The sequence below is a fragment of the Sphaeramia orbicularis genome, chromosome 12 (assembly GCF_902148855.1).
Source record: "Sphaeramia orbicularis chromosome 12, fSphaOr1.1, whole genome shotgun sequence".
Lineage (NCBI taxonomy): Eukaryota > Metazoa > Chordata > Actinopteri > Kurtiformes > Apogonidae > Sphaeramia > Sphaeramia orbicularis.
In genome coordinates, this window is record NC_043968.1 from 79826197 (window position 1) to 79898285 (window position 72089).

General features: G+C 38.1%; 1 protein-coding gene across 1 annotated transcript; it reads right to left on the reverse strand.

The window, feature by feature from the left end:
* Positions 1–6538: 6538 nt before the first annotated feature.
* On the reverse strand, positions 6539–46788 carry LOC115429146 (collagen alpha-1(V) chain-like). The gene is made up of 7 exons (XM_030148394.1): positions 46725–46788; positions 43634–43781; positions 41095–41253; positions 34123–34315; positions 12275–12409; positions 6912–6995; positions 6539–6604 (listed from the first exon to the last, which is right to left on the reverse strand). The coding sequence occupies exons 1-7, from the start codon at positions 46786–46788 to the stop codon at positions 6539–6541; spliced, it is 849 nt and encodes a 282-aa protein (XP_030004254.1).
* Between the last annotated feature and the right edge of the window lie 25301 nt (positions 46789–72089).

Genomic DNA, 72089 nt, shown 5'->3' on the forward strand with positions numbered 1-72089 from the left:
TGACATGAAAATGCAAATTCGAAGCAGGTTTTGCTTTTTCTTCATTTCCAAGTGTACGGCCGTTGCCAGCGTTTCTATTTCTAACATGTGTGGAGCCCAGAAACATGACTTATTCAGCGAGTTCCAATGTAAACAGAGTGGATGTGTTTCAGAGCTGGTCTGAAACAGTAAAGGGCACTGAGTGGAATCATCATGTATGTATGAACGCAGACGGCCAAACAGGGCTCATCTGGGAGGTGAATGTACTTACTGCAAAGATCCAGGGTTGTTAACTGTTAATGGATGAATGAAAATCTGTATTTCTTATAAAAGCAGGACTTTAAACACTTACGGATGAAGTCAGAGTGTATTCTGAACCAGACTGAGATTTAACTTTCTGGTATTCTGGGTGAGCAGATTATGCACACTTGGCACTTCATGTTATAAAAGGTCCAGTGCTGCTGCGATTAGTCGACTTAGTTGGTGTAATCGACCATGAAAATTAGTGAACGGCAAATTTTTTAGTCGATGTGTCATTATTTTTGGTCTCCCTCCCATCTGAAATGCAGTCGGAAAGGAATCTCCCTGCAACCACTGCCAGAGACAAGCCCCAGGTATGGCCACGGCATCACGCCACGGGTGTGCCACGATGGTACAGGTATGTCGCGATGGTACAGGTATGTCCCGATGGTACAGGTATGTCCCGATGGTATGGGCATGTTGTGATGGCACGGGTATGTTGCAAAGGTATGGGTATGTCACGGGTATGTCACAGTGGTACGGGTATGTCACGATGGTATGGATATGTCACGATGGCAGGGGTATGTCATGAGGGTACGGGTATGTCACAATGGTACGGGTATTTCACAATGACAAGTGTATGTCACGATGGTACGGGTATGTCACAATGGTACAGGTATGTCACGATGGTACAGGTATGTCACAATGGCAAGTGTATGTCACGATGGCATGGGGATGTCACAGTGATACGGGTATGTCACAATGGTACGGGTATGTCGCGATGGTACGGTATGTCATGATGGCATGGGTATGTCGCAATGGTAAGGGTATGTCAAGATGGTACGGGTATGTCCCAATGGTACAGGCATGTTGTGATGGCATGGGTATGTCGCGATGGTACGGGTATGTCATGATGATACAGGTATGTCGTGGTGGTACGGGTATGTCACGATGGTACGGGTATGGCATGATGGTACGGGTATGTCACAATGGTACGGGTATGGCATGATGGCAAGTGTATGTCACGATGGTATGGGTATGTCATGATGACAGGGGTATGTCACGATGGGTTAAAGAGAAAGAACCCCCTGTCTTATAAGCGTCTTAAGTTTCATTCCCTCCCCCGATCTGCCTCCAGTGCCACTCACTCTGGTGTATGAATGCGTATGAATGTTCGGTGGTGTTTGTGGGAGGGGCCGTTTGGTGTGAACTGGTAGTCACGCTTCCGTCAGCTTCCCCCAGGGCAGCTTACGTTTACACCACCACCAGAATGTGAATGTGAGAGCGAATCAATGATGGATCAAAAGTGAAGTGCTTTGGGTGCCTGGAAAAGCACTATAGAAATCTAATCCATTATTATTACTATCATTAGAAATGTACTCATCTCATTTGCATATTGTGACATCACAGGGTGGGCTGTTTTTTCATGATTTAAAAACCCAAAATCATCCCCCTCTCTCTTTTGTTTTGTTTTTTTTTTGGTTTGACAAATTGCACCCTGTTTACATGTATGTTTTTAGTGTAGTCTTTTATGTATGGTGTTCCTGAGTTTGACTCTGTGTTCTATGTTTGGTTTTACTGTGGATGTACAGATGAAATCTATATTTTCTCTAACCTCCGCTGCTTCTGTCTTGTTCACGACACTCTAGCAAATGATATTTTCCAGTCTTTTTCCTGGTTAAATAAAGGTTAATAAATAAAAATATTCCTTCATCTGAACTCACCATCTGCTGCGTTTAACCCATAAAGACCCAGTGTGACATTTATTGCAGTTCCCAAATGAGTTTTTCTCTGTATTTAACCATCCTTAAGTGGTTTATCCACCATTTATTGTAATATTATCTCATATGTCTTCTGAAAATCAGGTATTTTCCAACATTTAATGTACTAAACATGTAGACCACAGGTGTCAAACATGCGGCTTGGGGGCCAAATCCCACCCGCCAAATGGTCCATTCCGGCCCTTGGGATGAAGTTGTGAAATGCAAAAACAGATATTAAGAAATTAACAATCCTTTTAGTTCAGGTTCCACATTCAGACCAATTCAATCTCCAGGGAGTCAAACCAGTAAAATACTATCATAATTATCTATAAATACTCACAACTCCACATTTTTCTCTTTGTAAATGTAAATATTTTCATGTATTTACACTACAACAAAGTATAATTTCACAAAAAATGTGAATAATCTGAACAAATTAGAAAAACCTGAAATGTCTTAAGAAAAATAAGTGCAATTTTAACAATATTCTGCCCGATACAAAATGTTTTGTGTATCTGTAGATCCACTGTGATCTGTACGTTAGAGTAAACATGTGGAAATGATAAACTGAGACAGAATATTGTTAAAATTACACTTATTCTTTCAGTTTGTTCATGTTATTCACATTGTTTGAAAGGACAGTTTGTAGATGTCAACATTTTCATCGTTTAATTTTACTTTTTTCACTGTAAAATATAGAGAAAAGTTTGGAGATGACATTTTTTTTAAATAAATTATTATGTTATTATTTTACTGGTTTGGCCCACTGCAGATCACATTTAGCTGAATGTGGCCCCTGAACTAAAATGAGTTTGACACCCCGGATGTGGACGTACCTAAAAGTTTAGAATGAAGTTTTTTTTTAATTTTTTTATTACGTTTATTTGATAGGGACAATGCAAATTACAGAGTAAAACTTCTACCTGTTCCAAACAAGCCGTAGTAACTGATGATTCACATAAGGAGATTATAGCTATTGCTAGTTTCCATCTCCGGTCCCTAGTCAGGCTTTTAGCAGAGAAAAAGAAAGAAGGAAAGAGAGGGGAGTAAAAAAAAACAACAACAAAAAAACAAAAAACTTTTCGAGGATAATTATATTAAAAATCAAGAAAACTGAAGAAAAAAAATGACTTTTTCAACATAATCTCTCATTAACTGAACATAAATCCAGTGTGTCCATCCACCGTCATTGATCCAACTCCATGGGTTTTACTGGGGAATCAATGTTGTAGAAGATGACGGTGTTTCCATGGTAACTGCAGAGTCTCTGAACGCCCAAATGGGTCATATCTGATGACCATGAAAAGATGAAGAACTGTATTTTACACCAATTATTTTTATTTAAGTTTTGTTCACTTTTTGGATGTTGTTGTTGGTGCTTATTATTTTTGTACATTTTTTTTAAAAATTCATTTTGTTCATTTTATTTATAATTTTACTTGTTTTAATTCATTTTGTTAACCTTTATTTAAAAAAAAAGATTCCTCAATTTCTTTGAGTTTGTGGCTTCTTTTATTCATGATACCAATTACTTAATTGATTTATTATTCATTTTTATTAATTTTATTCATTACTTTGCATTTACTTTTACATTTATGCATTTGGCAGATGCTTTTTTCCAAAGCGACTTACAGGGGAAAAACCAAAAATGTTGCTTATTATGTTTTTTTTTGTTTGTTTGTTTGTTTTTTACTTCATTTTAGTCAATTTTAGCTTATTTTGTCACATTATTTATTATTTTGTCAGGGGGGGTTTATACATTTTTGTTCATTATTATTGTTATTATTATTGTTCATTTATTAATATGTCTCCATCCACTGTCACTGATCCAACTCCATGGGTTTTACAGGTGAATTAATGTTACAGAAGATGACGGTGTTTCCATGGTAACTACGGAGCCTCTGAATGTCCAAATGGGTCATATCTGATGACCATGAAAAGATGAAGAACTGTATTTTACACCAAATATTTCCATTAATGGATCAACAGGTATAAACCCTTTCATGCATGAATTATTAGAACCTTTGTCGAGATCTTCTCTTGAGTGTTTTTATTCCTCATTAGGCATGAAAAAACAATGCAGTTGGGTTTTTTTTTTTTTTTTTCATGGATTTACAAAAATGTCCACTTGGCTACACCATGCATTTTATTCTTGAAGCACAGAAACATGTATTTAAAACCCAATATCTGAAATAAAAATAATGAAATAAAAAAAAATGTAATGCTGCTAATCTGATGTTTTCTCACATTTTAACATATTCTAATGCTAGTTATGACTCACTTGACTGATTGATTTGATTGACTGATGTATTTATTTTGAATATGAATGTCCAAAACAGAAGAAAATAAATAAACAAAACACTTAAACTTAAGACATATACTCAGTGCCAATGAAAACGCAACACTTGAATGTGTTTTATTGTTCCTGAGCTGCATCAATATGTTTCAGTTTCACATGTATAAGATAATCCCAGACAATTTCTTAACAACCTGAGACGGCTTGAGCTATTGTCACGCTTGAATGAACTTGTCTGCATTCATAAGACTTGTTTTTCTCATTGCTCAGTAATGAACTGCTCAACTTAAGGAACTGTGGTCAGTTAAGGAGTGGTCATGTTCTGTATATAAAGGCAAACTGAAAAGCACCAAAATCATTTGCAATAACTCAGCGATGCCCAGACTGACACGTGACCACAGATGCCATGCTATGGGGCTCCTGGAGGCTGTAATCTCTGCTCGGCAGGTGGCGCGCCGTTTTGGATGCAATGTGTCCACCATAGTCAGGAACAACAGAGGCATGAAGAAACTGGCTCAGCTGCAGACAGACCTGGACCTGGACGAGCACGTGTGACCACGCCACAGCAGGATCGCTACAGTGAGCTGCAGCACCTCCAGGACCGCTTTGTGACTTTTGGTTTTGGGGGTCCTTGGGTTTCTTTCTTTATCCTTATTTTTTGTCAACAAATTTGGATGTGATTTTTTATTTTTACTGTATAGACATGGCCTATGATTAATTCCAAAGAGCTTATGGAATAAAAATCCTCATCGATTTAAAAAAATATAAGAATTTTCAAGTGTTGCATTTTCATTGGCACTGAGTATATAATACATATTTGAAAAGGAGTGAGAAGAAGCATAACTTATACAGTCCCACCTCTTCTCCTTAAATAATTAATAACAGTAATAATCTTCCTAGTTCATGGAGATAATATGCAAAAAAAAAAAAAAACCTTTTTGTTTCTTAAAAAAAAAAAAAGTTAATTACAGTCTAACAATTAAACAGTTGATTTACACTCAAACATGTTACTGCAAATCAGGTTCTTAAGAACAGCAATGTTACTGTAATGGTATGAATATCAGTGTACTGGATGGTGTAGAAGTGTCCACTGTGTCGGCTGATTATACAACTAAAACAACAAAACCTGTGCATATACCAGAGAACAGCTGTAGAATAACTGTCCACTGGAGTGACCACTGTGCATGAAAGGGTTCAACAGTTTTCATCAGTGGATGGTTTTGGTAGACAGTGGCAGTTTGTGTCTTTATGGGTTAAAAGATGGACGTCTTCTGGAAGCACATTACAGGGTGGGGAAGCAAATTTACAATGAACATTTAGTTGTTTTTTCTCAGCAGGCACTAGGTCAGTTGTTTTGAAACCAAACATATATTGATGTCATAATCATACCTAACACTATTATCCATACCTTTTCAGAAACTTTTGCCCATATGAGTAATCAGGAAAGCAAACGTCAAAGAGTGTGTGATTTGCTGAATGCACTCGTCACACCAAAGGAGATTTCAAAAATAGTTGGAGTGTCCATAAAGACTGTTTATAATGGAAAGAAGAGAATGACTATGAGCAAAACTATTACCAGAAAGTCTGGAAGATACTATTAAAGAAGAATGGGAGAAGTTGTCACCCCAATATTTGAGGAACACTTGCGCAAGTTTCAGGAAGCGTGTGAAGGCAGTTATTGAGAAAGAAGGAGGACACATAGAATAAAAACATTTTCTATTATGTCAATTTTCTTGTGGCAAATAAATTCTCATGACTTTCAATAAACTAATTGGTCATACACTGTCTTTCAATCCCTGCCTCAAAATATTGTACATTTTGCTTCCCCACCCTGTACATCTGCAGCCTTTGGTGTGTTTCTGTTGTGACTGTTTTTCTTGCAATAATTACAACTCATATATTCCTGGAGGATTTGGAAAACGGAGTGGCTGCTCATGCACCCTGTAACTAACCAGACAAATAAGTTAAATTACAGAGTAGTTGGAGGGTATTAAAGCATCCCTTTCTTCTGGATACTTGTTTGTATTACTGTTTCTGTGGTTTTAATGACAATTTTGTTTTTATTATTCAAATTAAAGCCAATACATTTCCATTCTTTCAAGTACAAACCCAAGCCTGTTATTATGTTATAATTAATAGCGACTGACATGTGAACTTCTTCTGCGCGCCACAACAAAGACAAAGAGTGATGGACTGGAAGGCAGACGGGTCAGGTACACGGGACACATGTATGTACAGATGCACATGTGAAGTGGACCAGTCAGCCGAGGACACGAGGTGGGACGGGGGACGGGGCCTCAGACGCCCGAGGCTGTGCACCGCGGCGCTAATTAATGACAGACGCAGGACGGGTGGGTTTTACAGAAGAACCAAAAAAAAAAAAAAGAACTGAAGGCAGTGAAACCAGGTCAGTGTCTGCCCGTCCACAGCTGGCTTTAATCGCCATGACGACCGATCAGCTGCCCACGCTCCGGCTCTGGGTCCAATCTGCAGCGCTAAGCAACCGCGTGTTTTCTGTTTTGGGTCTACATCACCTCATTTAATCAAAGAATTCGCAGCTTTTAAAGAGTCAACATGATGTGATGCTTCTCTTCCCTGGAAAGGTACGGAATAAACAAAAACATCCGACTCACAGATCTGCTGAAGCCCAGAAAGGCCTCGTCCTCAGGATCCCCCCCCAGCAGGGCCTCCAGGTCGTTCGAGGACAGCAGCAGGTTCTGGTGTGGAAACAGAAGAGACGGTTTTTAGAAATAAAAAAAAAAAAAAACACAAACAAACACAGATCAAGGTTAAAACGTAATGAACATCCAAACACTCGCCGCTGTTAAATCCACCAGACGGCATCAAAACCACAAGAGTCAGCCATGTTTGTTTAAGCCCTCTGAGGAGCTTTCACTGCTTTTCAACGTGTGGAACAGGTATTAACAGCAGGAGTCTGTCAGTCTGGGCTGAGGGGTTTCAATAGACATGTGGGAGCTTCAGCACAAACAGCTTAACCCTGTAAGGACTATAAGGTTATAACAGGCCGCAAGGGTTTCTTCATGTTGTCTTTGTAATAAAAATGTCAGAAAATGTCTATTTTTTGCCAATTCTTTTGCACCTTTTTTTCAAGAAGCACTTAAATTTCAATATCTGGCCATTAATTATCAGTATTAACCCTTTCATGCATGAATTATGGAAAAAGATTGATTTTATTACTCCTAATTAGGGTAAGATTGAAATGCATTTTGAATTTTCAAAAAATATGGTTTCATTAAGAAGATATTAAAGATCCTGAGACCCAGGAATATAAATTGAACAAAAATATAAACGCACCACTTTTGTTTTTGCTCCCATTTTTCATTAGCTGAACTCATAGATCTAAAACTTTTTCTGTGTACACATAAGGTTTATTTCTCTCAAATATTGTTCACAAATCTGTCTAAATTTGTGTTAGTGAACACTTCTTCTTTGCTGAGATAATCCATCCACCTCACAGGTGTGGCATATCAAGATGCTGATTAGACAGCATGATTTTTGCACAGGTGTGCCTTAGGCTGGCCACAATAAAAAGCCACTCTAAAATGTGCAGTTTTATCACACAGCACAATACCACAGATGTCACAAGTTTTGAGGGAATATGAAACTGGCATGCTGAGTTCAGGAATCTCCAGCAGAGCTTTTGCCTGTGAATTGAATGTTCATTTCTCTACCATCAGCCATCTCCAAAGCTGTTTCAGAGAATTCATGAAGAAGACTGTGCAAGGAAAATGGTGGTCACATCAAATACTGACTGGTTTTCTCACCCCCCTGGACCACCCAATACAGTAAAAGTGCACATTTTAGAGTGGCCTTTTATTGTGGCCAGCCTAAGTCACACCTGTGCAATAATCCTGCTGTCTAATCAGCTTCTTCATATGCCACACCTGTGAGGTGGATGGATTATCTCAGCAAAGGACAAAGGAGAAGTGCTCACTAACACAGATTTAGACAAATTTATGAACAATATTTGAGAGAAATAGGCCTTTTGTGTACATAGAAAAAGTTTTAGATCTTTGAGTTCAGCTCATGAAAAATGGGAGCAAAAACAAAAGTGGGGCATTTATATTTTTGTTCAGTGTACATTCTTTTTGGGTTTTTTTTAAGTAAATAATTGCCTATATTGGAAACATGATGATCCAACAGTTTTTTCCAATGCATTTTTTAAAAAAAATCTTTATGGAATGTTGTTTGTAATGGATAGTTTTTGTTTTTGTTATTTTTTCTCGTATAAAGCTGTGAAACTCTTGTCCATAAAGGTGGACGGAAAACCCATAGCTGGGTCTTAGGAGATTCACTTGATGAGATCACAGAGCAGTCCAAATTCTAAAAACTAAGATGATACTTTTGTTTATTGCTTAGGGTCTATAGAGACTGCCCCCATGTGGTTTAGAGAATATTGCTTTTATAACCTTTGGAAAGTGAGCTTCAACTATGTGTCCATAAATGTAGACATCATGCATGAAAGGGTTAAACACAACAAATGCTTAAAACAGTGTGTTATAATAAAAAATAATTGAAAAAACAGACTTTTTAAATCATATTTATTACAAAAAATGACTGTAAATGTGCATAACGTAGCTTTATGGGATTACAGAAATAACTATTTTCCATGTGCTCAAACATTTAAGTTTTTCTAGAGCACAGGTGTCAAACATGCGGCCCGGGGGGCCAAATCCGGCCTGTCAAAGGGTCCAGTCCGGCCCTTGATGGATGAATTTGTCAAATGCAAAAATTACACTGAAGATATTAACAATCAAAGATGTTAAAATCATTTTACTTCAGGTTCCGCATACAGACCAATCAGATCTCAATTGGGTCAGACCAGTAAAATACTATCATAATAACCTATAAATAATTACTTCATCTTTGTTTTACTGTAAAAAAGTTAAATTACATGAAAATGTTTATATTAACAAACTATCCTTTTACAAAAAATGTAATAACCTGAACAAATATGAACCTGAAATGTCTTAAGAGAAGTAAATGCAATTTTACCAATATTCTGCCTGTTATTGAATGTTTTGTGTATTTGTAATTGTAATGTAAGTTACTCAGATTTTTGTAGACGTTAACATTATCATGATTTAATTTCACTTTTTCCACTGTGATTATTTTACCGGTCTGGCCCACTTGAGATCATATTAGGCTGAATGTGGCCCCTGAACTAAAATGAGTTTGACACCCCTGGTCTAGATCATTCTGTGTCCATGTTCTTCTTCTTATTTTTAGTTATTTCAAGTAACTTTTATCTTGTGTGATAGTCTGTGTTCACTTTCTGGTTAACCCGAACCCAAACCCGAACCCTAACTTGTCCTGTCCTCAGTGACATTTTCAGGCCTAAACAAGTTGAATTAACATTGAAAGGCAGGAACAGCTGCCATGGGTAAAGAAATGAAATTGACATGTTGTCAAAAGTGTTAATGCTGTAACCTGGCAATTTCATGGAAAACAACATGGACGCCCATTGTCCCCTCCCATGACCTTTGATTGGGTTTAAATCCCACCGCTACTTCACGCAAACCAGTTTTAACTTGGATCGTGCAGTTTGCCCCTGCTCACTCATGCATGAAAACCTGGGTCTGTAAATGTGAACCAATATCCACCAATCCCCTACCTACCGATGTCCATAAAAAAAAATTCCAAAAATTATGGGGGTAATTTTTCAAAATGTATAGTTTGTTTTTATACGCCCTGTATATCAGGGGTCTCAAAGTCATTTTCTTTCAGGGGCCACATTTGATCTCAACTGGGCCGGACCAGTAAAAAATAATAGCATCATAATCTATAAATAATGACAACTCCAAATTTTTGTCTTTGTTTTAGTTCAAAAACCCCCCATTAAATCATGAAAATACTTACTTTTATAAATTATCCAAACAAAAAAGATGTGAATAACCTGAAAGAAACTGAAATTTCTTAAGAAAAATAAGTGCAATGTAGAAATAAGTTGAGCCATAATATTGTTAAAATTGCACTTATTTTTCTTAAGAAACTTCAGGGTTTTTTTTTTTAGGTTATTCACATCTTTTTTTTTTTTGGATAGTTTATAAAAGTAAGTATTTTCATAATTTAATGTTTTTTTTGCACTAAGATGAAGGAAAAAAATTGGAGTTTTCATTATTTATAGGTTATGATGCTATTATTTTACTGGTCCGGCCCACTGGAGATCAAATCAGGCTGAATGTGGAGCCTGAAAGAAAATGAGTTTGAGACCCCTGCGTTAGAGTTTTTTCAAAAGTAGAAGTTATGGTAATGTAACTCTTTCATGCATACTGGTCACTACAGCTATTCTACAGCTGTTCTCTTGTGTATTCATGGGTTTGGTTGTTTTAGTTTCATATCTTATCTCTGTAGCACTTTGAGATTCTGCTGAATGAAAAGTGCTTCATAAATGCAACTTCTTCTTCTTCTTCTTCTAATTATTATTATTATTATTATCATTATTATTATCATTATTATTATTATTATTATTATTATTATTATTATTATTATTATTATTATTATTAGTGTTATTATATCAACCTACACAGTGGACAGTAATGCATCATCCCATCCACTGCTATTCATACTGTTACTGTAATTTTGCTGTTCTTGATAAACCTGATCTGCAATAACATACTTTAAATCAGTTGCTAATATTGTTATTAGACTGTAATTAACCATTTTCTTAATCAAAAGTTTTTTGGGTTTTTTTTTTTTGCATATTTTCTCCATGAAGTTAGTAATAACTAGTATTAGAGCACAGGTGTCAAACATGCAGCCCAGGGGCCAAATCTGGCCCGCCAAAGGGTTCAATCCGGCCCGCGGGATGAATTTGTGAAATGCAAAAATTACACTGAAGATATCAACAATCAGTGGTGTCAAAATCATTTTAATTCAGGTTCCACATACAGACACATACAGTTTAATTAGATTTCAAGTGGGTCAGACCAGTAAAATATTATCATAATAACCTATAAATAATGGCGACCCTGAATTTTCTCTTTGTTTTTTTGGTGTAAAAAAAGTAAAATTACATGAAAATGTTTACATTACCAAACTATACTTTTACAAAAAATGTGAATAACCTGAACAAATATGAACAAACGGAAATGTCTTAAGAAAAGTAAATGCAATTTTACCAATATTCTGCCTGTTACTAAATGTTTTGTGCGATTGTAATGCACATGTGTAAATGATAAACTGATAAAACAGGGCATAATATTGTTAAAATTGCACTTGTTTTTCTTAAGACAATTCAAGTTGTTCATGCTATTCAGATTTTTAGGGCAACTTTGTAGATGTAAACCTGACCATAACGTAATTTTACTTTTTTCACTGTTATTATTTTACTGGTCCGGCCTATCTGGATCAAATTCGGGCGAATGTGGAACTGAGTTTGACACCCCTGTATTAGAGTATGTTAAAATGTGAGAAAACATCAGATTAGCTGCATTAAAAATGTTTTTGTTTCATAGTTTTTCTCCTTCCAACTCCTTCTCTAGTGTAGATGAATGATTTTGGAGTTTCGAATTTGCATATATTCTGTAAATGCTCGAAATAAACAAAAAATAATGAATGAATGGACAGTTTTCACACTGTATAGGACTTTCTGATGATGGGTTTTAAATACATGTTTCTTTATTTCAAAAATTGAATGCATGGTGTCCAGCTGAGTGGATGTTTTTCTAACTAAATGAAAAACAGGTTCATTAAAAAAAAAAAAAAAAAAAAAAAATCAATCGCATTGTTTTTTTCATGCCTAAAGATGAATAAAAACACTCAGGAAAAAAATCTCAACAAAGGTTCTCATAATTCATGCATGAAAGGGTTAAATGACGTATGCAAGACTGTGGCGTCAGAGACACAATTGTCTATAAAGGCTTAACTAAACGTCTGAGGTAAAAAAAAAAAAAAAACGAAAATACTACACAGAGGTGAATGAACTTGTAACAACAGTGATGTGAGTTTTTCCTAATCTCTCGTCTGTCCTCACCTCCAGAGCGTTGTCGGTGCATGGAGAGCGCTGAGACTTGGAGGCGGTCTCTCCACAGCGGGGTGGGTGGCGGCTGCAGTGGTTGTGGGCGGCGTCCGGGTCGCCCATCAGGAAGGTCAGCTGTCGGAGGTCACCCTGCAGGAACACAGACATGAAATACAGCGTAAGCGGCGAGGGAACAGTCATGAAAACACCACGACCGTAGCAGGAAGATGTACAGTGGGACAAAAAAGTATTTAATCAGCCACTGATTTTGCAAGTTGTCCTACTAAGAAAGATGAGAGGTCTGGAATTTTCATCAGAGGTACACTTCAACTATGAGAGACAAAATGAGAAAAAAAAATTCAGGAAATCACACTGTAGGATTTTTAAAGAATTTATTTGTCAACTATGGTGGAAAATAAGTATTTGGTCACCCACAAACAAGCCAGATTTGCATCTCTCACAGACGTGTAACTTCTTCTTTAACCCTTTCATGCACAAATTATGAGAACCTAAATCCTCTTTAAATTCCTCTTTAGGCATGAAAAAAACAATGCGATTGAAAATTTTCCTCTGAAAAATAAATAATAAATAAATAAATAAATAAAAATTATTTTAAAAATTTAAAACATACATACTTACAAACTCACATACAAAAAATAATAATGAAAAAAAAAAAAACTTCTTATGAACCCATTTTTCATGAAGTTGCAAAATCGTCCACTCAGCTGGACACCACACGTTTAATTTTTGACACACAGTAACATGTATTTACTGATAAATTGTGTGAAAACTACGGAGAGGGCTTGTGATTCTGGGGGTTTATGCTCAGGAGAGATCTACATAATGTTAACAATTCATGTCAGAAAAGATATGTAGTGTCTTAAAACTTTAATAAAGACATGTGTAAAAAAAACAAACAAACAAAAAAACAACGAAAAGAACAACAAAATCCATGAATATACAAGAGAACAGCTGTAGAAGAGCTGTCCACTGGAGTGACCACTGTACATGAAAGGGTTAAGAAGCTCCTCTGTCCTCCACTCGTCACCTGTTTGAACTGGTTCTCTGAATAAAAGACACCTGTCCACAGCCTCAAACAGTCCGACTCCAAACTCAACCATGGCCAAGACCAAAGAGCTGTCCAAGGACACCAGGAAGAAAACTGTAGACCTGCACCAGGCTGGGAAGAGTCAGTCTACAATAGGCAAGCAGGTTGGTGTGAAGAAATCAACTGTGGGAGCAATTGTAAGAAAATGGAAGACATAGAAGACCACTGATAGTCTCCCTCAGCCTGGGGCCCCACACAAGATCTCATCCCATGGGGTCACCGTGCTGTATCCAACATTCAGAAATTAAGTGGTTTGAAAATAGCACGATTATCCACATCAGTGGCGATTTCTCATAGACTGCAAGGGAAGCCCGGCTTCCCCTAAAATTACCAAAATTAAATGATTAAATCTGTTCGGTTCTGTTGACATTTCATTAACTACAAATGTGTTAGAACACGTTCATCTCACAGACGAGTTCGTTCAGAATCAGCTTTATCACAAATCAACAGACTGGATGTTGTTCACTTCTCCTCCATTCCCGTGTCTCTGTTTTCTCCTCCATCTCTGCTCAGTGCATTTGTCCATAGACTGCGGGCGTCCATGCACTTCAATGGGACTGAGTGGAACAGTTTTTTTCCATTGCCTCAAAACTGGACGGTAATTGGATAAATGCCACGATGTTGTCCCGCCCCCGGACGCCGGGCATCTCTTGGGGTGAATGGAGCTGTGGGCGGAGCTCGGCCGGGCCGGATGCCAGAATGCCACGTGCTGATTGGAGGATCAGTCGAAAGGCTGAATCCTGTTTGATTGACAGCTATTTCAGATCTACTCCTTCACTGACACAGTTCAGTTTAATACCGTCACACATTCTGCTGTGAAATCAGAGAGAAACCACTACGAAATTACTTGTTCATTTCTTGCACTGTAAATAAAACACACTCATTGGACTTCCTTGTTTCAATTTAACATAATTTCAGTGTTTTCTTGTTTCAGTTTCATAATTTAATCATTTCTTGTTTGAGTTTAATATCGTTTTGTAGATAGTTAAATCAATCAAACTGTCGGCTAGGTCGGAGTGAAAGGAGCATCTGTAGTTTAAAAAGGCTCAAGTCTTATACTTGCAACACAATGGACCAAGGCCGTCGAAGCAGCCCAGCTCTGCTGGACATTCAGAGGACACTGGTTCAGTCCCTGGAAAAGACACCAACTGTGTACGATAAGGTCACTGAGCATTTTCTTAAAAAGGAATGGAGGGACGAATGTATGTTTAAATAACTTGACTTTTTTTTTTTTTTTTTTGATGTAAGCTGACAATGAGCTTCCCCTGTCTGAAAGACGAGCAGCCGCCACTCATCCAGATGCATGCTGGGTTAGTCTTGTACCGCAGAGGTCAGTCCCGACTTAATGATCCAAAGAACGATCACATTAAGTCAATTTAAAATCAATCTCGACTTCAGATTCATGTGTCAATGTCTTCCAACAACTTGCGAGAAAAATGGAAGGTAATATCCAAAAGCTACACCGATAACGTTCAGTTTAAAAACAGACACACACAGAGACAGAGAGACGTGCTGCCATCTTGGATTTCTTCTGGCCCGCCAAAGGATCCGGTCTGGCCCGTAGGATGGTAGGATGGATTTGTGAATTACAAAAATTACACTGAAGATATTAACAATCGAGGATGTCAAAATCATTTTAATTCAGATTCCACATACAGACCAATTACATATCGAGTAGGTCAGACCAGTTAAATACTATCATATTAAACCTATAAATAATGAAAACAGCAAATTTTGTCTTTGTGTTGGTATAAAAAAGTAAAATTACATGAAAATGTTTATATAAAAAAATTGTTATTTTACAAAAAAAATGTGAATAACCTGAAGTTTCTTTAGATAAGTAAATGCAATTTTACCAATTTTCTGCTTTTTATAAAATGTTTTGTTATAAAATGTCCAGAACTATTGTCTAAAAATAAGTTTACATCTCACTGAAAAGTTACTCTTTAGGTGATTATGTCTTATTTTAAGTGTGATGAGATATTTGGACTAGAAATGAGAAAAATACACTTGGTAAGATTTAGATTTTTGCAGTGTAAAACTGTATTATAACATTAGTCATTATTGTTAGACCCCTGTTAGAAAAGAAACACCTGAATTCAACGTGTCCACATACTTTTGTCCACATAGTTTCTATTTGTTAAAGTTTAACCAGATGTTTTCTGTTTTCCTCAAAGTCCATTTTCAGTCATTGTTTTCAGCTGGACACAATAACTCACTTCACTGAACAATAATGGTAAAATGTTGACGTAACCAATCAGAGTGAGCCCTGACACCTAACCCCGCCTCCTCCAGTGGACGTTCATCTACTGTAGACGTTTCCTCTGATGCCCACCCCATGTCCGCTGTCTGAACACCCCCCTCAGAGGGTACCCAGAGCCGTCCGTCCGTCACGGCTGGTTCCCAGGGTTCCTCTGCTGTGGCGCTGACATGAATCCAAACATGCCAACAGAACATGTGCAGACGTTTACAGCGCTGTCCTCAGGCTGTGTTTACAGGAATCCACTGGTGTTCACACAGCGGCTCCGCTGCTTTAGTTAAGACAGATAAGGATCAACTCAACACTATACAAATTAAATGAAACCACACAGCACCACAGCAGCACACCGTGAACCAACGGATTAACATGCAAATGAGTCTGTGCAGTTTCACCACTACAGGAATGTGTGTGTGTGGTGTGTGTGTGTGGTGTGTGTAGGTGTGTGTGTGTGTGTGTGTGCAGCAGTAAACACAAAAAAAGACTACAGACTGATGGAACTAAAGGAGGAAAATGACAACTACAAGTACTGCAAATACAAATACTACAGATATGAGTCTGTACTGACACCAAGTACTACAAATACAAATACTATAAATACTACAGATACAAATGTCGCACATATTAGTCTGTACTGACACCAAGTAATCCAAGAACTACAAATACAAATACTACAAATACAAATACTACAGATATGAGTCTGTGCTGTTTCACCACTTCAGGCGTGTGTGTGTGTGTGTGTGTGTGTGTGTGTGTGTGTAGGTGTGTGTGTGTGTGTGTGTGTGTGTGTGTGTGTGTGTGTGTGTGTGTGTGTGTGTGTGTGTGTGTGCATCAGAAAACAGAGAAAAAAGACTAAAGACTGATGGAACTAAAGGAGGAAAATGACACCTTCAAGTACTGCAAATACAAATACAGCTACTACAGATATGGGTCTGTACTGACACCAAGTACTACAAATACAAATACTACAGATATGAGTTTGTACTGACACCAAGTACTATAAATACAAATACTATAAATACTACAGATACAAATACTACAGATATGAGTTTGTACTGACACCAAGTACTACAAATACAAATACTATAAATGCTACAGATACAAATACTACATATATGAGTCTATACCGACACCAAGTAATACAAGTACTACAGATACAAATTTTACAGATACTACAGATATGAGTCTAACCGACACCAAGTAATACAAGTACTACAGATACAAATTTTACAGATACTACAGATATGAGTCTATACCGACACCAAATACCATTAATACAAATACTACAGATAGGAGTCTGTACTGACACCAAGTACTACAAATACTACAAATACAAATATCACAGATATGAGTCTGTACTGACACCTAATACTACAAATACTACAGATATGAGTCTGTACTTACATCTAATACTACAAGTACAACTACTACAGATATAAGTCTGTACTGACACCAGTGCATCACTGATCAAAGGGAGTCAATACTACAAATACTACAAATATAAATCTGAAGTCATGCTGAAGGTTCCTGCCAAAGTTAAACCTTATCTGACTGAATCACATATGATACACCGTACACTGTTTAAAACAGTCACAACAAACTTGACTGGAAGTGTTTTATTTTGATGCAGTGGCTCCTGTTACGTCAGGTTTGTCTAGACTCATATGATTTATGGAGTGAAAACACGAAGGAATGTAATAAAAAGTATTAAGTGAATTTTATGGTGAAATGGAACCTCTAACTATACATTAATGACTGCAGTTCTTCATTCCACTGAGGATCACCTCATCATTTTATCCAATTATCCCACACATTTTCATTAATATACGACTGAAAATGTTTGTTTTGTCTGTTTGTTTAGTGGGCTACAGTGAGTTTGACCTTTGACCTCTGACCACCAAAGTCTAACCAGTTCAGTGAACTTTTGGGTCAAATCAACTGGCTTGATGACACCAGAAAATTCACCTTTAAGTTGCATTTCTAGTGGTTCGTATGACTGTCAGAACAGCTCATTCGGAGCCGGTTTTGTAATATGGACATGTGACCAAATGTTAGTGAGACATTCAGTCTCCTCATTGGTCCACGTCTGTCGGCTCATGGCTGCTGCTGCTGTTAGCGCTGTCTACCCATGAGGCTCGGCTACTTCCAGTGGCTACGGTGGCTCCTAAAGCACAAGGGGGGCTAGCTCAGTAAGTGATGCTACGTACCTTATTGCATGCTTATTACATGTTGCTTGATATTGATACTTATGAAGACTAACACCCCCCCCCCATTTTGATCTCAGCGCCCCCTTCTCAGCTTTCTTGCTCCAAACGCCCCCCAACAGTGTCCTAAGGCCCCCTGGGGGACCATACCACCCCCACTGAGAAACACTGGTCTAGGCAGTTTTTAAGTGATGCGACATACCTTATTGTATGCTTATTACATGTTGCTTGATATTGATCCTTATACAGACTAACGCCCCCCCATTTCCATCCCAGCAACCCCCTCTCAGCTTTCTTGTTCCAAATGCCCCCCGATGGTGTCCCAAGGCCCCCTGGGGGATGACACCGATACCGCCCCCACTGAGAAACACTGGTCTAGGCAATTTTTTGATAAAAAAATACCAAAATTTGTATTCTCCTGGGCCTCAGGAAGTTAAGTACAGAGAACCCCTTGCACTCCCTGTTTGTCTGATCCCATTAACCTCCTAAGACCCAGGAAATGTCAGCAAAGTACAAGCTTTTTTTGTTTTTTATTAAGTAAGTGCCAATATTGGAAACATCATGATGTAACAGTTTTTTCAGATGCAGTTTTTAAAATTTCTATGGAATGTCCTTTGTGGTGGACAGTTTTCTTTTCTCTTTTTTGTATAAAGTTGTGAAACTCTCGTCCACAAATGTGGACAGAAAACCCAAAGCTGGGTCTTAGGAGGTTAAAACATAAACTCCTCAGATCCGCCATCATCATATTTTGGTTTAAAGCCACGAGCGTGAAAATGGGATTCTAGTAAATAAACAGAACTCCAGATTTGTGCAGCAGACGAGTGGACAACAGTGAGAGCTAAACATAGAAGCAGAGAACGGTTAATATGGTTTTGTGTGGCTGAACACAAAGGCCGGACTAAAGAGGAGACTGTCAACACCTCAGAGGATGCACGAGCTCCGTCCTCAGAGCTCAGAAACAAACTGTCACCAGAGGCAACGGCCCGAATGGAGAATCCATTACAGCAGCCGCTAAGAACAAACCCAGATGCTGCGCGGTCACCGTGACAACAGACTGAACGCTCAGACCCTCAGGCTTCAGTAAGGTTTACTCAGGCAGGAACATCATGTCCGAAATGTTAAGACAGGTGCACTATGGGTATTTAAAGTCACCTTCGGGAAATATAATGGCATCTTGAGAGTCACGCTTATTCAGGTTTCTCTCCAAAAGGTGTTAAGAAGGTTTGTAACAGGTTTTCAAAGAGGTTTTCTTTATCCAACCTAAGAACTAAAGGATAGACGGGTTGTACTGTACAGACATTAAGACCCAATCACAATTCACCCCATGGCCCTCCCCCTTACCCCTACCCCTACCCCTTGGCCCTTGCACTTGGCACTACCCCTTGAATCGGAGTTGCGAGGGGTAGGGGTTGAAACATTCTCCTATGAAATGAGACAACCCTTCCAGACCTGTGACGCTATCAGCAGTCATCGATAACTTTGTTCTCTGAAAGTATTCATCATGCCGTCAACAGCTGTAATCGTTTCTGTTGCACAGGCTTTGGGGATCTTTTGCAGCTATCAACCGCAAACTGCAGGAATGCGATCTATAACACATTGAAACGGCCTTATCAAATGATTAAGTTGTTTACGAAGAAAAAACTCAGCCCTCCCCCTTGTCATGTCTGCTCCCAGACTGTGTCTGTCTTTTCTGTTTTCTCTGTCATTTCCTGTTTATTTTGTTAAGTTTCCCTCTGGTGTCATGTCTGGTGTTTTTACTTCCCCTCCTTGATTGTTTCACCTGCTCCTGATTACCTGACTCCTCCCTGATTATCTCCACCTGTGTCCAATTGTCTTCCCGCCCTCTTGTGTATTTAAACCCTGTGTTTTCCCATGTTCCTTTGCCAGTTTGTGTTCTACCTTTGTGTGCTCACTTACCAGCGTTTTTGGATACCTGTCAGTCTGTCTGCCCGTTCTTGACCCGTTTTTGCCTTCCGACCACCGATCCTGCCTGTTCCTTGTCTGCCTGCTCGTCTGGTTCTGACCTGGTTCGTACATCGACTTCTGATTCTGCCTATTCCCTGATTACCTCAGCCTCCAACGTGTTACCTTGTGTTTCGACCCTCGCCTGACCTTGACCTCGGGGTGTTGACGGGAATCCTCCGGCTCGGCCGTGCTGACCATCCATATTCTCCGCTCACAGCCCGGACGAAGAGTCCAGTATCACACGCCTTCATAGACGTGTTAACAATTTTGTGCTGTGTTTTTTACTACCGTGATTGTGTTTAATAAACACTCTCAATTGGTCATCTGTGTTCTGGTCTTGCATTTGGGTTCAGCCTTTGTACTAGTCTCATTACAGTACAAACTGGCCAATAAGATGAACCCAGCAGACCTAGACCAGGTCCGGGAGGCAGTTCGGTCCCAGGGGCAACGCTTAGGGGGACATGAACAGATTTTGCACTCCCTAATGGATAAGATGAATCAGCTGTCCGTTCAGTTTTCCCAGTATTCTGGTAACCAGGCTTCTGCTCCGGTCCCGCCAGTCGAGAATATTAACTCTGTCTCACCCGTTAAAGCCTTGGAGGAACCCAACATCCCACCTCCATCTAAGTACACAGGTAACCCTGATACTTGCCGTAATTTTTGTATGCAACTGCAGCTCATTTTTGATTCCCAGCCCCGCCGTTTTGCTAATGAGTCAGCTAAGGTTGCATATATTGCTAGCCTGTTGGAAGGCCCTCCTTTAAGCCTTTTCAACGCAGCCTATGAACAAAGGTCTCCCATCACTCAGTCAGCCTCGAGTTTGATGGCTGAGCTAAAAAGAATTTATGACCATCCTATCCGTGGACCACAGGCCGGTCAAAGACTCATGAGGCTGAGGCAGGGAGATCGCCCCATAAGGCAGTATGTCAGTGAGTTTCGTTCGTTGGCAGCAGAATCTGAATGGAACGAGAAGTCTCTGATCTCTGCGTTCCAGAGCGGTCTTAACCGCACTATCGGTCGTGAGATGGCGCTCCGGCAGGAACTCCATTCACTGGATGAGGTCATCGAGGCAGCTATTCGGGTCTCTGACCAGTCGGCGTTTTGGCAGCCAGAACCATCATGGAACCGCCAGCCTTCTGTGAGTAAGCCCCACTCAGAACCCCCTCACCCAGTACCTGAGTCCAGCGGGGGTTCGAAAGTGGAACCGATGCAAGTGGGTTGGACTCGTCTGTCAGCAGAGGAGCGTCATCGCCGTCTGGTGGCTGGTCTGTGTCTTTACTGTGGTCAGGAGGGGCACCGAGTCAGCAACTGCCCAGTGAAACCTAGAATGACGGCAGGTGAGGACTCTCTTTTGAGCAGAACGTTCTGTGTGTCCAGCGCCTCTCGTGTTCAGCCCTTGGTCTGTGTGTGCTCTAACTCTGTGTCTCTGCAGCTTCCATTCCTGATAGACTCCGGGTCAGACGCTAATCTTATGGACGAAGAATTAGCTAAGCAGCTCCACCTCAGTCTGCTCCTGGTTCTGAAGCCCCTGGAGGCGAGGGCTTTAGACAGTCACATTATCTGTAGAGTTACTCAACGGACTCAACCAGTTACTGTCCGGTTCAAAGATGGTCACTCTGAGGAAATCAGTTTTCATATTTACCACTCTGACTCTCACCCTCTCATATTAGGTCACCCCTGGCTTTCTTTCCATAACCCCTGTATTAACTGGCAAACGGGGGAGGTCCAAGCTTGGGGAGAGAGGTGTGGTTCCTGTCGTGAGGGGGTCCGGGATCCTGACCCTCTGTCCAAGCCAGTCCAGGTCACTGTGGCTCCTGTCATTTCTCCGGAGGAGCTGGAGACGGTGTTTCCTGCTCTTAGTAAGGTACCTGAGTGTTATCACGACCTTAAAGAGGTATTTAATAAGTCACGCGCTACTGCGCTGCCCCCTCACAGACCGTATGACTGTGCCATTGATTTGCGTCCTGGTACCTGCCCCCCTAAGGGGAGGCTGTATTCTCTGTCTGGTCCGGAGACGGCCGCTATGAAAAAATATATTGATGAGTCCCTGGCGGCCGGCCTGATTCGTCCATCCTCATCTCCAGCTGGGGCAGGGTTTTTTTTCGTCGACAAGAAGGATAAGACGCTACGCCCTTGTATTGACTATCGTGGCCTTAATGACATTACCATCCATAATAGATATCCGTTACCCCTCATGTCTTCAGCCTTCGAACTATTACACGGGGCCAAAGTATTCACCAAGTTAGACCTCCGTAACGCATATCACTTGGTGAATCAGAGAAGGGGACGAGTGGAAGACTGCCTTTAACACCCCAAGTGGACACTATGGTACTTAGTGATGCCGTTGGTCTCACTAACGCCCCTGCTGTTTTCCAAGCTTTAGTCAATGATGTGTTACGTGACATGCTCAATGTTTTTGTATTGTGTATCTGGATGACATTCTTATTTTTTCTTCGGATGAGAGGTCACATGTCCAGCATGTCCGCCAGGTGCTCCAAAGACTGCTCCAGAATCAACTGTTTGTAAAAGCTGAGAAGTGTGAGTTTCACCGCCCGTCTGTTTCCTTTCTGGGTTTCATCATCGCGGAGGGGAGTGTCCAGATGGACCCAGACAAGGTCAGTGCTGTCAGGGATTGGCCCACGCCCACCAGTCGTAAGGATGTCCAGAGGTTCCTTGGATTTGCTAATTTCTACAGGAAGTTCATTAGGGGGTTCAGCAGTGTGGCTGCCCCTGTGCATGCTCTAACCTCTCCCAAGTCCGTTTTCAGATGGAATCCCGAAGCTGACGCAGCGTTTGTGAAGCTGAAGAGGGCGTTCACTTCGGCCCCCCATTCTGTCGGTTCCGGATCCAGCTTGTCAGTTCGTTGTGGAGGTGGACGCCTCTGATCTGGGGGTTGGGGCAGTCCATTTCGCAACGCTCCCCAAAGGACAACAGACTTCACCCGTGGCGCTTTCCTCTCCAGGAGACTGTCGAAAGCGGAGAGTAATTATGACATCGGCAACAGGGAGTTGCTAGCCATCAAGGTGCCCTGGAGGAATGGTGCCACTGGCTGGAGGGGACCGAAATACCATTCATGATCTGGACGGATCACAAAAACCTGGAGTATCTGCGGTCGGCTAAGAGACTCAACTCCCGTCAGGCCAGGTGGGCTCTGTTCTTTACACGATTTCAACTTTCACTGTCATATCGGCCTGGTTCTAAAAATGTGAAACCTGACGCTCTGTCTAGACTCTTCATGCCCGTCAACTCTGATTCTGAACCGGGACCTATCCTCCCTGAGACCTGTGTGGTGGGGGCGGTGCAGTGGGAGATTGAGAAATCTGTTATTGATGCTTTACAAGACTGTGATATCCTGGCTGGCGTTCCGCCAGACCGTCTGTTTGTCCCTGATCACCTCCGCCCACAGGTCATCCACTGGGCTCACACATCCAGGCTGACATGTCACCCGGGAGTTCAGCGGACTGTTTTCGTTACTAAACAGTGTTTCTGGTGGCCCGCTTTGGAGAAAGAAGTGGCGGAGTATGTCGCTGCCTGTCCGTCTGTGCTGCGTGTAAGACCTCCAATAAACCCTCGGTGGTCAATTACACCCTCTACCTGTTCCCAGTAGACCCTGGTCTAATGTGTCACTAGACTTTGTGACGGGGCTGCCCCCGTCTGATGGAAATACCACTGTGTTGACCATTGTTGACCGTTTTTCGAAGATGGCTCACTTTGTTCCACTACCTAAGCTCCCCTCTGCTAAGGAGACAGCAGAGGCGATCGTATATCATGTCTGTCAATTACATGGTTTTCCCAGAGACATTGTTTCGGACAGAGGTCCTCAGTTTGTCGCACGTTTTTGGCGTGCTTTTTGTTCCCTTATTGGGGGGCGTCTGTTAGTCTGTCCTCGGGCTATCACCCACAGTCCAACGGTCAGACTGAGCGGCTCAATCAGGTGCTGGAGGCCGGTCTTAGAGTTTTGGCCTCCCAGAACCCTGCTTCCTGAGCTGCCAGCTGATCTGGGTTGAATATGCCCACAACTCGCTGCCCTGTGCTTCTTCTGGTCTGTCTCCTTTTCATGTAGTTTGTGGTTATCAACCTCCTCTGTTCCCGGCCCTGGAGAAGGACGCCAGTGTCCCCTCAGCTCTGGCGCTGATAAGGAGATGCAAGAGGACCTGGATTCGCGCCCAGACAAGCTCTGTTAAAGGCCTCGGGGGTCTACAAGGCAGCTGCAGACCGGCACAGGACTCCAGCCCCGGTCTACCAGCGCGACCAACGTGTGTGGCTGTCAACCCGTCATCTTCCCTTGAGGGTGGAGAGCCGCAAATTGGCACCCAGGTTCGTGGGCCCATTTCCTATCTCAAAAATTATTAATCCTGTCTCTGTCCGTCTGAAGCTACCTAGGACCATGAGGATTCATCTTACCTTCCACGTGAGTCAAGTTAAACCAGCTAAGGAGAGCCGGTTAGTCCCTCCCACCCAGCCACCACCGCCACCCCGGATCATTGATGGAGGTCCAGCCTACACTGTACGCCGGCTCCTAGCGGCCCGTCGCCGGGGAAGAGGATTTCAATACTTGGTGGATTGGGAAGGATACGGCCCTGAAGAGCGTTCCTGGGTGCCCGCCTCTTACATCCTGGACCCGGACCTGATCCGGGACTTTCATCGCCGCCACCCGGAGGTTCCTGGGCCGTCCGGTGCCGTCCCCTAGAGTGGGGGGGTAATGTCATGTCTGCTCCCAGACTGTGTCTGTCTTTTCTGTTTTCTCTGTCATTTCCTGTTTTATTTTGTTAAGTTTCCCTCTTGTGTCATGTCTGGTGTTTTTACTTCCCCTCCTTGATTGTTTCACCTGCTCCTGATTACCTGACTCCTCCCTGATTATCTCCACCTGTGTCCAATTGTCTTCCCGCCCTCTTGTGTATTTAAACCCTGTGTTTTCCCCTGTTTCTTTGCCGTTTGTGTTCTACCTTTGTGTGCTCACTTACCAGCGTTTTTTGGATACCTGTCAGTCTGTCTGCCCGTTCTTGACCCGTTTTTGGCTTCCGACCACCGATTCTGCCTGTTCCTTGTCTGCCTGCTCGTCTGGTTCTGACCTGGTTTCGTACATCGACTTCTGATTCTGCCTATTCCCTGATTACCTCAGCCTCCAACGTGTTACCTTGTGTTTCGACCCTCGCCTGGACCTTGACCTCGGGGTGTTGACGGAATCCTCCGGCTTGGCCGTGCTGACATCCATATTCTCCGCTCACAGCCCGGACGAAGAGTCCAGTATCACACGCCTTCATAGACGTGTTAACAATTTGTGCTGTGTTTTTACTACCGTGATTGTGTTTAATAAACACTCTCAATTGGTCATCTGTGTTCTGGTCTTGCATTTGGGTTCAGCCTTTGTACTAGTCTCATTACACCCCTTAGCCGACTCATCGAGAATCGCAACACCCCTACTCCGTCAGGTGATCGCGCAAAATGGAGGGGTAGGGGCAGGGTGCGATTTGTTGGGGGGATCAACCTCCCCCTCTGGGTTTTACATCCCTGCTTCTGCTCAATTAATTTCATCCTGGGGGGGGACAACCAACCAACTGAAATAACAGGCAGTTTGTGACAGTTTTCTTCCACCTATATCCTACATTACTGGCACTAACGTTCACCTGAACTGAACTGTCGGCAGTCTCAGAATTCGCAAACGTCCCCATGCACTGGGGCGCCATAAAGGGGGTGGGGGGTGTAAATGTGACAAATTCATGGGGCCCAGCATTTGTGTGTCCAGTGGATACAGGTTAGAATTTGTGAAAATTTTGTGTAAGATCCGCTGTATAATCAGTGTTGGGCAAATTACTTTTAAAAAGTAATTTGTTATAGTTACTAGTTACTTTCCCAAAAAAAGTAATTGCATTAGTAACAGAATTATTCCTTCATAAATGTAATTAGTTACCAGGGAAAGTAATTATTGCATTACTTTTTTGAAAAACCTTCAAATATGTAAAAGGAAACTGATTTTTGAGCATGTTTCACGGCCAGTTGCTAGAGTAGAACAGTAGACAGGTACTGAAGACCAGGACTGTGGTGAGGCTGGGTCCACCAGGGCTCAGCTGGGGTCCACCAGGGCCCGGCTTTTCCACCACATAAGTGCATATGTGCAGTTATAGGAAGAAGATGCTCCTCCAGTTAATCCCACATCTCCACTTTTTTCAGTCGTTCCTCCTCTATGCAGCAGTAAATGTCTTCAGTCCAGTCAGTCAGACTCACTGATAACTCCTCCCCTAAATTAGCTGTGCACGTATCTGCGTTCAAGTGAATGGGGTGTGCTGTGGACAACTCAAAACTCAGACATGTCATGAAGGCAGTGTGGGTAATTTGAATAGAAGAATGGCTCGTAAACGAATGGATCACAACGAATCGGTTCTTATCATTCACTGAAAGAGCTGTTCGAAAGACTCAATTCGTCCGTGAACGTCACACCTCTCGTGCCTGGCTGAGCGAACCAGGACGGATAACAGCTGTTAGATATCAGTGCCTAGTAACGCACCACATTCACTGCTGTTAACAGCGTTGTAACGTTTCAAACAGTAATTAATTAGATTACCTGTTTACTGGAAAACAATAACAGCATTAGTAACGCCGCTATTTTTAACGCCATTATTCCCAACGCTGTGTATAACAGAGGAATAGAACCAGGGAGTTGGACGTTGAAAGCGTGTAAGTTTCACTTTCGTTGCAGCCAAGAAAATGCTGGCATTGAGATGGCATCCACTCATACTTTATCACGGCAACAATGGGTCAATTATTTTCTAGATATAGTTATGACGGAGAGGTCAGTGGCCCAGATGCATGCAGTCAGTCGAAAACCTTAGTATGTGGGATGGTGTTTACATTATGGTTAAAGAAAGAGTGAAACATAATTATCTATGACTATGCTGATCATCTATCTGTTTATATCTGTAAATTATATTCTCTTTCATCTATATACATGTATTTGTTTTTATTATGGTTTTGTATTTGAGATCCAGGTTGGGTTGGTATGGAGGGTCGCCATTTGGTTCTGGGGGGTGGGAGTTATACTTTGTGTGTCACAAAATCTTGTATTCATAAAATGGGAATTTCTTTCTTTTTTTGTATTGTACTTCTGGAGATGCACAATGAAAAAAAAAAAAAGTTTCCCCTCTGACTTAAAAAACAAAACATCCCACCCTCTGTTTTTTTGACAAATCGCACCCTGGTAGGGGTAAAGGGGAGGGGCCAAGGGGTGAATTGGGATTGAGCCTATCACTTTCAGAACTGAAATGGAACAACAAACCAAACAAAAAAAACATGAATATACAAGAGAACAGCTGTAGAATAGGTGTCCACTGGGCATGAAAGAGTTAAGGTGCTGTCATAGATGATTGGACTCTGTAGAAATAAAACCAACTTGGTTTAATGGTTCCAGAAAACAAACCAAACTGACTCAGAGCTGCTGTAGAGTATGAACCTCCAATAACCCAGTACAGATGCATTTCTAGTGGTTTAACCATTAAACCAACAAGACACAACATTTGGACTATGTTTGGATTTGGGCAGAAATGGATTACATGGGGTTTCTTTCCTTGAGTTTTTATAATTTGCTCAGTTTTCTCATCCAACAGTCTTTGATGATGTTTCACTGTTTTGTAGGAATTTCAGTTTTTACCACAAAACGAAGCATCAAATGCAGGTTTTTGCTTCTGTGGTTCTGACTGAGGAGCACCTGATTTTGCTTTTGTCATTACATTCTATTGAATGGATCGAATTTTATTGAAAAAAACATTCAATAACTAATACATCTCGATATCATTCCAAAATTTTCATTCACTCCCAGTGCAATCGGATTGCGCACGCATGTTTCGGTTTATCAGTATGTATCGGATGATCTTCCCATCCCTAATGGACACAGAACGATCTATACAAACTAAAAGAATTATCAAAAAAAGACATTTTCTGACATTTTTATTTCAAACACAACATAAAGAAATCTTGGCGGCCTGTTCTAATGGTAGTCGTCATAGGGTTAACGGCTTAATGACACTGCTTTAGTTCGTATTCAGTACTAAACATCTGTCCTTTCAAATGCTGGATGTTCCTCTGATCATCCAAGTGTCACTGAATCGCTTTGTGTGGGTTTGGAGGAAGAAAAGCCTCTTAAGATGATTTTATCAAACAAACAGCTGCTGCTGCTTGAAGTAAGATTTGTGAGTGCACTGAGACTGAGCAGAAAGTCCAATAAATGAGCAGAAAACCCAAAACTGAGGGGTTTTGATACAGTTCTTTGTGGTCTGTGCTGTCCGATAGTTCCTCTGGGCTGAGCTCTGACGACTGTGGAGGATGGATGATTCATATCATTTTCAAACTCATTAAACCATGAAGAGGAAGAGACCGCTAACGCAAAGGGAACAGAGGGAGGGGTGCAGAAACATGATTTATACCAGAGCAGGGGTTTCTGGGGTTTAGGTGCTATGGTTGTATGGCTGTTGGATTTACCTAGCCAACACAATTCTCCAGTTTGTGACAGATTTAGCTGCACTGATGGAGGTTTAGGTGTCTTCATGTAAGAATAATCTACCAGTTAAATAAAAATAAATAATGTCACACCCGTAGCTGTGCACACAAATTTGGAAAGACCACAGTAAATCAGAAAACAAACCAGCTTCAAGGAGTTATAGGTAGTATTTCTGCTTTAACCCAAAAAGACCCAAACATCCACAGGTGACCAAAACCATCTACTGATGTAAACTGTTTAATAACTGTTGATCCACTAACCCACAGGTGTCAAACTCTGGTCCTCGAGGGCCGGTATCCTGCATGTTTAGATATTTCCCTCCTCCAGCACACCTGGTTCACTTAATGATCAGCAGAGTGGGCAAATTACTTTTAAAAAGTAATTAATTATAGTTACTACTTACTTTCCAAAAACAAAAAAAAGTAATTGAATTAGTAATGGAATTACTCTTTCATATCTATAATTGTTTACCAGGTAAAGTAATAATTGTGTTACTTTTTGAAAAACCTTCAAATATGTAAAGGAAACTGATTTTGAGCGTGTTTCACAGGCCAGTTTCATAGAGTAGAACAGCAGACAGGTACTGAAGACCAGGACTGTGGTGAGGCTGGGGTCCTCCAGGGCCCGGTTTTTCCACCACATAGGTACATATCTGCATTTATAGGAAGCAGATGCTCCTCCAGTGAATCCCACATCTCTTTTTTCAGTCGTTCCTCCCTGATCCAGCAGTAAACGTCTTCAGTCCAGTCAGTCAGACTCACTGATAACTCCTCCCCTAAGTTAGCTGTGCACGTATCTGCATTCAAGTGAATGTGGTGAGCAGCAGACAACTCAAACTCAGACATGTCATTATTTGTTCAGGTGAAGGCAGCTGTGGACAACTCAGACTCATGGACACACAGGTGAAGCACAAAGGCAGCATGGGCAATTTGAATATAAGAACGGCTCGTAAACAACGGCTCGCAACGAATCGGTTCTTATTGTTCACTGAAAAGAGCTGTTCAAAGATCTGACTCGTCCGCGAACATCACACCTCTCATGCCTGGCTGACCGAGCCAGAACAGATAACAGCTGTTAGATATCAGTGCATAGTAACGCACCACATTTCACTGTCAGTAACAGTAACGGCATTGTAACGTTTCAAATAGTAATTAATTAGCTTACTCGTCACTGGAAAACAATAACAGCATTAGTAACGCCACTATTTTTAATGCTGTTATTCCCAACAGTGATGATCAGCCCACATCATGCTCTGCAGAAAACTGATAACGATGTAGTGGCTTCCAGGTGTGCTGGAAGAGGGAAATCTCTAAAACATGCAGGATACTGGCCCTTGAGGACCGAGTTGACACCCTTGCACTAATCCTATCAATACATGTAAATAAATTGGTGTAAAGTACAGTTACTCATCTTTTCATGATCATCAGATATGACCCCATTTGGACGTTCAGAGGCTCCGTAGTTACCGTGGAAACACTGTCATCTTCTACAACCTTGATTCACCAGTAAAACCCATTTTGATTTCATCCAAATCCTTCCATAACTTTTTTGAGTTATCTTGCTAACAGACAAACAAACAAAAAATGTGTCCCCCCAAACCCCGATGAAAACATAACTCCACTGTTCGTTCCTTGGCAGAGGTAATTACTGTAGACCTGGCGGTGTTGTAAAGGCCTGTGATGTGGCTGATGTTGACTGTGGAACACTGGAATGCAGGGAAACAAAGCTGAAACTCATCCTCTGCTCCAACACCCATGAGTGTTTCCTCTGTAATGTGATGTACCGCTGGTTCTTGGAAGGTAAACTGATGTGAGGTTAAGGCAGGTTACAGGGATTTCTACACATAAAACAAACACATGGCTTCTAAGCATCGCAGCCTACACACTTTGTGCCTGCGCTGAAAAGGGAATGGGGCTGGACCGCACCGGGGGACGCACTCTCCACTTGTGTGTTCCTTCCTGTGGTTACATGTCTTTTCAGATGCATACGAATGAGTTTCCTTCAGTCCGCACATGTTGTCTGTTTCACTCTTAACTGCTGATTTAAATGTCATCTGCTGTACAAGTCCATTGGACGTGTAATGTGTTTCATTATGCACAAAAAACCATCGCTCTGTGCTCTGTGTAGTCATTCCTCTATCGTTCTGGGTTAGCCAGAGAAGGTGATGTGGTGTGAAGTTGATCTGTGATGGTGTCGAGGATGGAGAAGCATGAGGGTCTAATTTGTCTTTTTTATGACAACATTATCAAAGAAAAAAGAAACAAATGTTCCAGAGGTGGACATGAGAAAGGGTAGTAACTGTTGCAAAACATAAAAAATAACCAGAATTATTGTCCTGTGATCGGATGCCTGAAATAACCAAGCTGTGGTTTATATCCACATCCATCCAAAGTCATAAATATTTTAACTTTAATCCATCAGAGGACGGTGTTTTCCTACATTTTGCACTGCATCGAAACATGGAACTTGTTAGTCATGTTAATTCATATTCTTGCATTTGCTCATTTGGCACAGAAGTCAAGTAGTTTATTGGAAAAAAATATCATTTGGTTTTCTATTTCTGCTCCTGAAATGAAATATTAACAATAAGCATGATGGGAAAACCACAACGAATGGCAGAAAAATTTGAAAAAGGAAGCATTACAACACAACTGGACCGTTTGTGTTGACATATATTGAATAGTTTCCACTTATGCTCCAGAGTACGACTAAGTCTGAGTACCATACTTTCCAGACTATAAGCTATACTTTTTTCTCACGCTTTAAACCCTGCGGCTTATACATCGATGCAGCTCAAGTGTAGATTTATACAGGCTAATGCCTCCAGGGGGCGCTCTAGCAGGAAGCACAAAAGCGAGACAGACAGGTGGAAGAGGTGATGAAGAGGAGAAGTTTTAAGCTGAACTTTTAACACTCATTTGCATGTCATGCACAAACCCTCATCATGGAAAACGCACAAAGAAATGCATATGATGCAGCTTTTAAGTTCAAACCAATCAATGTGTCTGTAAAGAAGGAAAATAGAGCTGCAGCACGGAAAGTGACAACGGTAGAGACGTAGAAGGAGTGTGACGGAGCCTTTCTGAGGATGTTCAACTCCGACACTGAAGAAGACGACTGCAGTGGTTTCAATGAGCAGAAGGAAGATGAAGACGGAGATCAATGACTTTTTTGGGTTTTTGAACCAGCCGTGTTCCTGCCGTTTTACTGCCGTGTTACAGACACTGTCCGGGAAAAAAATAAAGCAGTTAAGGTATGTACATAAATATTTACATAATCTGTCTGTTTTCCATCATTCTGTGTAAATATCTCATGTTACACGTGGACACCTGCAGCTTATAGTCAGGTGCAGCTATAGCCCGCAAAGTACAAAAATGTGAAAAATAACCCTCACTTTAATCTGAGTTTTTATGAACATCTATACGTTCAGTAAATTAATACAGGAAAATTCATGCTTTACACTGAAAAAAAAAACACCAAATACAGAGGATATTATAATAAATGGTGATAAATCTGTTCACCTCTTTCCCCACCACTGATGAGATTTTCCATCAGTCTGTGTTTTTCACTGTTATACTGTAGTTGGAGCTGTTGCGGACTCGTGTGATTACTTTCCTAGTCCAGTGTTTTTCAACCTTGGGGTCGGGACCCCAGTGGGTTGCCTGGAATTATATGGAGTCGTCTGAAATTTCTAGTCATGGATAAAAAAAAAAGAAAAAAAAAACAACTTACTAATAACAAAATATGGTGAGTTGACAGAGACAATTCCCAATACATAAATGACAAACTGTGAGTGTGAAACTGCAGCACGGTTAATTTCGTTTATCTGTCCAATGTTCATTGTGGTCGGTTTCAGATGCTGCCAGCTCTTCATAATCATATTTTTACTTCTTATTTGTTCAGTATTAATTGTCAGCCTTGTAAATCACAGCTGGACTGACTGTACATATCCTGACCAAGGAAAATCAAATTCTCCCTTGTGCAGTAATCTACACCTGGATCTACTGCCTCCGTCTATAATAATGTACATTATATAGACTAAATATAAATCAGATATGTCACAATATATCATGATATTGTTAAAAAAGGCAATTTTTCATTTGTTTCTTTTTTAAAAAAAAAAAAAAGATTATTTCCTGGAAGAATTGAATTACACCAGAAATATGTACAAATACTAACAAATTCTTATTTGATCAGAAAAGGATCTAATGCTATATCACAAAAATAGAGACAGACAGACAGACAGACAGACGACAGACAGACAGACAGACGACAGACAGACAGACAGACAGATAGATAGATAGATAGATAGATAGATAGATAGATAGATATAGATAGATAGATAGATATAGATAGATAGATAGATAGATAGATAGAAAAAATGTTAGATTGATTAAAAAAGTGAACAAAATGAGGAAAAAAGTGGCCAAAAATGGACAAACAAAAACATCAAAATGAGCAAAGTAAAAAATAAGCAACAAATTTGTGAAAAATGAACAAAATGAGGCAAAAACTGAATCAAAATAGGCAAGAAAATGAAAACACAAATTAGTAGCACAATGAGCAAATTGATAATATTAATAATTTGTTGCTATAGATAGATAGATAGATAGAGAGATAGATAGATGATAGATAGAGAGATAGATAGATAGATAGATAGATAGATAGATAGATAGATAGATAGATAGATAGATAGATAGATAGATAGATAGATAGATAGATAGATAGATAGATAGTTAATAGGAAAAAAATGTTAGATTAATTAAAAAGTTAACAAAATAAGAAATGAAGTGACCAAAAATGACAAACATATGCATCAAAATGAGTATAAAGACAAAATATGCAAAAAAATTAGTGAAAAATGACCAAAATGAGACAAAATGTATCTTAAAAAAATGAAGAAAATAGGCAAGAAAACAAACACAAATAAGTAGCACAATTAACAAAGTAGATACATAGATCGATAGATCGATAGATACTTTATTGATCCCGAGGGGAAATTCCAGTACTCAGCAGCTTTACATACAGCACAAGAAGACAAAAAACCAACAGACCAGAACACAACAGTGGGTTAGTACCAGGCTGACATTAGGGTTCCTATATAACTGTAAAAGACACTAAAGAACTACCTCTGAAAGAGCTTCTGTACAGTACTGTAAATACAGACTTCTGGTTGGATTTAAACATTTCAGGGCATTGATAAAGTGAAACAGTTATATAAAGTGTAGCAGTGATATAAAGTGAAACAGTGATTTAAATGTAAAATCAGTTTCCAAAGGAACTACCATCTGCCTCTCAGACAGTAAAAGGTGATTTTAGGATGCTTCAAATAACCATTATTTAATAAAACAGTGTTAAATAATAGTAAATAAAATATAACCAATAAAGAAAACCAAAAAAAACCAAAATGAACCTCCACCATATCTGCATTTGAATAAATACCTAAAAATATTGATACACTACTTTTTTAATAACGATACAGTATCGTGAAATGAAATAACGCGATATATTGCAGAACCGATATTTTCTAACACCCTTACTAGCAACTCACTGTAAAATGCTCCGGCGGGGAGAAAGTTAAGAAGGTTAAATAGAGAGAAAAACTCATTTGGGTAGTGCCACAAAAGTAGAACTGGGCCTGTACGGGTTAAAGGTGTCTGAACCAAAATATAGAACTGACCTGGTGATGCATTTGGCGTGATGATGTCACAGAAACGTAGAATTGTTAAATAAACATCTGACGATTCAAAGGAACTCCACTACTGTGAACCGCTGATGCCCATCCCGAACACACACAGTAGGTTTGATGAGGAGGTCCTGTCGATAAAAACCACTCACCTCAAACGGAGTCTCAAAGCTCTCGATGATGCCTCCGACCATGAGCAGCCCGTCGGTGCCGATGTCCATGCCGTGGTAGACCCAGTCCACGCTCTCCAGCAGAGTACAGTCCACGTAGAGCGCCAGACGCCTGGACGCCACGCTGATGGCCACGCGGTGCCACTGCCCATCAGACAGACCGGCAACGGGGAACCTGAAAGGCATCAACATGGGTCAGTACATCAGCCACTGTTTTCAATGTTTTTTGATGTTATGTAGAAAATCAAGGTCAATGAAGTTACCATATTTGGTTCCTTACCCATAAGTGGCAAAAAGTATAGAAATACTCTAAAATTCAACATTTAAACTGTAGTGTGTTATTGGAAGACATAAGACTTTATTACTTTTGTGAAATTGTTTTAATTTTATGTAGAAAATCAAGGTCAATGAAGTTACCATATTTGGTTCTTTACCTATAAGTGGCAAAAAGTATAGAAGTCCTCTAGAATTTAGCATTTAAACCGTTGTGTGTTACTGGAAGACATAAGACTATATTACTCTTGTGAAATTTTTCTTTTTTTTTTTTTAATGTTGTGTAGAAAATCAAGGTCAATAAAGTTACCATATTTGGTTCCTTACCCATAAGTGGCAAAACATATAGAAATACTCTGAAATTCAACATTTAAACCGTAGTGTGTTATTGGAGGACATAAGACTTTTTACTTTTGTGAAATTTTTCAAAGTTTTGTATTGTTATGTAGAAAATCAAGGTCAGTGAAGTTACCATATTTGGCTCCTTACCAGTAAGTGGCAGAAAGTATATAAATACTCTGACATTCAACATTTAAACCTTTGTGTGTTATCAGAGGACATAGGACTTTCTTACTTTTATGATTTTTTTTATTTTTATTTTTTATTTTGATGTTATGTAGAAAATCAAGGTCATGAAGTTACCATATTTGGTTCCTAACCCATAAGTAGTAAAAAGTATAGAAATACTCTGAAATTCAACATTTAAACCTTTGTATGTTATTGGAGAACATAAGATTATTACTTTTGTGAAACTGTTCCAGATTTGTTGATGTTGTGATTTTTTGTTTGTATTGTATTATATTCTGTTCTATTGTATTTTATCATAGTGTACTGTATTGTATTGTACTGTATTTTATGTGTGTTTTATTCTATTCTGGTGTTCAAATCCTGGACACACAAATCCTCTTACAGTGTAACTCTACTGCCATTTTTCAGTTTTCCACCAATTCCCTTAAGCTCCTGGATGTTCCACCTGTTCCTCCAGCTTTATTTGTGTGTGGTTTAGTGGAAGAAACAGAGCATATGACGACTTTATCAACAAAACCAGCTGGCAGCTGCTTGAAGTTAGATTTGTGAGCGCACTGAGACTGAACAATACAGTAAACGTGCAGTAAAACCAAAACTACAAGCGAGAAGATTTAGAAGTTGAGCAACGCTGCTGAGTTTGTGATATAGTTCTTTGTGGTTTGTGCTGTCTGTTACTATAAAATACTGAAGACCACTTGCATCGTCTCACACTGGGCTCCAGACTAGTCCAAGTAAAAAAAAAAAAAAGAAAGTTGAATCCGATAAATAAAATGGAGCGTAAGCCAAGACTTCATGAGAGGTACAGTATGTGAGCATGTCGTTGTGTTGGCCAACTTCAGCCCATTAATGCACTGGGTTAACCCTGTATAGAAATACTCTGAAATTCAACATTTAAACTCTAGTGTGGAGGACATAACAAGACTTTACTACTTTTGTGAATTCATGATTTAGATCAATGAAGTTACCATATTTGGTTCCTAACCCATACGTGACGAAAAGTATAGAAATACTCTGAAATTCAACATTTAAACCCTTGTGTGGAGGACATAACAAGACTTTTTTTTTGTGATTATTATTTTTTTAATTAAATGTTATGTAGAAAATTAAGGTCATTGAAGTTACCATATTTGATTCCTTACCCGTAAGTGGCAAAAAGTATAGAAATACTCTGAAATTCAACATTTAAACCTTAGTGTGTTATTGGAGGACATAAGACTTCATTACTATTGTGAAATTGTTTTAATTTTATGTAGAAAATCAAGCTAAATGAAGTTACCATATTTGATTCCTTATCCCTAAGTGGCAAAAAGTATTGAAATACTCTGAAATTCAACATTTAAACCGTAGTGTGAAGGACATAACAAGACTTATTACTTTGTGAATTTTTTATTTTATATTTTTTATTTAATGTTATGCAGAAAATCAAGGTAAGTGAAGTTACCATTTGATTCCTTACCTGTAAGTGGCAAAAAGTATAGACATACTCTGAAATTCAACATTTAAAGTGTAGTGTGTTATAGGAGGACATAAGACTTTATTACTTTTGTGAAATTGTTTTAATTTGATATTGAAAGTCAAGGTAAATGAAGTTACCATATTTGGTTCTTAACCCTTAAGTGGCAAAAAGTGTACAAATGCTCTGAAATTCAGCATTTCAGCCATAGTGTGTTATTGGAGGACATAAGACTTTATTACTTTTGTGTTTTTTTTTTTTTTATGTTATGTAGAACATAAAAAAAAAATGAAGTTACCATATTTGATTCCTTACTCGAAAGTGGCAAAAAGTATAAAAAATACTCTGAAATTCAAAATATAAACCTTTGTGTGTTACTGGAGGACATAAAACTTTATTACTTTTGTGAAATTTTTCAAAATTTCTTATTGCTATGTAGAAAATCAAGGTCAGTGAAGTTACCATATTTGATTCCTTACCAATAAGTGGTAAAAAGTAAAGAAATACTCTGAAATTCAATATTTAAACCTTTCTGTGTTATTGGAGGAGATAAGACTTTATTACTTTTGTGAAATTTTTCTTTTCTTTTTGATTTCATGTGGAAAATCAAGGTCAATGAAGTTACCATATTTGGTTCCTTTCCCACGAGTGGCAAAAAGTACAGAAATACTCTGAAATTCAGCATTTAAACTCTAGTGTGGAGGACATAACAAGACTTTATTACTTTTGTGAAAATTAAAAATTTTATGTAGAAAATCAAGGTCAATGAAGTTACCATATTTGGTTCCTTAGCCATATATGGCAAAAAGTATAGAAATACTCTGAAATTCAGCATTTAAACCTTTGTGTGTTATTGGAGGACATAAGACTTTATTACTTGAGTGATTTAAAAAAACAAAAAAAAACAAACAAAAAAAACAACTTTTATTGTTATGTAGAAATCAAAGTCAATAAAGTTACCATATTTGATTCCTTACCCATAAGTGGCCAAAAGTATAGAAATACTCTGAAATTCAGCATTTAAACCTTTGTGTGTTATTGGAAGACATAAGACTTTACTTCTTTTTTGAATTTGTTTCCTTTTCTTTTTGATGTCATGTAGAAAAATCATAGGTCAATGAAGTTACCATATTTGGTTCCTTAGCCATAAGTGGCAAAAAGTATAGAAATACTCTGAAATTCAGCATTTCAACCATAGTGTGTTATTGAAAGACATAAGACTGTATTGCTTTGGGGGGAAAAAATAATAAATAAATAAATAATAAATAATAATAAAATATATATATATATATATATATATATATATATATATATATATATATAATAAATACATCGTACATATATATGTGTGTGTGTGTGTGCGTGTGTGTGCGTGTGTGTGTGTGTGTGTGTGTGCGTGCGTGTTGTGTGAGTGTGGTGTGTTATGTAGAAAATCAAGGTCAATGAGTTACCATATTTGGTTCCTTAGCCATGTCTTAAAAAAATTTGGAAAAATTTCACAGAAGTAATAAAGTCTTAATTCCTCCAATAACACACGGTTTAAATGTTGAATTTCAGAGTATTTCTATCTTTTTGCCACTTATGGCTAAGGAACCAAATGTGGTAACTTACTGACCTTAATTTTCTCCATGACATTAAAAACTTTCACAAAAGTAGTAAAGTCTTGTTATGTCCTCCAATAACACACTAAGGTTTTGATGTTGGATTTCAGAGTATTTCTATAAGTGTCCTCTGAAGGGTTAAAATCTGTGGTTCTTTCAGATGAGGAACCTGCCAAGAAGACGCCTAATAAATCATCAGCAAGAAGCGAGATACACGGTCAAATAAATACCCACACACAATGCAAAGCGTCACACATATTAAAAACTCCCTCCATTTGCATAGATTGCAGCCAAAGAGCAGGACGAGGGCATGATCATCCCTTAATGACCTGAGTGCTGTTGTAATCACCCTCAGACATCTGGATTTGTTTGGAACACGGGCAGTGCATTAAGTCAAAAGCATTAAGCGACTTCGGAGCTCTCTCACTGGCACGTTTCAAGAAAATGCAGACAATTAGTCATGAATAAAAAGCTCCTAAAGATGCAGCATTCAGGGCGTGCGTCGGTAACACGCGAGTCTGTAGCACTATTTTCTGGTGCACACATCTGAAGACTTTACAGAGGGTTTGGAATGGAAGCAGCAAAACTCACATGTATTAATACGTTTACTGGTTTTGCTGAAGCTTTAAATGTCATGCCATTTCAAGTGGGAAGTAGAATTTATTTTCATATAACTGCACAGTCAACGTCAAACAGCTGGACAGAGGTTTATGACAGCGCTGAAGCTCATTTCAAAAAATTCTGTACTTTTAAACATAGACTGTATTAAAGACATAGATGTAGATGATGTCCACTGGTTTATGAATGACTGCAGTGTTTTTCAAACTTGGGGTCAGGACCCCATGTGAGGTCGCCTGGAATTCAAATGGGGTCACCTGGAATTTCTAGTAATTGATTAAAAAAACCCAAAACCTTTCTAAAAAAATATATGGTGAGTTGACAGAGACAATCCCAATCCATAAAAGACAAACTGTGAGTGTGAAACTGCAGCACTGTGGTTCTGTTTATCTGTCAAATGTTCACTGTGGTCAGTTTCAGATGCTGCAGCTCTTTCATAATTCATAGTTTGAGTTCTTGTTTGTTCAGTTTTAATTGTCAGCCTTGTAAATCCAAGCTGGACTGACTGTACATCAGTGGCGGCTGCTGTCTTTCAGACAGGGGAAGCTCATTGTCAGCTTACATTAAAAAAATTGTCAAGTTATTTAAACAAAATTCGTCCCTCCGTTCCTTTTTAAAAAATGGTCAGTGACCTTATTGTACCAAGTAGGCGTCTTTTCCAGGGACTTGATAGCTAGTTCACTCTGACCTAGCCAACAGTATGACTGATTTAACTATCTACAAAATGATATTAAACTTGAACAAGAAATGATTAAATTATGAAATTATGTTAAATTGAAACAAGGAAGTCCAATGAGTGTGTTTTATTTACAGTGCAAGAAATGAACAAGTAATGTCGTAGTGGTTTCTCTCTCGATTTCACAGCAGAATGTGTGACGGTGTTAAACTGAACTGTGTCAGTGAAGGAGTAGATCTGAAAATAGCTGTCAATCAAATCGGATTCAGCCTTTCGACTGATCCTCCAATCAGCACGTGGAAGCCAGGCGTCCAGCCCAGCCAAGCTCCGCCCACAGCTCCATTCACCCCCAGAGACACCAAGCGTCCGGGGGTGGGACAACATCGTGCCATTTATCCAATTACTGTCCAGTTTTGAGTCAATGAAAAAAACTGTTCCACTCAGTCCCATTGAAGTGCATGGACGCTGAGCGTCTACGGACAAATGCACTGAGAAGAGATGGATGAGAAAACAGAGACACGAGAATGGAGGAGAAGTGAACAACATCCAGTCTGTTGATTTGTGATGAAGCTGATTCTGAATGAACTCGTCTGTGAGATGAACGTGTTCTAACACATTTGTAGTCAATGAAATGTCAACACAACCGAACACATTTAACCATTTAATTTTCATACTTTTAGGGGAAGCTGAGCTTCCTTGCAGTCTGCCTCTGCTGTACATAAGTGGATTTAGTCCAGACTGGAGCAGAACTGGAGCCTCATTAATGAAAGAAGTTGCACAAAATCAGCATTACTACAGACTGTGCCATTGTCAGCTGACAGGACCAGGAAATGACCTTAACGGCCCCATGATGTCAGACTAAACATGTTGATTGGACCCAAATAAAGAGACTGAGATCAGAATCAGTCCTGGAGAATAATTATTGTCTTAGTAACAAATTACTAGAATGAATTTCTTTCTATTTGTTTATTCTGATGGGACCTGGAGACAGAATTTGTTGACAACAGAACCTTGTAGCTGTCAGAGGTTTCACTCTTTAAGCAAAAGTTGCATTTTTGCAGTTTTACACTAGGTTTATGTACGCAGTACCGAAATTTCTCCAAAACAAATAAAGATTTTTAACCCTATAACAGCAAACGTATCATATTTGATACATGAGTTTTGAAGCCCTCTACATGATCAGTGTGATATTTTTTTCTTGAAAAACCTGATGTGTACAATTAGATACATGCAGTACACAAATAATCCACTGGGGGGGGTTTCGTTCACCAGAGGCCTTTCCAGTGACACTAGAAGACTGTCATTAATGAGGAAGGAGGAAGAACTTTGACAATTTAGAAAAGGAATTACGAATATATTAGACATGTTGGTGTTATATTATGTTTTTGTTTGTACAAAAATAATAATATTTGAGCATTGAGACCCAATGTATCAAATATGATACAAAATTGAAACTCATACATGTTCAGAAAGACCAATAAAGGCTCCAGTTTCAAGGAACTGGAATTTTCTGCCAATGATTGAATGGTTCAGGCTTTCCAGGGTTAATTCTTATTTCTGATGCCTGAAACATACTCAATAAAATGTGAAGACAGTGACATGTTTGCTACTGTGTTACATTCTCAGTCCTTTTTATTACATTTAACCATTTGGAAACTGAAGACACCAATTATTACAGTTCTACAAGCTGCATTTTTGCAGTTGCACACTAGCTTTATGTACACATGATTGCAGTGGTGGTTGTCTTGGTTTTCAGGTTGATGTTTGCAGGTTAGTTTGTCCACATACAGACCATAATGACTCACTCATAATGCCGCTGCTGTGTTCCGATGAAGATGACGGCGGAGGCGCTGACCCTCAGCTGCAGCATGACGTGGCTGTCGGGGCTGAGCATGGTGAAGACGCTGCGCTCGTGTCTCTGAGGACTACGCAGGTGCACCAGTAAACTGAACTCATCTGGAAGCCTGGACACAAACACACACACGCAACATTTACACAAACACAGCACGGAAATACTCCCATAAACACCCAGGGCTAAGTTTATGGCAGTTCCCAACAGGGGTGTAAGTAAATTTGGTCCTGCAATATATCATGATATTTCACTTTCAATACTGTATCGATATTAAAAAGTACTGTATTGATATTTTTAAATATTCATTCAAATGCAGACATGATGCAGATTAATTTTTGTTTTTCTTTTTTGTTTATCATGCTCTTTATTATATATTCACATGGGTGTTTTGATTGATAACGGTTATTTCACGCATCCTAAAAGCACTTTTTACTGTCTGAAAGAGGCAGATGTTAGTTTTTTTATTGGGAATGCATAAAAATAATGTTCTGATGTTGGATGATTCAGGGAATGAACACTATGCACTCTTTTCACAACTAATAGAAAATGAACATTTAGGCAGGATTTTAGACTGTAATATCTGTAAAACTTTATTTATTTATTTATTTATTTGTGATTTTTGTTCTTGGTAAACCTGCCTGTTAGAACTTTATTTATTCAAATGCTGCACTTTAAGTTTTTTCCAGGAAATAATATTTAAAAAAAAGAAACAAAACCAAAAATATCGCCTTGTTAACAGTATCGTGATATATCGTATCGTGATCCTAGTATTGTGATTTGTATTGTACTAGTGGCATTGTACCCGTACGATAGCGCCCTCCCGTGATACAACAGCGGCATGGCACCTGTATGCCCTCCCATGCTGCAACAATGTCGGACAAAGACGCACCGGATGGATGGACCGGACACGGGGCGGGCCGAAAAATGCATTATATAGTAATAATATAGTATAGTATAGTAAGTATAGTATATAGTATAGTATATAGGATAGGATAGGATTGCCAGATTCTTGCCAATACACACCCCTCGTTCCCAAATTAATTTTTCTCTCTATTTAACATATTTGAAGTGATTTATCACCAATCTATTTAACAGAAGGGAAGTTTCTGTTCAGATAATGATAGATTTTACTGAAAAAGTCACTTTTCTTCAGTTTTCTCTCCTTTTTGACATAACCCCTCTGAGATTTTATGAACATCTACATGATCAGTGAACAAAATATGAGAAAATACATGATTTACACTGAAAAAATGCAAAATAAGGAGGATAATATTATAATAAATGGTGATAAGTCATTTAAGAAAGGTTAAATATTGAGAAAAAAAATCATTTGGGAACTGACACAAAAGTAGAACTGGGTCTTTATGGGTTAAAAACAAAAAATAAAATAAAAGTGACTATTTCAACAAAATTCTATACAGTATAATACAGGGTGGGGAAGCAAAATTTACAATATTTTGAGGCAGGGATTGAAAGACAGTGTATGACCAGTTAGTTTATTGAAAGTCATGAGAATTTATTTGCCACAGAAAATGTCATAATAGAAAATGTTTTTATTCTATGTGTCCTCCTTCTTTCTCAATAACTGCCTTCACACTTCCTGAAACTTGCGCAAGTGTTCCTCAAATATTCGGGTGACAACTTCTCCCATTCTTCTTTAATAGTATCTTCCAGACTTTCTCGTAATAGTTTTGCTCATAGTCATTCTCTTCTTTCCATTATAAACAGTCTTTATGGACACTCCAACTATTTGTGAAATCTCCTTTGGTGTGACGAGGGCATTCAGCAAATCACACACTCTTTGACGTTTGCTTTCCTGATTACTCATATGGCAAAAGTTTCTGAAAAGGTATGGATAATAGTGTTAGGTATGATTATGACATCAATATTTGTTTGGTTTCAAAACAATTGACGTAGTGCCTGCTGAGAAAAAACAACTAAATGTTCATTGTAAATTTTGCTTCCCCACCCTGTATATAATAATATCTTCTGTGTTTTGCATATTTTTTTGTGAAAACCTAGTATTTTCCTGTATATTAATTCACTGATCACGTAGATGTTTATAAAAGCTCAGATTAAACTTGAGGGTTATTAAAACAAAAACAGAGAAAACTGAAGAAAAAGTTACTTTTAAAGCAAAATCCAACAAAAAATGAACATAAACCCAGTGTGTCCATTCACTGTCATTGATCCAACTCCATGGGTTTGCTGGTGAATCAATGTTGTAGAAGATGACGGTGTTTCCATGGTAACTACGAGCCTCTGAACGTCCAAATGGGTCATATCTGATGACCATGAAAAGATGAACTGTATTTTACACCAGTTATTTACATGGATTGATAGGATTAGTGGATCAACAGGTATTAAACAGTTCAGATCAGTAGATGGTTCTGGTCGGTGGTGGACGTTTGGGTCTGTATGGGTTAAATGAATGAAGATGTTATGTTTATTATAGGACAGAAACCAAAGACAGTCTTAATTTGTGGACGTACCCATCAGTGAGGATCTGTCGTAGAGGAAGGGCCAGAGTGGAGTAAAGGCCGACCTGCAGAACTGGACACCTGCCGTCCTCCACCGTCAGCGAAGAGTTACTGCTGTTGGACACCTGAGAAGAAATCTCCTGCAGGATGTTCAACTCATCTGTAGGACAAAGATCAGAAGAAAAAAACTCCTCACAAACTCAAAGTATCAAGATGAAGTTTTGGAGAATGTCGTGGACTGATAAAAAAAAACAAAAAAAAACAACAACTCTCCAGACAAAAGGACACACACCTGCAGTGACTGAAACCAGACACGAACGAGTAAAGTGTTGAAAACTGCTGGATAGAGTCAAATGTATTAAACTTGAAACAGTGAACATTGTACATAACTGGTATTATAAATGTAATTCGGACCCAGTTAAATGTAATAAAATGGTAATTAGGCCCCGGTTACTTTTTTTTGTTTTCTTTGTTGTCAAAATATAGAATACACGATTCAAAATTGCTCAAAAGTTAGTTTCTGTGTGATTATTTTTTAGGTTTTAGTTCTGATTCTTTTTGTGTTTTTTTTCCGCAAATCATATTTAGAGCCTTTGCACACAGAAAGGGAGTCACTTTAATTACACTGGTCGACAACAAATTTATTGTTTAAGTTTTTTGAGCTGATTTAGGATAATTTTGGTGTGCTGAATCCAAAAATCACATTAATTTTGCTCAATCAGGTCAACTTTCTGAACTATGCTACATATTGGCTTTTTAACATTTTTGCTTACATTTATGGGCATTTTCACATCATATGATACAAAATTCTTTCATATTTCTTGCAATAAACGAGTTCTGAAGATTTTACTTTTGCCAATTTATGATTGTTTTTTTTTAATATTACAGGTGAATGAAATGGCTTCGACTAGAAGATCTTGCAAAAATAAGCCTACCATATTCTGCTACATCTGCGGTGAATACACCATTGTACCTAACAGGAATTAAGTGATCAAATGATTTTTTTTATCTTAAAACCTATTTTGGGTGAGAACTATATAAAAAAATCAACAAAATCAATCACAAAAATGTAATCAATTTTGTGAGAAGATCAAATTTTTCAAAATCAAATTAGCAAAAAAAACCTGACCTGATTGAGAAAAACAGATGTCATTTTTGGATTTAGCGGTGCAAAATGGTCCGAATTCAGTTGAAAAAACCTAGACAACTTGCAAAAAAGATTTTTTTGTAACCCAGTGTTATCATCTCATACTATGGCAGAAGTCTCAAACTCATTTTCTTTTAGGGGACACATTTAGCCTGAGTTGATCTCAACTGGGCCGGACCAGTAAAATTATAGCAGCATAACCTATAAATAATCACAACTCCAAACTTTTGTCTTTGTTTCAGTGCAAAAAACCCTATTAAATTATGAAAATACTTACTTTTATAAACTATCCAAACAAAAAAGATGTGAATAACCTGAAAAAAATGAAATTTATAAGAAAAATAAGTGCAATTTTAGCAATATTCTGCCTCAATTTATCATTTATACATGTGCATTATGGATCAGATCTACAAAGACACAACACTTTTCTTTAGACATTTCTGTTATGATCCGGACTGGTGTTGACCACCGAACATTAAGACTTCTCAGGACTCTGACTCAGGTTTTTTGTTTTTACTATGTTTTCTTTTAAAACTCTTTGTTTTTTCCCTTCAGCACTGTGCAAGTGAGTCCTTTATTTTCCACCACCATGACAATTCAGGTTGTTCATATTTGTTCAGGTTATTGATATTTTATTGTTACAGGATAGTTTGAAAATATAAATATTTTCATAATTTAATGTTATTCTTTGCACTAAAACAAAGACAAAAATTTGAAGTTGTCATTATTTATAGACATAATGTAATATTTTTTTCACATCAAACCGAGAAGAAAACATGGAGTCATTATTTTTTGTAGGTTATTATGCTGTTATTATTTTACTGTAGATCAGGGGTCTCAAACATGCGGCCCGGGGGCCAAATGCGGCCTGCCAAAGGTTCCAATCCGGCCCGTGGGATGAATTTGCAAAGTGCCGCTGAACTCATTTTAGTTCAGGTTCCACATACAGACCAATACGATTGACAGTAAAATAATAACAGCAGAATAACCTACGAAAAATAATAACTCCAGATTTTCTTCTCAGTTTGATGTGAAAAAATAATACATTATGCCAATAAAAATAACACTAAATTCTGAAAATATTTGCATTTACAAACTATCCTGTAACAATAAAATGTGAATAACCTGAACAAATATGAACAACCTGAAATGTCTGAAGAAAATTAAGCACAATTGTAACAATATTTTGCTTGTTACTAAGTGTTTTGCGTCTTTGTAGCTCTGATCCATAATGCACATGTAGAAATGATCAGTTGAGGCATAATATTGTTCAAATTGCACTTATGTTTCTTAAGAATTTCAGGGTTTTTTTTTTTTAGGTTATTCACTTTTTTTTTTTTTTAATTTGGATAGTTTATAAAAGTATTTTCATAATTTAATGGGGTTTTTGCACTAAAACAAACACAAAAATTTGGAGTTGTCATTATTTATAGGTTATGATGCTATTATTTTACTGGCCCACTGGAGATCCAATCAGGCTGAATGTGTCCCCTGGAAGAAAATGAGTTTGAGAGCCCTGCTGTCGATCATTTTGGTCTGTATGTGGAACCTGAACTAAAATGAGTTCCACAGCCTTGACCGTGGAATTTTTGCACTTTGCAAATTCATCCCACGGGCAGGATTGGAACCTTTGGTGGGCCGCGTTTGGTCCCCGGGCCTCATGTTTGAGACCCCTGTACTATGGTCCGTTGAAAATGACTCTCTTATGGGCAATATTTCATGTCATTTAGAAGGTTCTTTTTATTCTTCCACACAGTAAATGGATGCAGGCAGGAAATCCACATGAAGACGATCCAAACAAACACGGAGAACAGTGAACAGTCCAAGCAGCTGAGGCTGAAATGAGGAGCTAAAGTGGACCTGAAAGATGGGCTACTTATGAGGCATTAATGTGGTTTGGGAATGAACGCTCTGACACAGGCCAGATCAGACTCACAGACCACTAATCTGGTTCACCATCTACGCACGGATCGAGTCCACAAAAGTACAGCGGAGTCCCCAAAACAAAGCCCAGGCTCATGTTCTAAGACATTTTTTCCTGAGCCACAGGATCTGACAAACAATCACCAAAGCCATGTTTGATATGTTTTATTAGACGCAACTGACAAAATGCACAAAGGCTCAAGACCCCCCTTTTTTTTATGACTTGCATTTTTTTAATAAACTTTTTCCAAACATATCACACTCAATACTCACATTAGAGCATTGGTAAATTACCCACCCACCCGTAACCATAACCAGAAGGGGTCTTTGGGGTCGTCTATATATAAAGTGTCATGAGATAATTTTGTTGTGATCTGGCGCTGTATAAATAAAATTTGATCGATTGATTGATTGATTGGTTTTCCCCTGTAAGTCGCTTTGGAAAAAAGCGTCTGCCAAATGCAGAAATGTAAATGTCTTCATTGTCTTTGTCGTCTTCATTGTCGTCATTTTGTCTTTGTTGTCATCTTCGTCGTTGTCATCATCTGTCATCGTCTTTGTCGCTGTCTTCGTTTCTGTCTTTGTCGTCGTCTTCGTTGTCGTCATTTTTGTCTTTATTGTCATCTTTGTCATTAATATCTTTGTCATCTTTATCGTTGTCTTCGTTCTCATCATCATTGTTTTGTCGCTGTCTTCGTCTATGTCGTCTTCATCATTGTCTTCGTCGTTTTCGTCGTTGTCCTCTTTCACAATTTCTTCTCACATCTTCTCTGATGAAACTACTGGTCGGATTCATTTTAAATTTATATGCATCTCAGGACAATGTCTACCCCCCCCCCCCACCACCACCACCACCTCGTTCACAGTCACTGCCATGGATTTCTTTCTATGGGGTTATGTTAAAGATATCATGTATCGAACAAAAATATGGGACATCAACGACCTGACGCTAAACATCAAACATAAGCCAATTCAAAAACACTTATAAGAACATGTTTTTCACATTGTTATGATTGTTGATATTTGTATTAATGCATATTTTGCCTGTTTGCATATATGTTAACCTCATAAGACCCAGGAAATGTCTGCAAAGTACAAGCTTTTTTTGTTTTTTTATTAAATAAGTGCCAATATTGGAACCATCCTGATGCAACAGTCTTTTCAGATGCTGTTTTTAAAATTTTTATGAAACATCCTTTGTGGTGGACAATTTTCTTTTCTTTCTTTTTGTATAAAGCTGTGAAATTCTTGTCCACAAATGTAGACAGAAAACCCATAGGGTCTGATGAGGTTAAATTTCATTGCATGTTTGGGATAAATCAATAAATCACAAAATCACATGAGAAACTTTGATAGTTGTTGAAGCCGGATCAATACACTTGCAGCTCTGCTCAGTATGTATGTATACAAAAACAGGTAATCAAACAATGCAATGAAGATGTGGAGCACAGAATACAACTATTAAACAAGAAAAACACTCAGACAGCGCAGACCTCCGCCAAGACAGATCATTTCTTCCTTGTCCCAGTATCAACATTTCCTGAAAATTTCATGAAAATCAGTCCATAACTTTTTGAGTTATCTTGCTAACAAACAAACACGCAAACAAACAAACAAACAAACATGCAAAAACACGCAAACAAACGCGCAAACAAACAAAACATCCAAACAAACACGCAAACACACAAACACGCAAACACAAACAAAACATGCAAACAAACACAAAACACACAAACAAACATGCAAACAAACACGCAAACACAAACAAACATGCAAACAAACACACAAACAAACATGCCAACAAACACGCAAACACAAACAAACATGCAAACAAACACGCAAACAAACAAACATGCAAACAAACATGCAAACAAACTCACAAACAAACACACAAACAAGCAAACTCACAAACATGCAAACAAACTCACAAACAAACAAACATGCAAACTCACAAACAAATAAACACACAAACAAACACAACAACAAACATGCAAACAAACAAAGCAAAGCAATCACAATACCTCCTGGTGGAGGTAATGAATATTCACAAAAACATTTTCCAAAAATGTGCAAAACCAGCTCCACATTAGACATCCACAACAGACAGACAGATAAATAAACAAACAAACAGACAGACAAACAAACCCAGATGAAAGCATCACCCTCTTGGCAGAGGTAATAAATGGTGATAAATCACTTAAAAAGGTTAAATAGAGATAAAGATTCATGTGCCATAAAAGTAGACCTGGGTCTTTATAGGTTAAAAGAACATGTGTCAACAAACACACCAGAAAACACATCTGAATTGTTTCAGGTTAAGGCCGCCCCAGTGATCACCGTCCACATCCACCACAACAGCTGATTCTCTGTCAGCGTTTAGAGAAACTATACAACCTGCTGTGAACAGAGCCCACAGTGAAAGCACAGAACCACTCGCAGAACGTCCATGAATTCCAACTAGTTTAATGTGATTTTTTGTCCTCCTTTCAGATCCCCTACGGTGCACACCATGGTTCCGCCTCTTAACCCGCTGCTCTATTTCCTGTCATTAGAGCCACATTATAGCCTGGTCTTTATGTTCGCAGGTGAAGTGGCATTCGTCATGTCCTGCCTACAGGTGGGTTTTTACTGATTAACCCTTCGCTGAAATGACTCCTCCTGAGGATTATAAATAGAGCTCTTTATCAAATGTGGAGAAACTGAGTCAGCGCTCAAAGGCTTGTATTGTCGTGTTCTGATTACGCCGCGGTTGAGCTCACTTCGATCCTAAATGCCAGGGTCATTATGTAAGAGGCGGGGCTGTGGACAATTAGGCCCAAAGAGAAGGTGCAGTTAAGGAGAAAACTGCAGACACTTCAGACAAAGTGACCTACATGAGTTTAGAGCATTTAGGTCAGGGGTCACATACAGACCAATGGGATCCCAACCAAGGTTATTATCGTTAATGAAAACTAACGAAATGACGAAAACTAGAACTGAAAAAAACATTTTTTGTTAACTGAAATAAATAAAAACTATAACTAAAAGAAAAAAACGAACTAACTGAAATTTTATTGTGTGTACAAAACTAACTAAAACATATAAAAATTATAGATAAAATTTCATTCGTTTTCGTCTTTGTCAATGTCAGATTGATATGAAAGCGTTTTATTTCGCTCTAGCAATTTTAGCTAGCAGCATCATACGACACTTCACGGTCCATCACTTCTCATCACTTGTTGTTTCCAGTCGTCTCCTGGTCTCCACTCTACCTGGAAACATGGAGACTAAAGTTGGGAGAAAGCAGCAGAGTCCTGTCTGGGATTTATGTGAATATGACGGAGAAGAAGATAGAAGATAAGACAAAACTAAAATTAAACTAAAACTCAGCATTCAGAAAAAATGAAAACTAATAAAAACTAGCAAACCTGCTCTAAAAACTAATTAAAAATAACTGAATTAGAGAAAAAAAAAGTCAAAACTAAATAAAACGAAACTATAATGAAAATCCAAAACTATTATAATTTTGGTTGTAACATCTGTCAACATCTATTTTTTTTTTTTTTTAATCATGTGACTCTAGTTGTGGAAGAAGGTCTTTCCATTGCAGTTTTGCATGATATACCATTTGTGCTACACCCGAAAAACCATCTCTTGCCAGCGCAAAAACTTATAATCGAAAAACGAGAGTTTTGGCAAAATTGTCATTTTTCCATTAGGTAAATTTTAGTTATATTTGTGCAATGTGAGGGTCAATGGAAAAGTGACTACTGTTGCACTTTATGGCTGGACCCTTCGCTGTGCTGTTCAGTGACAGATCTGAGTGTATTATATTGTGGAATGTGTGTCTAATGTCCCGTCCTGCTGCGACCCATGTCTGCAAACTGAATTGCCCCTACGGGATAAATAAAGTTATCTGAATCTGGATCTGAGTATACGTCTCAGTTATGTTCGTTGCCTTAGTACATGTACATGGCATTAAACATTAACCCTTTCATGCATAGTGGTCACTACAGCAGACAGTTACTCTACAGTTTTACTCTTGTATTCATGGGTTTTGTTTTAGTTCCATATCAGCCAACACAGTGGACACTCATGCATCATCTCATAAACTCCAATGCATACCATTATTGTAACTTTGCTATTCTTGATTGGTTTTTTTTTGCATATTAGCTCCATGAAGTGAGTAATAACTAGTATTAGAATATGTTAAAATGTGAGAAAACATCAGATTAGCTGCATTAAACATGGTTTCATTTCACTGTTTTCATATCACTTTTATGATATTGGGTTTTAAATACATGTTTCTTTGCTTCAAGAATAAAATTCATGGTGTAGCTAAGTGGACATTTTTGTAACTCCATGAAAAACAGGTTGATTTAAAAAAAAAAATTCAATCACGTTTTTTTTTTTTCATGCCTAACAGGAATAAAAACACTCAGGAAAAAAAATCTTGATTAAGGTTCTCATAATTCATGCATGAAAGGGTTAAATGAATACAAATTAAACTTGAATGGGAAATACCATAGACATGCTAGCAATTAGTATTTACAAGTCAACAGGTAATTTACAACAATCCTTTCTCCTGCTCCTCTCAGACTGTTTTCTAAATGAATCCATGCCTGTGGGTCCTGTAGATCTTTTCCTCTACACAAGAAGATAATCGAGATCCTAGTAGCTCAGGTCCTTGGAATCGTTAGCCTACACTTATTGGTTCTGCGACATCATTACGTCAAATGCATTATCACGTCATTTCCTTATTTTGGTTCAGAAGCCTCTAAAACAGGGGTGTCAAACATGCAGTGCTCGGGCCAAAACCAGCTAGCCATAGCTTCAAACAGAGAAATTCAGTAAACAAAAACCATCTCCGAGGCATTTTGGAAGCAAAAATAACAATTTAAACCAAACTAACCAATGCAATGATTTTTATTCCAATTAAAACTATATTACCATAACTATTATATTACAACAACAGGTTTCATCAGGACTTTGGTGCGCGATTAACGACTAGAAGGGATGGCGCAGCCACGGCCTAGATGGCTGGAGAGTCGGCTCATGACCAAATGGTCGCGGGTTTGATTCCCTGGAGTTGTTGTGCCCTTGAACAAGGCACTTAACTTGCTCCACAGGCGCCTGACATGGCATGCAGTGTGTGTGATCTGGTGATGGGTTAAAGGATGAAGACAAATTTCAGTGTGTGGTGCATGTTTTTGTGTGTGACAAACTACTACTGACAAAATAAAGATTTTATTCTAGTCTATAAAAATGAGTAGCTGACTAAGTTTTACTTGGACCTGTATATCCCTGTATAAATTCAACATATATTTTAACGTGTTAAAAAAACCTGCAATTTTCTGACTGTAAATAATAGATTTCTACCACAACAAACCATCTACTTTCTTCACATGCTTTCAGAATGAAGAAAAATCTCTTAAACTTTAAGGAAATATTAATGTTTTTATCTCAAATCCTCATGAACAGGAGATTAGGTTTATCAAGAACAGCATAGTTACAATAACGGTATGAATTTCAGCGTATGGGATGATGATAAGTGTCCATTGTGTTGGAACTAAACAACAAAACCCATGAACATACAAGAGAACAGCTGTAGAATGAATGAATGAATGAATGAATGAATGTTTTTATTATTGTGTCTTGCATAAAAAAAAAACATGCCCAGCCCTTACATGGGCTTATAAGACACCAAAAATACAAACCAAAAATCAAACACCAGACAACAGGCACAGTAGAATCGCTGTCCACTGGAGTGACCACTATGCATGAAAGGGTTAAATCCTCATGAACAGGACATCTTACAGCTGTAGACATGATGTGTCCCAATATTTTTGTCCATATAGTTTCTAAACGTCAATTTTGAGAGGAGTGTTGAGAAAAATAATGTAGTAAAAGTAAACACTATCTGGCTTTTTGGAAGCAAAGACAACAATTTAAACCAAAAAAACCCAAAAAACAACAACAACGCAATGATATTTATCCCAATAAAACTATATTATGACATTCATTATTATTGTGTTATTAGAAAAGAAACACCTGAATTCAACATGTCCACATACTTTTGTCCATATTGTGTACTTGGCACAAAAATACTCTCTGCCTACAAGTTTGTTTGTTTTTTTTGTTTGTTTTTTCTCTGCTGTCTTTACTGCATATCCAGAAGAAAACAGTTAAACTTTGGAATGACGGTGATCGTCAGTTTCATTTGTGTTATGCCATCCACTCAAACTCAACAGGGGACTAATGGAAACAGCAGCAGATGAAAAACTGATCATGGCCGTCACAGTCATTTATAATCGAACGCTGCAGGATCAACAAGATCAGTATGTCCAACCCAGACCACTGTGGGATGTGTCCATGTGATGGTGTTTTGTCACAGTCGTACATCCTAACGTCCTGCTGGGACATGCAGTGTAACATAATGATGTCAGATGTCAGGATAAGGCTGTTCTCAGAACCAAATCTGAAAACCACATTCCACCACCCAACAACAGGATTTCCACTGGTGAATGAAGTCATGCAGAAGTGTTCTCAGACCGTATGTGTAACCTAGCACTCAGGAAATAAGGACATGAAAACACAACAACTGCCTGTGGACGCTAACAGACAATGAACAGTCAGCAGGTGCAGTATAGTGAGGATACGCTATGTGGACAAAAGTATGTGGACACCTTGAATTCAGGTGTTTCTTTTCTAACAGGGGTCTGGGAAACAAAACAATAATGACTATTGTCAGAATATAGTTTTCTATTATGGGATATCATTGCATAGGTTAGTTTGGTTTAACTGTCCTCTTGTGCTATGGTCAACATATACCCATTTTAGGTTTTAAATGCATAAATGAACAACAAAAAATTGTGTATTGCATCAAGGCTTTTTGACTTTGTCAGGAGCCTCTGTTTCAGTGGTTCCCAACCTTTTGTGGCTCGTGACCCCATTTTAACATCACAAATTTCTGGTGACCCCAGACATTCAAAACGGAGACATTTCATTGCTAAAATTAATTTGTTTTTGATCATGTAGTAGTTTGCTATACTGCGTTGCAAATACACATTAGTTTTAGAGGACATTTAGTCTATAATGTATATTATTATGGACGGAGGCAGTAAATCCAGGTGTAGATTACTGCACAAAGTGAGAATTGGATTTTTCTTGGTCAGGATATGTACAGTCAGTCCATCTTGGATTTACAAGGCTGACAATTAATACTGAACAAACAAGAACTCAAACTATGAATTATGAAAGAGCTGCAGCATCTGAAACTGACCACAGTGAACATTTGACAGATAAACAGAACCACAGTGCTGCAGTTTCACACTCAGTTTGTCTGGCATGGATTGGGATTGTCTCTGTCAACTCACCATATATATATATATATATATTTTTTGTTTGTTGTTTGTTTTTTTAAGTATGTTTTTTTTTTTATCAATTACTAGAAATTTCAGGCGACTCCATTTGAAGGGGTTAAAGGGTTAAAGCTTCAATGAACACAGATCTTTAGTTACTTAAATTCAGTGTTGGGAATAACGCTGTTATTGTTTTCCAGTAACGGGCAATCTAATTAATTACTATTTGAAACGTTACAACGCCGTTACCATTACCGGCAGTGACATGTGGTGCATTACTATGCACTGATATCTAACAGCTGTTATCTGTCCTGGCTCGCTCAGCCAGGAACGAGAGGTGTGACATTCACAGACGAGTTGAGTCTTTTGAACGGCTCTTTTCAGTGAACAATAAGAACTGATTCATTGCGAGCCGTTCGTTTACGAGCTGTTCTTCTATTCAGATTGCCCACACTGGCTTCATGCTTCACCTGTGTGTCCATGAGTCTGAGTTGTCCACACTGCCTTCACCTGAACGACTAATGACATCTATGAGTTTGAGTTGTCCACAGCACACCACATTCACTTGAATGCAGCTACGTGCACAGCTAATTTAGGGGAGGAGTTATCACTGAGTCTGACTGACTGGACTGGAGAAATTTACCACTGTATCCAGGAGGAACGACTGAAAAAAGTGGAGATGTGGGATTAACTGGAGGAGCATCTTCTTCTATAAATGCAGATATGCACTTATGAGGTGGAAACGCCGAGCCCTGGTGGACCCTGGTGGACCCCAGCCGGACCTGGGACCCACGACCTGGTGGACCAGCCGCCGGACCCCAGCCGGACCCTTGTGGACCCCAGCTGTGCCCTGGTGGACCGCAGCCTCACCGCAGTCCTGGTCTTCAGTACCTGTCTGGTCTACTCTATGAAACTGGCCTGTGAAACACGCTCAGAAATCAGTTTCCTTTTACATATTTGAAGGTTTTTCAATAAAGTCACACAATAATTACTTTCCCTGGTACCTAATTACATCTATGAAGGAGTAATTCCGTTACTAATTCAATTACTTTTTTGGGAAAGTAACTAGAAAACTATAACTAATTACTTTTTTAAAAGTAATTTGCCCAACACTGCTTAAATTAAACACATTCACATTTGGCAGAAAATGACCTGTGTAGTGAGAAAGAAAAACGGACATTTATCAGCTTTTGTTTAGGTCCTCAGACATGAGTTTTTAAGCGTTTACAGATTGCACTGAACCGTAATAGCGACATTAGCATCAATCACTCATATCCAAACGCGGCTGTCACGTTGACGAGTGTGTGTTAGCGCTGATGCTACAAAATCTAAATGAGCAGTAATTTCCAGCCCCGGGAGGTGAAACATGTTCTCACACACGTACTGATGTAAAGTTCTTATGGTCTTTATTAAGCCTCACTTATGTTGGAGTTTTCATGTGCCAGTGCAGTGCCCTGGAGGGAACGACAAGGAACATGCTTGAGTTTCTGCTCAGACTATAATCAAAGGATCAAACCCTTACCATGGGGGGGGGGGGGGGGGGGGGGGGGTTGGGGGCTTTTGGGGGACAAAGGGGCTGCTAGTTAGGCCTGTTCCCTGGGAAAGTAAAACAGATGTTCATGCATCAGAGGAGACGTGTGAACAGAGACAGTTGGTAAAGTCAATAATCCAAACTCAGATAATCTGCAGCTCTTTAATTTAACAAACAGGACTCATGTATTTTTTGTAAGAATTACAAAGTTCTCCAAAGTGAAGTTCCTCTGACATTTTCATCCTAAAATGTATTCAGTGTAGACCTTAAACCCTCTATTTCACAACCGAATAATTGGTTAGAAGAGAAAATATAAAGGGTTTGCTCATACGTCACTACCCCCCCGGGCCACGCCCTTCTACGTCAGACTGAGCGTCTTAAACCAACCTGCTGAACATGACGGAGTATAGCAGTAAACACAGCCAGAGTGGGAAAATGTGAAATATGAAATTAAATGAAAGACAGTTGGACTGGACATGGATCTGTACAAGCTACCAAAGAACAAGTGGTCCATGAACATTGACATGTGGACACAAATGGAGGATCCTGACCTGATCCAGGGTGGAGGGGATCAGCGCTATTTTTACCTGAAACAAATATACATGGTTTCATCATGACTGACAACCAGGGTCCAAAACTAGGGCCCAGAACCAGCTGATCCAAAGTTCATTTACAGTAGACCGTGGACTGACCCCAGTGAATATATGCATGATCTACTGGGACTGAGGAGATTTACTGAGTCTAGTTCAGATCAAGTACTTTATCCAACACAGATACTACTGCTGTGGACCAGCAGGGCACCACTGGATTCTGGGAAATTAGGAGATTTTTAACACCTGTTTTTAAATTACGACATTATTCTTGTAATATTATGGCTTTATTGTTGGAATATGACAACTTTAATCTCATAAACGAATGACATTTTGTTAAATTATGAGGTTTTTTTTATAACTACGACTTTATTCTCATAACATTGTTTTTATTTTCTCATGTGGCCCTAATACTCTGTCGTAGCTTTATTCTCCAGTTCCCTCGTATTTGAAAAACTAGGTTAGCCTCAGTTTCAGTTAGTTTACTAATCATGTAGGAGCACAAGGTTCAGAATCACAAAATGAAGACAAAAACCATGAAAGATCTGATCATGAAACCAAGAGCTGCACTAAGAAGGAACGTTAGCCAAAACAATACGTCATTTAAGGTCTGATTTGACCCAAAAATACAGCATAAATTAATGTTAGCTGACACCAAACAGGATCCACAGATCTAGGTTTGGTTTCCTGGATTTGTGGATCCATCTACTTCTCTTTTCTTTGTCTTTCGGTGTCTGTAAAACGATAGCTCCCACTGCTTTTCAAACCTGTTCATACAATCAATGTCACAGCAGCTCTTCCCCATTTTTATTAAATATTGTTCTTCAGTTTAGACAGTATTGAAGCCAACGCTGTCACATCTCCCTCTTTCTGTCACTCAGTGGGCGGAACCACGGTGACATCACATGTATACCCTCAATAGAACAGGAAACATGTCCCCGTGTCGCCACAGATTGGTCAGGAGGATGATGGAGATCAGGTTTCTATAGGAAAACAAGCTCAAACAGAGACATGAGCCCAAAGACAGATAAGCATGAAGATAAGGCGTCTGAGAGAAAACGCTGAAAATCACCAACACAAACAGTTGCATCTGGTCTCCTTTAAACAAGCCCCCCCCCCAACTTGAAGCAGCTTTTTGTGGTTAGCATACCATACTCATATTGTCTCCATAAATTCTTCTGCAGAGGGAAAGTGATAAACTGGAGCCTTTATGACAATCCAGCATTGTCACACAAAAAGAACACGAAAACCTCAAGAGCAGGGGTCTCAAACATGGGGCCAAATGCGTCCCGCCAAAGGTTCCAATCCGGCCTGTGGGATGAATTTACAAAGTGCAAAAATTCCACAGTCAAGGCTGTGGAACTCATTTCAGTTCAGGTTCCACATATAGACCAATATGATCTACAGTCAAATAAAAACAGCATAAACACCTACAAAAAAACAATGACTGCATATTTTCCTCTTGGTTTGATATGAAAAAAAATATTACATTATGCCGATAAATAATGACAACAGTCTTTGTTTTAGTGCAAAAAATAACATTAAATTATGAAAATATTTACATTTACAAACTATCCTTTAAAAATAAAATGTGAATAACCTGAACAAATATGAACAACCTGAAATGTCTAAGGAAAATGAAGCACAATTTTAACAATTTGATCCATAATGCACATGTAGAAATGATAAGCTGAGGCATAATATTGTTAAAATTGCACTTATTTTTCTAAAGAAATTTCAGTTTTTTCAGGTTATTCATATATTTTTGTTGTTTTGATAGTTTATAAAAGTAAGTATTTTCATAATTTAATGGGTTTTTTTTTTTTGCACTAAAACAAAGACAAAAATTTGGAGTTGTCATTATTTATAGGTTATTATGTTATTATTTTAGTGGTTCGGCCCACTTCAGATCAAATTGGGCTGAATGTGGCCCCTGAAAGAAAATGAGTTTGAGACCCCTGGTTTAAAAAATAAGCGGTAAGTCCGTGTTTGTTCTACTTCAATAGCTACTACAACCATTGTCTGATTCAACTACTCTGATTTCACACTTCAGACCGCTGATCAGATGCCGACTGTGGATGTGGCTCTAAATTACATTTGATTTTAGACGTCAATGACAACTTCGCCCCCCATTGATAACGCTCCAAAAATGTTCATGTAATCAAATCTTACTGGGAAAAATGCTGCGGCAGGATGATCATATGTGACTCATTTATTATCTTTTTGAAACTGCTCTATGTTTATGAGACACACATATGGTTCTCATGCATCCAGCGTCACATTGTAAAAGCTGCACAAATTCAATCGTTTGAGATTTCTGCTCATGTCACAGAGCGCTGATAGCTTCCAGTCTAAACCTTAAATGAGTTGTGTCTTACATGGTGTGTGTGTGTGTCACCGCCGATCGCTTTGTTTGGACGGCAATCAAAACATGCATTTATGTTTCCAATGATTCCCATGAAAACATGACAGAACAACGCTGCAGGGAGGACCCACCCCGACGACAGCGACGCCCACTCCTCCACAAAAACATGGATCTGATGTTTTACTTTGAGTCAAACTTTTGGATTATTGCACAGAAACAGCTTGGTGATATTACTGTATGCATAAATGAAACATGTGCACGTTGTCGTCCCGTGTGCTTGCCTCTTTCTGGATTTGTGGACTTGTGGTGGTTTTATCCTCCTGAGACCCAGGAAAGGGAAAGTTTTAGCTTTCTTACATTAAAAATTGTCTTGATTGGAAACTGCATAATGCAACAGTTTTTTTCAGATACATTTTTAAAAGTATTTTTATTTATTTATGTATTCATTCATTCACTCATTCATTCATGGAACTAGTGGCATTGTACCCGTGGAGCCATTGTACAATAGCATGATAAGCAGAACTTATCTGCCACCACTATCCATTTGTAAACAAACTATACTATATTGCCAAAAGTATTTGCTCACCCATCTAAATAATCAGAATCAGGTGTTCCAGTCACTTCCATGGCCACAGGTGTATAAAATCCAGCCCCTAGGCATGCAGACTGCTTTTACAAACATTTGTGACAGAATGGGTCGCCCTCAGGAGCTCAGTGAATTCCAGTGTGGAACTGTGATAGGATGCCACCTGTGCAACAAATCCAGTCGTGAAATTTCCTGGCTCCTAAATATTCCACAGTCAACTATCAGCTGTATTATAAGAAAGTGGAAGTGTTTGGGAACGACAGCAACTCAGCCACGAAGTGGTAGACCACATAAACTGACGGTCAGCGGATGCTGAGGCGTATAGTGCGAAGAGGTCGCCAACTTTCTGCAGAGTCAATGGCTACAGACCTCCAAACTTCATGTGGCCTTCAGATTAGCTCCAGAACAGTGCGCAGAGAGCTTCATGGAATGGGTTTCCGTGGCCGAGCAGCTGCATCCAAGCCATACATCACCAAGTGCAATGCAAAGCGCCGGATGCAGTGTGTAAAGCACGCCGCCACTGGACTGTAGAGCAGTGGAGGTGTGTTCTCTGGAGTGACCAATCTTGCTTCTCCATCTGGCAATCTGATGGACGGGTCTGAGTTTGGCGGTCACCAGGAGAACGATACTTGTGGGACCGCATTGTGCCAAGTGTAAAGTTTGGTGGAGGGGGGATTATGGTGTGGGGTTGTTTTTCAGGAGCTGGGCTTGGCCCCTTAGTTCCAGTGAAAGGAACTGGGAATGCTTCAGCAGACCAAGACATTTTGGACAATTCCATGCTCCCAACTTTGTGGGAACAGTTTGGAGCCGGCCCCTTCCTCTTCCAACATGACTGTGCACCAGTGCACAAAGCAAGGTCCATAAAGACATGGATGACAGAGTCTGGTGTGGATGAACTGGACTGGCCTGCACACAGTCAGTCCTGACCTCAACCCCATAGAACACCTTTGGATGAATTAGAGCGCAGACTGAGAGCCAGGCCTTCTGTCCAACATCAGTGTGTGACCTCACAAATGCGCTTCTGGAAGAATGGTCCAAATTCCCATGAACACACTCCTAAACCTTGTGGACAGCACTTCCCAGAAGAGTTGAAGCTGTTATAGCTGCAAAGGGGTGGACCCCACGTCATATTGAACCCATAGACTAGGAATGGGATGGACCTGAAATTCATATGTGAGTCAAGGCAGGTGAGCAAATACTTTTGGCAATATAGTGTATTTGTATAAAAACAGTAAATGAAACAATACAATGAAAATATGAAGCACAGAATACAACTATTGAATGAATATTCACAAAAACATTTTTCGAAATGTGCAAAACCAGCACACATTACCACATTAACTTACATGAAAAACTAAAAAAACACTTGGAGCGCCCAGACCTGTGTCAAGGCAGATCAGCCCCCCCACCACCACACAATCACCACCAAATTTAACAATTCGTATCACTGTATTGAAAGCATATCGAAAAGTATCAAACTGAAATTTTTCTGCACCGTTACACCCCTACCTAAAACCAGCGATGGGGGTGGGCCGAGCGGCTGCATGCTGGTACCACTCATATGGCAGAGTAATGTGAACAAAAAAACCCAGAAAAAAGCATAAGTGAGTGTAATCTGGCTGCAGTGGTTTTTGGACGTGGTCCACTGTGAAAGGCTCTTATACACACTGTACAGCTGCTGGCCACAAATAGCATCTGTCCAATCATGTCTGGCTAACCGCAGCCTATAAATCATCCATGAACTGTACCCCCTTAATTAGCCTCCAGAAACGAACACTGTCTTACAATTCTGTCATACATTCTTTGATAAAAATCCCTTTGACAGCGATGAAAAATGTTTCAGCTAAACAACAGATGGAGCAATTTGAAACAGAAACACAGAAAAAAAGAAGAAAAGCTTTCGGTTCTGTGTTTTCCCGAGTGAAAAGCCTCAAATATTCAGATACTCGATAATGGCCCGGGGTCGACGCTCGGCGCGAACATGAACACACTGACTTTGGAGCCGGAGTCCAGGCCAAGAAGAAAAAACTGCACAATCAATACAGACCAGAGTCACTATTCCCAAACTGTCAGGCATCGAACACACCTCCATGTATACCAGTCATATATTTACAGCAGACAGTACTGTAGAGCAGAGGGTATACAGAAGGAGGGAGGGAGAGAGGGATGAATAGAGGGAGAGAGGGAGGTAGGAAGAGAAGGAGAGAGATGGATGATGGATGGAAGGAGAGAGAGAGAGATGGATGGAGGCAGATAGGGATGGATGGATGGATGGATGGATGGATGGATGGATGGATGGATGGATGGATGGATGGAGAGGGATCACTGAATGAGGGAGAGAAAGAGGGAGGGAGGGATGGATGGAGATAGAGAGGGCGAGAGGGATAAATGAATGGAGGGAGAGAGGGGATGGATGGAGAGAGGTAGGAAGGGATAGATAGATAGATAGATAGATAGATAGATAGATAGTAGATAGATAGATAGATAGATAGATAGATAGATAGATAGATAGATAGATAGATAGATAGATAGATAGATAGATAGATAGATTTTTTTGTCTTAATTCCAGGGAAAAAATCTTGAATTAAGCAATAAAATCTGCCAATGGAACAAGTGAAGATTATCTTGGCGATTCTGTCTTATTGTAAGTGTGATGGGATATTTGGACTAGAAATGAGGTAAATACACTTGGTAAGATTTAGATTTTTGCAGTGTACAGTTTAGTTTTATTTAGTTTGGACTTTTTTCTGATTCAGGTAGTTTTTAATTAGTTGTAGAGCAGGTTGCTAGTTTTCGATCCTGGAAATTTTATTTTCAAGAAATCTTACCAAGATCATTTTCACTGGTTCCATTGGCAGATTTTTTTTTTTTTTTTTTTTTGCTTAATTCAAGATTTTTTTTGCTTAACCCAAGACTTTTTTGTCTTAATGCAAGATTTTTTTTATTTTTTTTTTTTTGCTTAATTCAAGATTTTGGTCTTAATGCAAGATTTTTTTTTTTTTGCTTAATTCAAGATTTGTTTTGTTTTTGTTGTTTTTGTTTTTTTTTTGCTTAATACAATATTTTTTTGTCTTAGTGCAAGATTTTTTTTTTTTTTTTTTTTTTTTTTTTTGCTTAATTCAAGATTTGTTTTGTTTTTTGTTTTTGTTTTTGCTTAATACAATATTTTTGTCTTAGTGCAAGATTTTTTTTTTTTTTTTTGCTTAATTCAAGACTTTTTTTTGTCTTTATTTAAGACTTTTTTTGGTCTTAATTCAAAGAAAAAATCTTGAAGTAAGCAATACAATCTGGCAATGAACAAGTGAAGATTATCTTGGCGATTCTGTCTTATTTAAGAGTGCATGGGATATTTGGACTAGAATGAGATAAATACACTTGGTAAGGTTTAGATTTTTGCAGTGTAAAGTTTAGTTTTATTTAGTTTTGACTTTTTTCTGATTCAGTAAGTTTTAATTAGTTTTAAAGCAGGTTTGCTAGTTTTTCGATCTTCGAAATTTTATGTTCAAGAAATCTTACCAAGATCATTTTCACTGGATCCACTGGTAGATTTTTTTGCTTAATCCAAGACTTTTTGTCTTAATGCAAGATTTTTATTTGTTTATTTATTTATTTTGCTTAATTCAAGATTTGTTTTGTTTTGTTTTTTGCTTAATACAAGATGTTTTTTTTTTTTGTCTTACTCCAAGATTTATTTATTTTTTTGCTTAATTCAAGACTTTTTTTTTTGTCTTTATTCAAGATTTTTTTTGTTTTAATTCAAGGAAAAAAGTCTTGAATTAAGCAACAAAATCTGCCAATGAAACAAGTGAAGATTATCCTGGTGATTCTGTATGATTTTAAGTGTGATGGGATATTTGGACTAGAAATGAGACAAACACACTTGGTCAGATTTAGATTTTTTGCTAAACTCTTCTCCCTTGTCCTGCTGTAGTGTGTACAGAGCTCACAGACTTCATGTCAGACGGTTACAGAAGGTTCAGGTTCAGCATAAGCCAACAGACACACGGCATGAAGCCAGACAAACCAGTGTAGGCTTTCCTGACAGAGGTTGGTGTAATTATCAGAGTTGGCTGAATCCCAGCTGGGAGTGGGTCCAGTGCGGGCCTTTAACACAACACAAACCTACAGCGGCTTTGAACAGTAACAAGGTGCACAGTTCTGCTGTGACTTACAACAAAGGAACACTAATAAACTGGCAAAGAGGCTTAATTACCAGTTTATTAGAGTTCATTAGGTCAATTATGTCTCTTTAAGGAGCATCAACTTCTGGCTTAAATTAAGTCCGTTACTGGTAACAACATTCTGTTTCTGTTCACGAAGAAGTAACACCAGGAAATATATGGAATTTATGGGATTAACCAACGCTTTGTTTTAGGAAAATCATGAAAAGTTTATTCATCGAGGCAAATTTCTTGGGCAACAAAACTTCATAATGAAATGTGTTTGCTTCTGCATGTAGACATGTACTCTATGAGGACAAAAGTATGTGGAACGTTGAATTCAGGTGTTTCTTTTCTAACAAAATAATAATGACTAATGTATCATATAGTTTTATATTTTGGGATAAATATCATTTGGGTGGTTAGTTTGGTTTTAAATTGTTATCTTTTCTTCTTAAATGCCTCAGAGATGGTTTTTGACTTAATTCTCTCGATATTGATTTTGTTGTTTGTTTGTTTTTTATCCCATGACTATGATTTTAAATGCTCTTCCTCTAAATTTCTAAAACATTTTTCATGCTCTGACTGTAAATAATAATTTTTTTTACCACAACTAACCATCTACTTTTTTCACATCTCACTGAGGAAGAAAATCTCCACATCATCCACTTTCATAACACTTAAAATAAAACATTTTCACTTGCTCCGTTGGCAGATTATTTATTTTTTTGCTTAATCAAGATTTTTTTGCTCAATCCAAGCAAAAAAAATCTGCCAATGCAAAAGAGAAAATTATCTTGTCGGAGATGTAAAATTTTCACTCACAACTTCATCCCACTGGCTGGACTGGACCCTTTGGGCGGGCCAGTTTTTGACCCACCGTGTTTGTGTGTCTGTTTGACCACCCCTGCTGAAAGGTATTATCGTTAACAAAACTAACGAAATGATGAAAACTGAATTGAAAATAAAAGTTTTCATTGCCTGAAATAAATAAAAACTATAATTAAAGGAAAAAATGAACAACTAACTGAAACTGTACACTGCAAAAATCTAAATCTTACAAGTGTATTTTTCTCATTTCTAGTCCAAATATCTCATCACACTTAAAATAAGCCAGAATCACCAAAGAGTGGAATGAGCAAAAAAATCTTGAATTAAGCAAAAAAAAATCTGCAAATAGAACAAGTGAAATTATCTCTGTTCAGATTTCTTGAAATCAGATTTTCCAGATCTACTGTCTATAAGTCAGTTCTTCTATCTCACTGAAAAGTTCCTCTTTAGGTGATTTTGTCTGATTTAAGTGTGATGAGATATTTGGACTAGAAATGAGAAAATACACTTGATAAGATTTAGATTTTTGCAGTGTGTTGTGTGCTTACAAAACTAACTAAAACATTTAAAAATTATGGATAATTTCCCTTTGTTTCATCTTTGTCAATGTCGGATTGATATGAAAAACTATAATTAAAAGGAAAAACGATAACTAACTGAAACTGTACACTGCAAAAATCTAAATCTTACCAAGTGTATTTTTCTCATTTCTCGTCCAAATATCTCATCACACTTAAAATCAGACAGAATCACCTGAAGAGTTTAACTGATCAAAAAAACCTTGAATTAAGCAAAAAAAAACAAAAAACAAAATCAGTAATCTGTCATTGATTACAGTTTCAAAGTAACTTGCAAAACACTGCCTATAAATGATGTAAATTCCAAACTTTCCTCTATGTTTTGAGTAAAATTGGAAAACAATTATAATGAAAATGCTGAAATCTACAAACTACCATTTAAGAAATGTGAATACCATGAACAAATATGAACAATATATTGTACTTGTTCTGGTGAGAGATTTTTTTGCTTAGTTCAATTTTTTATTTTTTTTTTTTTTGCTTAATTCAAGCAAAAAATCTGCCAATGAAAGTGAAAGAAGTGAAAATTATCTTGGTAAGATTTCTTGAAATCAGATTTTCCAGATCTATTGTCTTAAAAGCAGTTCTTCTATCTCACTAAAAAGTTCCTCTTCAGGTGACTGTCTTATTTTAAGTGTGATGAGATATTTGGACTAGAAATGAGAAAAACACACTTTGGTAAGATTTAGATTTTTGCAGTGTGTTGTGTGCTTACAAAACCAACTAAAACATTTAAAAATTATGGATAATATTCCCTTATTTTTCATCTTTGTCAATGTCGGATTGATATGAAAAACTACAATTAAAAGAAAAAAAGATAACTAACTGAAACTGTACACTGCAAAAATCTAAATCTTACCAAGTGTATTTTTCTCATTTCTCGTCCAAATATCTCATCACACTTAAAATCAGACAGAATCACCTGAAGAGTTTAGCTGATCAAAAAAACCTTGAATTAAGCAAAAAAAAAAAAAAAAAATCAGTACTCTGTCATTGATTACAGTTTCAAAGTAACTTGCAAAACACTGCCTATAAATGATGTAAATTCCAAACTTTCCTCTATGTTTGAGTAAATTGGAAAACAATTATTATGAAAATGCTGAAATCTACAAAGTACCGTTTAAAAAATGTGAATACCATGAACAAATATGAGCAATATATTGTACTTGTTCTGGTGAGAGATTTTTTTGCTTAGTTCAATTTTTTTTTTTTTTTTTTTCTTAATTCAAGCAAAAAATCTGCCAATGAAAGTGAAAGAAGTGAAAATTATCTTGGTAAGATTGCCTGAAATCAGATTTTCCAGATCTATTGTTCTTAAAAGCAGTTCTTCTATCTCACTGAAAAGTTCCTCTGTAGGTGATTCTGTCTTATTTTAAGTGTGATGAGATATTGGACTAGAAATGAGAAAAAACACACTTTGGTAAGATTTAGATTTTTGCAGTGTGTTGTGTGCTTACAAAACCAACTAAACATTTAAAAATTATGGATAATATTCCCTTATTTTTCATCTTTGTCAATGTCGGATTGATATGAAAACTACAATTAAAAGAAAAAAAGATAACTAACTGAAACTGTACACTGCAAAAATCTAAATCTTACCAAGTGTATTTTTCTCATTTCTCGTCCAAATATCTCATCACACTTAAAATCAGACAGAATCACCTGAAGAGTTTAGCTGATCAAAAAAACCTTGAATTAAGCAAAAAAAAAAAAAAAAAAATCAGTACTCTGTCATTGATTACAGTTTCAAAGTAACTTGCAAAACACTGCCTATAAATGATGTAAATTCCAAACTTTCCTCTATGTTTTGAGTAAAATTGGAAAACAATTATTATGAAAATGCTGAAATCTACAAAGTACCATTTAAGAAATGTGAATACCATGAACAAATATGAGCAATATATTGTACTTGTTCTGGTGAGAGATTTTTTTGCTTAGTTCAATTTTTTTTTTTTTTTTTTGCTTAATTCAAGCAAAAAATCTGCCAATGAAAGTGAAAGAAGTGAAAATTATCTTGGTAAGATTGCCTGAAATCAGATTTTCCAGATCTATTGTCTTAAAAGCAGTTCTTCTATCTCACTGAAAAGTTCCTCTGTAGGTGATTCTGTCTTATTTTAAGTGTGATGAGATATTTGGACTAGAAATGAGAAAAACACACTTGGTCAGATTTAGATTTTTGCAGTGCTTAAGGTGGAATAGACTTTTGTACAGGCCTGTAGATGGACTCACTGTAACTGAAGGCACGTCTCCAACATGTTCTGTGAGGGAATAAAGTAAACCCAGTCCAGATCTGTGGACCAGAACGCTGTTAGGGTGACGTCACTGCTGCCGCTGCGAAAATTTAATGCACACTTGACAATGTGCAATTTCAAAGCATTCAAGCCTGAAAATAAATATTGCGTTTGCGTTTCCACATGCTGGGATGAGTAATGTGTGTGGAACCGAGGGGCCTACGAGGGTCAGGACCTGGCATTCGGAGGGGGTCACTCGGGGTCACCGATACGACACACAAACACTGAAACCGTCTCGGACCAGAACCTCAGACGTTCTCCACGGAACATTGGCTTCAGAGGGGCCCGTTTCCTCCTTAAACACAGACAGACACGTTTCTGCTGTTTATTCTACAATCCAACCCCCACCCAGTCTGAGAACCGGACTGATGAACTACATGGATGCATGTTTTATACAGCAGCCTGAACCAAAGGACTGGACATGTGGACAGGACCTGGTCCAACAGGAGGTTTAGCGGGTTTAGGAAAGTTCTAATGTCCACACAGAAGCATTTGAGTCTGTATTTAGATCCAATCTGATACATGTGGGGTACATACAGCAGGAAAAACGAATGATTCAGGGAAAAAAACAGCTTCTATAAACCAAAGTGGTCATATTTAGAGTGACCTCCCTTTGACCTTAACGAGTTCAATGAAAATTTAAAAAATAAATAAATAAATAAGCATGAAGCAAAAACGAACAGCAAAAAAAAAAAAATCAACAAAATATACAAAAATGAATGACATAATCAACGAATCAAACAAAAAAAAACCAATAAAACAAACAAGATAATCAACAAAATGAACAAAAATAAACAAAATAATCAACAAAACAAACAAGATAATCAACAAAATGAATAAAAATGAACAAAATATCAACAAAAAAACCCAAAAAAAATCAACAAAATGAACTAAATAATCACCAAAAAAACAAAATAATCGACAAAATGAACAAAAATGAAGAAAATAATCAACAAAAAAACAAAACAATCAACACAATATACAATAATGAAGGAAATAGTCAATTAATCTAACAAAATAATCAACTAAACAAACAAGATAATTAACAAAAATCAACAAAATAATCAACAAAATGAATAAAATAATAAAATGAAAACAATAAACGAGATAATAAAAAAAATAACAAAATTAGCCACAAATCAACATGAGGCAAAAATGAACAAAATAATCAATAAATGAATAAATAACCCCCAAAAAATGAACAAAATAATCAGCTAATCAAACAAAATAAATAAAATGACAAAAAAAAACCTCCAAGAAAATAAACAATAATGAACAAAATGAACAAAAAAAAAAAATCAACAAAATGCACAAAAATGAACAACTTATTCACAAAATCAATGAAATAATCACCAAAATGAGAAAAAAAAAATAATAAAAAAACAGCCAAAAGAAGCAAAAAACCAAATCAAATAGTCAACGAAATAATCAGGTTTCATTCAACACTTTCTATAAACCAAAGTCTGAACACGACTTTAACCCTTTTGTTCAGTTAATATTATATTTATTGCATTAATTTACTGATGTTTTGTACCAGGTTTCATTCAACACACGTCAGATGTTTCTAATTGTTTGTGTTGCTTCTTGTCATGGGGTCAAAGGTCAGAATAACTGGTGACTTTAACCTTTACAGCCCATTTAGTTCAGTTTTTAGTGTCTTTTAAGGCGGTGCACGTATTTCCTGTGTACATTCATTTTGACCCTGCAGCAAAAACAACCAAACTCAAAGTGGGATAACACTTTAACACAGGACTGTAGATGGACTGTGCCCCCCCGGCAACAATCCGAGGAAACTCTAAGGAAACTCTGTGGACTGAGCTTCTGAGAGTGTGGAATGACATTGAGGTTGAAACTCTCAGAAACTCCATCAACACAATGCCAGAAAGATGCGCTGCTGTCATTGTTGTCATGGGGGCCCACACTAAATATTAGAGTAAAATGTTAAAAAAAAAAGACAAGACTGATAAATTTGAAGGTGAAATATTCTCAGTACCTTTGCCTTTACCTTTTGCAATGGCAAAAAAATGAAATTCAGGCTCTGGGAATAAAAGAAAACCACCAGTTTCTTAAGATTTGACAAGTGTTCTAATATTTTTGCACACAACTGACTAACAATGTATAATAATAATAATAATAATAATAATAATAATGATGAATATATCTGTAAATCAACACCGTATTTACGTTCGTCGCCATGTTTATGGAATGACTTCTTGTGTCATCTCGCAATAATAAATGAAAATACATCATCGTATTTGTGATTTAATGGAAAAACCGACATTACGCACTTCTGTTTTTTCGACATTTAGTAAATATCAGTAACGTTTTGATAATAAACAAAACATACAAAAATGACCAAAATAATCAACAAAAAAACTAAACAATCAACAAAATGAACAAAAATAACAAAATAATCAACAAAAAAACTAAACAATCAACAAAATGAACAAAAATGTCCAAAATAATCAACAAAAAAACTAAACAGTCAACAAAATGAACAAAAATGGACAAAATAATCAACAAAAAAACTAAACAGTCAACAAAATGAACAAAAATGGACAAAATAATCAACAAAAAAACTAAACAGTCAACAAAATGAACAAAAATGGACAAAATAATAAAAAAAAGCCAAACATATTAATCAACTGTTCAAACAAAACAATCAACAAAACAAACAAGATAATCAACAAAATTAACAAAAATGAACAAAATAATCGACAAAAAAACAAAACAAAACAATAAACAAAATGAACAAAATGATCACCAAAAAATTAAACAATCAACAAAATGAACAAAATAATCAACAAAAAACAAGACAATCAACAAAATATACAAAATGAAAGAAATAATCAACCAATCAAACAAAATAATCAACCAAACAAACAAAGACAATCAACAAAATGAACTAAATAATCACCAAAAAACTAACAATCAACAAAATATACAAAAATGAACGAAAAACCTACATTATGCATGTCTGTTTTTTTGACATTTAGTAAATATCGGTAAAGTTTTGCGCAGATGTCCAGTGGAAAAGCAACTACCGTCCTCACTGGAACTGTTGCTGAACGCAGAAATTACCAAAAATAGTCATTTGCCTGATAAAGGATTAAAGCAGTGTCATTTGTCTGAACTTTTTGAATCTGCATATAATGGTGTACATTCAGGGCTTTCCTTCATCCCTGGTGGATCACTTTTGGCTCGTTACCACCGGGGGACAGACACCCCCCGATCAACCCCACCACCACCCCAAACAAAATAATCAACAAAACAAACGAGACAATAAATAAAATATACAAAAAGGAACAAAATAATCAACAAAAAGTAAACAATCAACAAAATGAACAAAAATGGACAAAATAATCAACGAACAAATTAATCAACTATTCCAACAAAATAATCAACAAAACAAACAAGATATTCAACAAAATGAGCAAAAGTGAACAAATAATCGACAATAAAAAAAACTAAACAAGAAACAAAATGAACAAAATGATCACCAAAAAAACTAAACAGTTAAAAAAATCAACAAAATAATCAACAAAAAAACAAAACAATCAACAAAATATACAAGAATGAAAGAAATAATCAACTAATCAAACAAAATAATCAACAAAACAAACAAAGACAATCAACAAAATGAACTAAATAATCACCAAAAAAACTAAACAATCAAAATATACAAAATGAACAAAAAACCGACATTACGCACGTCTGTTTTTGTGACATTTAGTAATATCGGTAAAGTTAGCGCAGATGTCCAATGGAAAAGCAACTACTGTCCTCACTGGAACTGTTGCTTAACGCCGAAATTACCAAAAATAGTCATTTGCCTGATAAAGGGTTAAAGCACCGTCATTTGTCAGAATTTTTACAAAAATCTGCATGTAATGGTGCACATTCAGGGCTTTCCTCCATCCCTGGTGGATCAGTTTTGGCTCGTTACCACCAGGGGACAGACACCCCCCCACCCCCCCCCCCACCTTCTGGTCTGGCTGACCTCCAGCAGCAGTAATCAGGGGAAACGTAGCCGTCCGCCCTGCCGTCGTCCTGCGCCGGTATCACATTACTCTAATAGGCCTGCACGGACCAACAGATAGCACAATTACCGCTGCTGGTCCAATTACCCAGCCCCGCTGTGGTGGGCGGGGCCGGCCCAAATAGGCAGAAGATTAAAGACTTCCACCTGCCCTGGTGGAAAACAAGAGGGGGAATCACCAGGGCAAGATAAGCAGGAAATGAGAGATGGAAGGTTGGAGTGAGCACAGGAAACATAGAAACTCTGTGTTCCTGAACATCTCAATCAGTCAATCATCAACAAAGCCTCGAATGATGAACACACCTACTGCCGCGCTTGGGTTTCAACCGAACCGCCGCGCAGATTGCGAAATGCTCGCACTAATGGAAATACCTTCTGTGACTTTATTAGACAGCCGGAGATCAGATGGTGGGATCGTGTTTCAGGAGGATACAGAACAGTGGTGTAAAATCTGCTCTTGTGTCAAAGACGGACTCGGTGGGCGGGTCTACATCCACCGGAGGATTACCAACAGGAATGGATAAAACAGAGGAACCGGGATAAAAGATTACAGGCCCTGGTTGTGAACAGCTACATTTCCTGGTCTGGAAAAGTGTGTGCGTTCTGGAGAGGTCACATGGGGCGTGTTTAAACAGAACGATGTTCGAAAAGTTTGGACTACAATGACAGATTGTCTGGAAAGTCCTGCTCTGAAGGCCAGTTCTCATGCTCTTAAGCACGAAGCAAAAATGAACAGGAAAAAAAAAATAAATAAATAAATTTATATATATATATATATATATATATATATATATATATATACACAAAAATGAATGAAATAATCAACTAATCAACTAATGTAAATGCTCGAAATAAACAAATGAATGAAAATGAACTAATCAAACAAAATAATGAACAAAAACAAAATAATCAACTAATCAAAAAAAATCAACAAAACAAGATAATCAACAAAATGAACAAAAATGAACAAAATAATCCACAATAAAAATAAAAAATCAACAAAATGAACAAAATAATCACCAAAAAACTAAACAATCAACAAAATGTATAAAAATTAATGAAAAAAATCAACTAATCAAACAAAATA

What these genes read in the sequence shown, in the direction of transcription:
- LOC115429146 (XM_030148394.1), bottom strand. Translation starts at nt 46,788, where the DNA reads ATGAGCCTGGGCTTTGTTTTGGGGACTCCGCTGTACTTTTGTGGACTC. An exon ending in GCTTTGAGACTCCGTTTGAG is followed by an intron (nt 12,410 to 34,122) that starts GTGAGTGGTTTT and finishes GTGTTCCTGCAG; the next exon opens with GGTGACCTCCGACAGCTGAC. An exon ending in GCACCGACAACGCTCTGGAG is followed by an intron (nt 6,996 to 12,274) that starts GTGAGGACAGAC and finishes TTTCCACACCAG; the next exon opens with AACCTGCTGCTGTCCTCGAA.